Here is a 72,089-nt window from a genome sequence, read left to right on the forward strand (position 1 = left end):
TGACCTAGAGGGAGGAGAGGGAGGATAATCAGCAGCCTGATGACCTAGAGGGAGGAGAAGGAGTATAATCAGCAGCCTGATGACGGAGAGGGAGTATAATCAGCAGCCTGATGACCTAGAGGGAGTATAATCAGCAGCCTGATGACCTAGAGGGAGGATAATCAGCAGCCTGATGACCTAGAGGCAGGAGAGTGAGTATAATCAGCAGCCTGATGACCTAGAGGGAGTATAATCAGCAGCCTGATGACCTAGAGGCAGGAGAGGGAGTATAATCAGCAGCCTGATGACCTAGAGGGAGGAGAGGGAGGATAATCAGCAGCCTGATGACCTAGAGGGAGGAGAGGGAGTATAATCAGCAGCCCGATGACCTAGAGGGAGTGTAATCAGCAGCCTGATGACCTAGAGGGAGGAGAGGGAGTATAATCAGCAGCCTGATGACCTAGAGGGAGTATAATCAGCAGCCTGATGACCTAGAGGCAGGAGAGGGAGTATAATCAGCAGCCTGATGACCTAGAGGGAGTATAATCAGCAGCCTGATGACCTAGAGGCAGGAGAGGGAGTATAATCAGCAGCCTGATGACCTAGAGGGAGTATAATCAGCAGCCTGATGACCTAGAGGGAGTATAATCAGCAGCCTGATGACCTAGAGGGAGGAGAGGGAGTATAATCAGCAGCCTGATGACCTAGAGGGAGTATAATCAGCAGCCTGATGACCTAGAGGGAGTATAATCAGCAGTCTGATGACCCAGAGGGAGTATAATCAGCAGTCTGATGACCTAGAGGGAGTATAATCAGCAGCCTGATGACCTAGAGGCAGGAGGGGGAGTATAATCAGCAGCCTGATGACCTAGAGGGAGTATAATCAGCATTCTGATGACCTAGAGAAACTAGCTCCCTGGTATACAGAAAATACACGAGCTCTGAAGCAAGCTTCCAGAAAATTGGAATGGAAATGGCGACACACCAAACTGGAAGTCTTCTGACTAGCTTGGAAAGACAGTACCGTGCAGTATTGAAGAGCCCTTACTGCTGCTCGATCATCCTATTTTTCCAACTTAATTGAGGAAAATAAGAACAATCGAAATTTCTTTTTGATACTGTCGCAAAGTTCACTAAAAAGCAGCATTCCCCAAGACAGGATGGCTCTCACTTCAGCAGTGATGAATTCATGAACTTCTTTGAGGAAAAATCATGATCATTAGAAAGCAAATTACGGACTCCTCTTTAATCTGCGTATTCCTCCAAAGCTCCGTTGTCCTGAGTCTGCACAACCCTGCCAGGACCTAGGATCAAGGGAGACACTAAAGTGTTTTAGTACTATATCTCTTGACACATTGATGAAAATAATCATGGCCTCTAAACCTTCAAGCTGCATACTGGACCCTATTCCAACTAAACTACTGAAAGAGCTGCTTTCTGTGCTTGGCCTTCCTATGTTGAACATAATAAACGCCTCTCTATCCACCGGATGTGTACCAAACTCACTAAAAGTGGCAGTAATAAAGCCTCTCTTGAAAAAGCCAAATCTTGACCCGAAATTATAAAAAACTATCGGCCTATATCGAATCTTCCATTCCTCTCAAAAAAAATTGAAAAAGCTGTTGCGCAGCAACTCACTGCCTTCCTGAAGACAAACAATGTACACGAAACGCTTCAGTCTGGTTTTAGACCCCATCATAGCACTGAGACTGCACTTGTGAAGGTGGTAAATGACCTTTTAATGACGTCAGACCGAGGTTCTGCGTCTGTCCTCGTGCTCCTAGATCTTAGTGCTGCTTTTGATACCATCGATCACCACATTCTTTTGGAGAGATTGGAAACCCAAATTGGTCTACATGGACAAGTTCTGGCCTGGTTTAGGTCTTATCTGTCGGAAAGATATCAGTTTGTCTCTGTGAATGGTTTGTCCACTGACAAATCAACTGTAAATGTCGGTGTTCCTCAAGGTTCCGTTTTAGGACCACTATTGTTTTCACTATATATTTTACCTCTTGGGGATGTCATTCGAAAACATAATGTTAAATTTCACTGCTATGCGGATGACACACAGCTGTACATTTCAATGAAACATGGTAAAGCCCCAAAATTGCCCTCGCTAGAAGTCTGTGTTTCAGAAATAAGGAAGTGGATGGCTGCAAACTTTCTACTCTTAAACTCGGACAAAACAGAGATGCTTGTTCTAGGTCCCAAAAAACAAAGAGATCTTCCGTTGAATCTGACAATTAATCTGGATGGTTGTACAGTCGTCTCAAATAAAACTGTGTAGGACCTCGGCGTTACTCTGGACCCTGATCTCTCTTTTGAAGAACATATCAAGACTGTTTCAAGGACAGCTTTTTTCCATCTACGTAACATTGCAAAAATCAGAAACTTTCTGTCCAAAAATGACGCAGAAAAATTCATCCATGCCTTTGTTACTTCTAGGTTGGACTACTGCTATGCTCTACTTTCCGGCTACCCGGATAAAGCACTAAATAAACTTCAGTTAGTGCTAAATACGGCTGCTAGAATCCTGACTAGAACCAAAAAAAAATATCATATTACTCCAGTGCTAGCCTCCCTACACTGGCTTCCTGTTAAGGCAAGGGCTGATTTCAAGGTTTTACTGCTAACCTACAAAGCATTACATGGGCTTGCTCCTACCTATCTTTCCGATTTGGCCCTGCCGTACATACCTACACGTACGCTACGGTCACAAGACGCGGGCCTCCTAATTGTTCCTAGAATTTCTAAGCAAACAGCTGGAGGCAGGGCTGTCTCCTATAGAGCTCCATTTTTATGGAATAGTCTGCCTACCCATGTGAGAGACGCAGACTCAGTCTCAACCTTTAAGTCTTTACTGAAGACACATCTCTTCAGTAGGTCCTACGATTAAGTGTAGTCTGGCCCAGGGGTGTGAAGGTGAACGGAAAGGCTGGAGCAACGAACCGCCCTTGCTGTCTCTGCCTGGCCGGTTTCCCCTCTTTCCACTGGGATTCTCTGCCTCTACCCCTATTACGGGGGCTGAGTCACTGGCTTACTGGTGTTCTTCCATGCCGTCCCTGGGAGGGGTGCGTCACTTGAGTGGGTTGAGTCACTGACGTGGTCTTCCTGTCTGGCTTGGTGCCCCCCCTTGGGCTGTGCCGTGGCGGAGATCTTTGTGGGCTATACTCGGCCTTGTCCCGGGATGGTATGTTGGTGGTTGGAGATATCCCTCCAGTGGTGTGGAGGCTGTGCTTTGGAAAAGTGGGTGGGGTTATATCCTACCTGTTTGGCCCTGTCCGGGGGTTTCATCGGATGGGGCCACAGTGTCTCCTGACCCCTCCTGTCTTAGCCTCCAGTATTTATGCTGCAGTAGTTTATGTGTCGGGGGGCTAGGGTCAGTCTGTCACATCTGGAGTATTTCTCTTGTCTTTTCCGGTGTCCTGTGTGAATTTAAATATGCTCTCTCTAATTCTCTCTTTCTCTTTCTTTCTTTCTCTCTCTCGGAGGACCTGAGCCCTAGGACCATGCCTCAGGACTACCTGGCTTGATGACTCCTTGCTGTCCCCAGTTCACCTGGCCGTGCTGCTGCTCCAGTTCCAACTGTTCTGCCTGCAGCTATGGAACCCTGACCTGTTCACCAGACGTGCTACCTGTCTCAGACCTGTTGTCCCAGACCTGCTGGAACCCTGACCTATTCACCGGACGTGCTACCTGTCCGTGACCTGCTGTTTTCAACTCTCTAGAGACAGCAGGAGCGGTAGAGATACTCTCAAAGATTGGCTATAAAAAAGCCAACTGACACTTACTCTTGTGTTACTGACTTGTTGCACCCTCGACAACTACTATGATTATTATTATTTGACAATGCTGGTCATTTATGAACATTTGAACATCTAGGCCATGTGCTGTTCTAATCTCCACCCGGCACAGCCAGAAGAGGACTGGCCACCCCTCATAGCCTGGTTCCTCTCTAGGTTTCTTCCTAGGTTTTGGCTGTCATGACGTTGGCATGTGGGTAAGGTTTATGACCCCCCCCCATAAATACCTTTCTCCCTTCCCCTCTCTGAGTCTACTGAAGGACTTGAATAGCCTGTGTTAAATATAGAGAGTCTGGGAACATCAAACAAATGGGGAAAAGGAACCATATTTTGTTAATAAAACCAGTTGGAAATATGCTTGATAACGTAATGAGTATGGATTTCATTTCAGTTGTCATCTGAGACATTATGATGACAGGACGACATAAACTGTATTTGAGAAAGTATACTCCCTCTAGTTATCAGAGTCACATGGAATTGTTATGCAATTGAAATGTTTGATATTGAAAATGTTTGTTAGGAGATGAAATGTAATTTTAGCTTCCGAATGAGAGATTTGGGTTTTCATAAGGAAAGTGCCCTGCTCGATCAGTGGCCCAACCCTGTGAAGAGACAGGGGTTATAAACGATGAAACACCTCCCTCCCCCTCTCCACTATATAAGCCTTTGACGAAAAGATAACCGGTGGTTCCAGTACGGGAGGTCTGCAGCCTCTACGTTAGAAGGATACACATGTCAAGGACAGAACTAAGCCAACCTCGGCGTGAGCTTTGGTGGCGAATGGTATGAACTTTGAGCTTATTCACTACAGAAGTGCTACTTCCTAGCCGTTGAGTTAGCAGCGACCGCTGTTGACGTGGGCTAGGAAAGGACAGACGACGGATCCAGTCTAACAGACGGACGAAGATACCACCACGTATCCAATTTACCACCATTGACATTCTTCCACTACAGGAAGATCTGTTGGCCAACCTGGCCAGCATCTACAACCAATCTACCGAAGCGCAGCTCAGAGTAAATATTTATTGCATTTTCCTTTTCCAAATGGGCGGTAATTTAGAATGCATAAGATAATGTATTTACGATAGCATAGCTGCTGTTTCTTTGTTCCTAAATCTTCCCGCTCTTTCATTCAAGCCCAACCCCCTTTCCTTTGTGTAACCAGCTTTCATACAGGTTCCGTTCACCAGGACGTTTTCTGTATGACATCATTGTATTCTGTGTATTTGTAATTCTGTGTGATTAGTTAGGTATTTAGTAAATAAATAATTAAACCCAATTTTGTATTGCTGATTCAACTTGTTAGCCAGGGTTCGTGAAGATAGCCAAGAATTTATAACTTTCATTATGAGACTGAAAATAAGATAAGGTTTAATATTGACTGCTATCGATGTAAAATATTACTAAGTATTTTAAGAGTTTATTCGGAAGATAACAGCTCTATAAACGTTCTTCCGTGGTGCCCCGACTTTCTAGTTAATTACATTTACATGATTAGCTTAATCAGGTAATATTAATTACAGAGAAATCATTTTACAAGTTAGCATGTCATATCACTTAATCCGGCATAGCCAAAGACACGACATGGCCTTTCTAGGGAGTTTTTCCTAGCCACCGCGCTTCTACACCTGCATTGCTTGCTGTTTGGGGTTTTAGGCTGGGTTTCTGTACAGCACTTTGAGATATCAGCTGATGTAAGAAGGGCTATATAAATACATTTGATTTGATTTGATATAATCAGCAGTCTGATGACCTACAGGGAGTATAATCAGCAGTCTGATGACCTAGAGGGAGGAGAGGGAGTATAATCAGCAGTCTGATGACCTAGAGGGAGGAAAGGGAGTATAATCAGCAGCCTGATGACCTAGAGGGAGTATAATCAGCAGCCTGATGACCTAGAGGGAGGAGAGGGAGTATAATCAGCAGTCTGATGACCTAGAGACCGGAGAGGGAGGATAATCAGCAGCCTGATGACCTAGAGGGAGTATAATCAGCAGCCTGATGACCTAGAGGGAGTATAATCAGCAGCCTGATGACCTAGAGGCAGGAGAGGGAGGATAATCAGCAGCCTGATGACCTAGAGGGAGTATAATCAGCAGCCTGATGACCTAGAGGGAGGAGAGGGAGGATAATCAGCAGCAGCCATGTCTCAATCCTCACCTCAAACCACACCTTAATCCACATCTCAATCCACGTTTCAATCCATGTCTCAATCCACGCCTCAATCCATATCTCAATCCATGTTTCAATCCATGTCTCAATCCATGTTTCAATCCATGTCTCAATCCATGTTTTAATTCATGCCTCAATCCACACCTTCATCCATGTCTCAATCCATGTCTCAATCCATGTCTCAAGCCATGTCTCAATCCATGTCTCAATCCAAGCCTTAATCCATGCCTCAATCCATGTCTCAATCCATGTTTTAATCCATGTCTCAATCCATGTCTCAATCCATGTCTCAATCCATGCCTCAATCCATGACCTAACCCCTGTCTCAATCCACGCCTTAATCCATGCCTTAATCCATGTCTCAATACATGTCTCAATCCATGTTTTAATCCATGTCTCAATCCACGCTTTAATCCACGTCTCAATCAACGTCTCAATCCACGCCTTAAGCCATGTCTCAATCCACGCCTTAATCCATGCCTCAATCCACGCCTTAATCCACGCCTTAATCCATGCCTTAATCCATGTCTCAAACCATGTCTCAATCCATGTCTCAATCCATGTCTCAATCCATGTTTTAATCCATGTTTCATTCCACATCTCAATCTATGTTTTAATCCATATCTCAATCCATGTCTCAATCCATGCCTTAATCCACGTCTCAATCCACACCTTAATCCACGCCTTAATCCACGTCTCAATCCATGTCTCAATCCATGTTTTAATCCATGTCTCAATCCACGCCTTAATCCATGTCTCAATCCACGCCTTAATCCATGTCTCAATCCATGTCTCAATCCACGCCTTAATCCATGTCTCAAACCATGTCTCAATCCACATCACAATCCACGTCTCAATCCATGTCTCAATCCATGTCTCAATCCACGCCTTAATCCATGTCTCAATCCATATCTCAATCCTCCCTTCAATCCACGTCTCAATCCACGCCTCAATCCACACCTTAATCCACGTCTCAATCCACACCTTAATCCATGTCTCAATCCACGTCTCAATCCACGCCTTAAACCATGTCTCAATCCACGTCTCAATCCATGTCTCAATCCTCACCTCAAACCACACCTTAATCCACATCTCAATCCACGTTTCAATCCATGTCTCAATCCACGCCTCCATCCATATCTCAATCCATGTTTCAATCCATGTAGCAATCCATGTTTCAATCCATGTCTCAATCCATGTTTTAATTCATGCCTCAATCCACACCTTCATCCATGTCTCAATCCATGTCTCAATCCATGACTCAAGCCATGTCTCAATCCATGTCTCAATCCAAGCCTTAATCCATGCCTCAATCCATGTCTCAATCCATGTCTCAAGCCATGTTTTAATCCATGTCTCAATCCATGTCTCAATCCATGCCTCAATCCATGACTTAACCCCTGTCTCAATCCACGCCTTAATCCATGCCTTAATCCATGTCTCAATACATGTCTCAATCCATGTTTTAATCCATGTCTCAATCCACGCTTTAATCCACGTCTCAATCAACGTCTCAATCCACGCCTTAATCCATGTCTCAATCCACGCCTTAATCCACGCCTTATTCCACATCTCAATCCATGTCTCAATCTATGTCACAATCCACATCTCAATCCATGTCTCAATCCATGTTTTAATCCATGTCTCAATCCACGCCTTAATCCATGTCTCAATCCTCACCTCAATCCATGTCTCAATCCACGCCTCAATCCACACCTTAATCCACGTCTCAATCCAAACCTTAATCCATGTCTCAATCCACGTCTCAATCCATGCCTTAAACCATGTCTCAATCCACGTCTCAATCCACGTCTCAATCCATGCCTTAAACGATATCTCAATCCATGTTTCAAGCCATGTCTCAATCCATGTTTCAATCCATGTCTCAATCCACACCTCAATCCATATCGCAATCCATGTTTCAATCCATGTCTCAATCCACGCCTCAATCCATATACAATCCATGTTTCAATCCATATCTCAAGCCATGTTTCAATCCATGTCTCAATCCATGTTTCAATCCATATCTCAATCCATGTTTCAATCCATGTCTCAATCCATGCCTTAATCCATGTTTCAAACCATGTCTCAATCCATGCCTTAATCCACATCTCAATCCATATCTCAATCCATGTTTCAATCCATGTCTCAATCCATGTTTCAATCCATGTCTCAATCCACGCCTCAACTCATATCTCAATCCATGTTTCAATCCACGTCTCAATCCACACCTTAATCCATGTCTCAATCCACGTCTCAATCCATGTCTCCATCCTCACCTCAAACCACACCTTAATCCACGTTTCAATCCATGTCTCAATCCACGTTTCAATCCATGTCTCAATCCATGTTTCAATCCATGTCTCAATCCACACCTCAACCCATATCACTATCCATGTTTCAACCCATGTCTCAATCCACGCCTCAATCCATATCTCAATCCATGTTTCAATCCATAACTCAAGCCATGTTTCAATCCATGTCTCAATCCATGTTTCAATCCATATCTCAATCCATGTTTCAATCCATGTCTCAATCCATGCCTTAATCCATGTTTCAAGCCATGTCTCAATCCATGCCTTAATCCACATCTCAATCCATATCTCAATCCATGTTTCAATCCATGTCTCAATCCATGTTTCAATCCATGTCTCAATCCACGCCTCAACTCATATCTCAATCCATGTTTCAATCCATGTCTCAATCCATGTTTCAATCCATGTCTCAATCCATGTTTCAATCCATGTCTCAATCCATGTCTATGTCTCAATCCACGCCTTAATCCACGTTTCAATCCATATCTCAATCCATGTCTCAATCCATGTTTCAATCCATGTCTCAATCCATGTTTTAATCTATGCCTCAATCCACACCTTCATCCATGTCTCAATCCATGTCTCAATCCATGTCTCAAGCCATGTCTCAATCCATGTCTCAATCCAAGCCTTAATCCATGCCTCAATCCATGTCTCAATCCATGTCTCAATCCATGTTTTAATCCATGTCTCAATCCACGCCTTAATCCAAACCTTAATCCATGCCTTAATCCATGTCTCAATACATGTCTCAATCCATGTTTTAATCCATGTCTCAATCCACACTTTAATCCACGTCTCAATCCATGTCTCAACCCACACCTCAATCCATGTCTCAATCCACGCCTCAAGCCACACCTTAATCCATGTCTCAATCCACACCTTAATCCACGTCTCAATCTACGTCTCAATCCACGTCTCAATCCATTCCTCAATCCACGCCTTAATCAACGTCTCAATCCACGCCTTAAACCATATCTCAATCCACGCCTTAATCCATGTCTCAATCCACGCCTTAATCCATGCCTCAATCCACGCCTTAATCCACGCCTTAATCCATGCCTTAATCCATGTCTCAAACCATGTCTCAATCCATGTCTCAATCCATGTTTTAATCCATGTTCCAATCCACATCTCAATCCATGTTTTAATCCATATCTCAATCCATGTCTCAATCCATGCCTTAATCCACGTCTCAATCCACACCTTAATCCACGCCTTAATCCACGTCTCAATCCATGTCTCAATCTATGTCACAATCCACATCTCAATCCATGTCTCAATCCATGTTTTAATCCATGTCTCAATCCACGCCTTAATCCATGTCTCAATCCACGCCTTAATCCATGTCTCAATCCATGTCTCAATCCACATCACATTCCACGTCTCATTCCATGTCTCAATCCATGTCTCAATCCACGCCTTAATCCATGTCTCAATCCATATCTCAATCCTCACCTCAATCCATGTCTCAAACCACGCCTCAAACCACACCTTAATCCACGTCTCAATCCACACCTTAATCCATGTCTCAATCCACGTCTCAATCCACGCCTTAAACCATGTCTCAATCCACGTCTCAATCCATGTCTCAATCCTCACCTCAAACCACACCTTAATCCACATCTCAATCCACGTTTCAATCCATGTCTCAATCCACGCCTCAATCCATATCTCAATCCATGTTTCAATCCATGTCTCAATCCATGTTTCAATCCATGTCTCAATCCACACCTTCATCCATATCGCAATCCATGTTTCAATCCATGTCTCAATCCATATCTCAATCCATGTTTCAATCCATGTCTCAATCCACGCCTCAATCCTTATCTCAATCCATGTTTCAATCCATGTCTCAATCCATGTTTCAATCCATATCTCAATCCATGTTTCAATCCATGCCTTAATCCATGTTTCAATCCATGTCTCAATCCATGCCTTAATCCACATCTCAATCCATATCTCAATCCATGTTTCAATCCATGTCTCAATCCATGTTTCAATCCATGTCTCAATCCACACCTCAACTCATATCTCAATCCATGTTTCAATCCATGTCTCAATCCATGTTTTAATCCATGTCTCAATCCATGTTTCAATCCATGTCTCAATCCATGTTTCAATCCATGTCTCAATCCATGTCTATGTCTCAATCCACGCCTTAATCCACGTCTCAATCCATGTCTCAACCCACACCTCAATCCATGTCTCAATCCACGCCTCAAGCCACACCTTAATCCATGTCTCAATCCACACCTTAATCCACGTCTCAATCTACGTCTCAATCCACGTCTCAATCCACGTCTCAATCCATTCCTCAATCCACGCCTTAATCAACGTCTCAATCCACGCCTTAAACCATATCTCAATCCACGCCTTAATCCACGTCTCAATCCACGCCTCAATCCATATCTCAATCCACGCCTTAATCCATTCCTCAATCCACACCTTAATCCATGTCTCAATCCATGCCTCAATTCATATCTTAATCCATATCTCAATCCATGTTTCAATCCATGTCTCAATCCATGTTTTAATTGTCTAAAAAATGTCTAAATAATCCTTCTTATTTAACAAGTGACATACACACACACAATATCCCCACTATACACACACAACATCCCCACTATACACACACAACATCCACACAACATCCGCACTATACACACACAACATCCCCACTATACACACACAACATCCATACAACATCCACACTATACACACACAACATCCCCACTATACACACACAACATCCACACAACATCCCCACTATACACACACAACATCCACACTATACACACACAACATCTGTGAAACAGAGAATGTTACAATCTCTGATGTCTCTCTCAAAGGCAACTCGTGCCCTAATTTCATCCAGTTTGTTATATAGAGATTGGACATTGGCAAGTAATATGCCCGGAAGCGGTGGATGTTGTGCTTGCCTTCTGAGTCTGACCAGTAAGCCACTCCGTCTGCCTCTCCTGCGGCGACCGTGTTGTTTTGGGTCGGCCTCTGGGATTAGATCCCATGTCCAGGATGGAGGTCCGAACAAAGGGTCCGCTTCAGGAAAGTCGTATTCCTGGTTGTAAGGATGGTAAATTGACATCGCTTTTATATCCAGTATTTCTTCCCTGCTGTATGTAATAACACTTCAGATTTTCTGGGCTAACAATGTAAGAAATAATACATAAAAAACAAATAACTGCATAGTTTTCTAAGGGCCTGAAGCGAGGCGACCATCTCTGTCGGCACCATCTTGAGCACGAGTTGCCTTCCAGAGAGACATCCGAGATTGTAATATTCTCTGTTTCACGGAAACATGGCTCATTTGGGATATGTTGTCAGAGTCAGTACAACCTCAGGAGGCTGAAGAAATTTGGCACCGCCCACAATCGCAAGGTTCTCCAGAGGGTAATGCGGTCTGCACAACGCATCACCGGGGACAAACTACCTGCCCTCCAGGATACCTACAGCACCTGATGTCACAGGAAGGCCAAAAAGATCATCAAGGATAACAACCACCCGAGCCACTGCCTGTTCACCCCGCTATCATCCAGAGGGCGAGGTCAGTACAGGTGTATCACAGCTGGGAGACTGAAAAACAGCTTCTATCTCAAGGCCATCAGACTGTTAAACAGCCATCACTAACATTGAGTGGCTGCTGCCAACATACTGGCTCAAATCTCATGCCACTTTAATAATTGGATGTTTATTTTACTAGGCAAGAAAGTTAAAAAGAAATTCTTATTTTCAATGACAACCTAGGAACAGTGGGTTAACTGCCTTGTTCAGGAGCAGAACAACAGATTTGTATCTCTGGGATTCAAACTTGCAACCTTTCGGTTATTAGTCCAATGCTCTAACCACTAGGCTACGCTGCCGCCCCGATGTAATAAATGTATCACTAGTCACTTTAAACAATGCCACTTTATATAATGTTTACATACCCTACATTACTCATCTCATTTGTAAATACTGTACTCTATACCGTCTACTGCATCTTGCCTATGCCGCACGGCCATCGCTCATCCATATATTTATATGTACATATTCTTATTCATTCCTTTACACTTGTGTGTATAAGGTAGTTGTTGTTAAATTGTTAGATTACTTGTTAGATATTACTGCATGGTCGGAACTAGAAGCACAAGCATTTCGCTACACTTGCATTAACATCTGCTAACCATGTGTATGTGACCAATATCATCCTGGCAACTTTGAGGAAAAACAATTTATAGCGGAGTTGTCTCGAGATGGCTATGCATATTCATGTCATGAGGCTAGTAGTGTAACCGATGTGAAATGGCTAGCTAGTTAGCGGGGTGCGAGCTAATAGCGTTTTAATCGGTGACGTCACTTGCTCTGAGACCTTGAAGTAGTTGTTCCCCTTGCCCTGCAAAGGCTGTGGCTTTTGTGGAACGATGGGTAATGATGCTTCGAGAGTGGCTGTTGTCGATGTGTGCAGAGGGTCCCTGGTTCGGGGCGAGGAGAGGGACGGAAGCTATACTGTTACAGTAGCATAGTATTTCTCTCCATTGAATACCGGAAGTTGATATCAACAACCCTCATCGAATATTCAAAAATAGATTACAATAATGAGACGTATCCACCAATCCAAAGAAAGGATAGGTGGGAGCTAGAAATGCCGCTTTGTGGACAATTACTCCCATTGTTAGGGCGGAGAGACGTGTATCTTATCAGTTTATCCATAATCTTTGGTCGTACTCTATGGATGTTGTAGACTGTAGAGCATGAACCTGCAGGAGCAAGTCACTGCTTTGGAGTTGCAGAAAATGTCATGGTGTTGTCCAGGGTCAGCCAAGGTTCTTTGCACTCTGGGAGGGGGACAACGTGGAGTTGTCAACCATGATGGAGGTCTTTGAGCGGGCAGGCCTTACCCGGGAGGAAGAGCATCTTGTCAAGGTTGAGCTTGAGGTGGTGGACCAACATCCAAGCAGAGATATTTGCCAGGCATCCAGAGATGCGTGTCGCCATCTGGGTGTCAGACGCGGGAAGGAGAAAAATGTTTGTCATCCGCATAACAATGATAGGAGAGACCATGTATCTAATAGTACCAGATTTGAAACGATCCCATGTTTTAGTGGATGTGTAGTAGTAAAGTAATGGGTTTGTGCTACATAGATTGACCCATATTATTAGGCTAATTGACCAGGAATTCTTGTTTGCGAGAGAGAAAGATTCTCAGCATATGCACATTATTAAAGGCCATGGGCACAAACTGGGCTATTGTTGTTATATTATTTCATAACTTAATCCTTACTCTAAATGGCTATGCCGTTAAGAAACTACGCTTTGCTTTCTCCGTGCAACTAATCTCTGGCCTAGAGAAACACACAAATTTTCGCTATCATTTCAACAAATAGCCCATTGTTGTCTTGCTGGTGTTGTGCTGCTCCGCCGTGAGCGCCCAACGTTACTGACGCAGGCCAATCATATGATGAGAAGCCCCGGGTGGGCGGGTCTTTGTGGGTCGGCTCTATCGACAGTATGGCGGACGATGGCGACAACTCGAGTGGAGCAGTTGACACCAGTGGCGGGCAGAGAACTTCAGAGGAGTCTGACGGGTTCAGTCTTGGCGGGATGTTGTTAAATTTAAGTATTTTAGTTTTAGTGGTTGCGATCTGCTATGTTATTTATCGGCGATGGGGTAAACGGATTGGTGCTGACGCGGCCCAGGCAAGCGAGGCCTCATCTCTTCCAAAGATGAGAAGACGTGATTTCACTTTGGAGCAACTTGGGGAATACGATGGACTGCAAAACCCCCGGATCATGATGGCAGTTAATATGAAAGTATTCGATGTTACCACCGGCAAAAAGTTTTATGGTCGAGGTAGGAATCTGTGAATGGAAAAGAGCACACTAGTTAGCTAGCTACTGTGTCTGGTACCAGTCTAGACCAACAGAAATGATGGCATCGGTTATTAGGGCTAGCTTCTGCTAGCTAACTAACTCAGTTACAGCAATTTATTTTAGTGATTTCATTTTGCACGTTAGTTAATCTGGCACTTTGCATTTACATGGCTTGTTAGCCAGCTAGCTAGTTTGTCTGTGCAAGCAGTAGTTTGTAGCAGTACGTTAACCACGCTTGTTTACAAGGTGGTTAGCTAACTAGCTATCTACGCTACCTGTTATGTAGTTACATCTAAACTAGATTGTTAGCTAGACAGACTGATCAGCGTTAGCTGAAGCGGGGACCATGAAAACTAACGTTAGCTAACTAACTAGTTATCCCCAAAGTGGTGCGGAAAAACCAAGCCCCTGTGCTAGCTAGCGCTAAACCATGTCCGTTTTTAAAGCTAGGCATAGTTACTAGGTAGCGAACAACTTTGCCATTTGGCTAAATTATCTTACTGCTATATATCATAACAGTTTTGAGATCATATCAAGTTCCACAGCTAGTTAACTAACGTTATAGGTTGTCCTATACGAGCCATATTCTGAGGAGTAATACTGTGGGCTAGGCCTAGCTGATCAGCTGAAGAAGATTGCTAGCAAACATTAGCTAGGCTCGTAGCTAGGTAGGCTTGCGGACCCACCCATCAACCTCACTTATGTAATCATGATCATAAATACACTTACATCATTCATCTAGCTAGCTAGTCTCGTAGGAGTGGAAAGTTAACCAAAAATGTATCTAACAACATTATCTGGTTATTTTGAGTTGGCTATCTAGCCTTGCCATGTGCGAGACAACCAAGATAGTTCTCACTAGATTGGAAGAACATTGTCAGCTGGCATGTAGTGTCTCTTCTAAGCAGAAGCCTGATTTTAATTGATTTCTGGTTGTTTAAACTTTAAGACATATCACTTCATGGGATCCCGTGTGGCTCAGTTGGGAGATCATGGTGCTTGTAATGCCAGGGTTGTGGGTTCGTATTCCCACGGGACCAGTACTGGGAGAAAGTACAAAAATGTATCTACCCACTACTGTATATCTGCTAAATGACTCAAATGTAAAAATACAACTTTTGAAGTAATGTTTCTCTTCAATTTAACAACAACCCAAATATGGAACCTTCATGCCAGTAGCTCTGGGTCCTCACACAGTGATCAGAAATTCAAATCAAAATATAATTTTATTTGTCATATGCGCTGAATACAACAGCTGTATACCTTACAGTGAAATGCTTACTTTCAAGCCCTTAACCAACAATGCGGTTTTAAGAAAAATAAGTGATAAGTTAAAAATAGAAAAGTAAAAAATAACAAATAATTAAAGAGCAGCAGAAAAATAACAGTAGTGAGGCTATATACAGGGGGTACCGGTACAGAGTCAATGTGCGGGGGCACAGGTTAGTCGAGGTAATTGAGGTTATTTGTACATGTAGGTAGAGGTAAAGTGACTATTCATAGATAATAAACAGAGTAGCATCAGAGTAAAATAGGGAGTGGGGTGTACAGTGCAAATAGTCTGGGTAGCCATCTGATTAGCTGTTCAGGAGTCTTATTGCTTGGGGGTACATTTTACATTTACATTTTAGTCATTTAGCAGACGCTCTTATCCAGAGCGACTTACAGTAGTGAATGCATACTTTTTTTGTTTTTTTTGTACTGGCCCCCCGTGGGAATCAAACCCACAACCCTGGCGTTGCACACACCATGCTGGCGTTGCAAACACCATGCTCTACCAACTGAGCCACAGGGAAGACTGTTAAGAAGCCTTTTGGACCTAGACTTGACTAGTGTGACTGGAGTCTTTGACAATTTTTAGAGCCTTCCTCTGACACTGCCTGGTATAGAGGTCCTGGATGGCAGGAAGCTTGGCCCCAGTGATGTACTGGGCCGCTCGCACTACCCTCTGTAGTGCCTTGTGGTCAGAGGCCGAGCAGTTATGATTCTTTCTGAGGATCTGACAAGTGTTTGGTGCTCTATCTGTACTGTGCTAGTCTTGCTAACAACAGCTTCTCTACGTCCATGTCTGCACGAAGCTATGATAATGTGCCCTCAGACTTCAAGACCATACGGTGGTTGGATATCCCCGTTTTGAATTGAATGAATCATGTTCTATTGTTTGCAGCTAACATCACGAATAGGGCGCATAAATCATCACCCACATTTTCTACACTAAAACGGGGGACATATTAGACAACTGCAACCTGTTAAACATTACGACCGTGTGGCTAGCAAGTAGCAACTAACGTTAGCTAGCATTGATCAGCCTATAGAAAGCCAGCCAGCTAATTAACTTTAGCTTGTGTGCTATCAACTTGAAATCGGCAAGCTAGCCAAATGTAGGTTTTAGTTATAAATGAACTAGTTTGCTAATTAGGGGCTGAACATTTCCTTACTCCACTGAAGTTAACCATGTTCCTTCTTGGATGTCCTCCGTATACATAGTAACTCAATGATGTGAATCACCCATGCATTCTAGCTAGCTACTACTGTACTACCCATGTTCACTTTTGGCATGTTTCCTCCCTGCCCCCTAATTTTGCAGTGCATGAACATGAAGTACCCTAAACCTGAATAGATCTGTCTGACCCAAAAAGACCTATTGATGTTGTTAGTCAGTCTCACTCAGATATCATATTGAAAACTGCAAACATCTTAGAATTGCACAAATCAAAAATATATCTCCAGTATGAAGAGGGGGGGCCACTAAAATGTTTTACTCCCAGTGGGGGATTTACGGATGTGGTTACACAGACCCGGCCCTCCATGATGTGCTGTAGAGTGTAGCTGTCTTTCATCCCTCTAGCCTGGTGCAGTGGGACAGTTCTTGTTAAGCCTCATAGTAGCATGATTCTGGATAGCTCCTGTAAATAGTGAAAATACATTTTTAGATGTCTATGGGACAGTTTTCCAACCATAACATTGTAAAACACTCACAGTGGGCTATGAGTTTTTCCAACTTGAGACCCTAGCAGGGTTTCCTTTAGGAAAATGTGGTGCCGGACAATGTGACCGGGAAGATTTTAATTTACCGGCCATTTGAGACATTTACCTGGACCCCTATGCATTGGTTGTGTAACCCATTAGGGTGTCCACCCATGGTGCTCAGAATGACAGAAATCACAGAGTATGGTATGAAATCAGAAATCACAGAGTATGGTATGAAATCAGAAATCACAGAGTATGGTAATTTATCTTAACAGAACATGCAACTCCTGTAATGAAGCGATTCGTAATGAATGCGATTTGAGGCAAAACTCCATTCTTAATCTAACCACGTTGTCCGATTTCAAAAAGGTTTTACGGCGAAAGCATAAAGTTAGATTATGTTAGGAGAGTACATTGACAATAGCTGTGTGTAATGTTTTGTCAATTCAAAGACAGGGTCACCAAAACCATAAAACCAGCTAAAATGATGCACTAACCTTTTACAATCTCCATCAGATGACACTCCTAGGACATTATGTTAGACAATGCATGCATTTTTAGTTCTATCAAGTTCATATTTATATCCAAAAACAGCGTTTTACTATGGCATTGATGTTGAGGAAATCGGGTACATTTTTTTTATCCAGCCGTGCAAATACTGCCCCCTAGCCCTAACAGGTTAACAGCGCACCTGATGACAGTGTTCTGTATGTGACAGAGATGAAAATCTCTGTTAGAAATGTAGATTCCCCCTCTTGCTAAAGATGCAACACTAGGATGGGTTGCTAATAGAGGTCGACCGATTATGATTTTTCAACACCGATACCGATTATTGGAGGACCAAAAAAGCCGCTGCCGTTTAATCGGCCGATTTATTATTCTTTTTTTTTATAAGGACAATTACAACAATACTGAATGAACACTTATTTTAACTTAATATAATACATCAATAAAATCAATTTAGCCTCAAATAAATAAGGTATGGTGTCTCTCTCCAGAATGGGGGGGAGATATGGTGTGTCTCTCCAGAATGGGGGGGGGGTGAAGATATGGTGTGTCTCTCCAGAATGGGGGGGGGGGGTGAAGATATGGTGTCTCTCTCTCTCCAGAATGGGGGGGGAGATATGGTGTGTCTCTCCAGAATGGGGTGAAGATATGGTGTGTCTCTCCAGAATGGGGGGGCGTGAAGATATGGTGTGTCTCTCCAGAATGGGGGGAGATATGGTGTCTCTCTCCAGAATGGGGGGGGGAGGGGGTGGGTGAAGATATGGTGTCTCTCTCCAGAATGGGGGGGAGATATGGTGTGTCTCTCCAGAATGGGGGGGGGTGAAGATATGGTGTGTCTCTCCAGAATGGGGGCGGGTGAAGATATGGTGTGTCTCTCCAGAATGGGGGGGAGATATGGTGTGTCTCTCCAGAATGGGGTGAAGATATGGTGTGTCTCTCCAGAATGGGCGGGTGAAGATATGGTGTGTCTCTCCAGAATGGGGGGGGGAGGGGTGGGTGAAGATATGGTGTCTCTCTCCAGAATGGGGGGGGAGATATGGTGTGTCTCTCCAGAATGGGGGGGGTGAAGATATGGTGTGTCTCTCCAGAATGGGGGGGGTGAAGATATGGTGTGTCTCTCCAGAATGGGGGCGGGTGAAGATATGGTGTGTCTCTCCAGAATGGGGGAGATATGGTGTGTCTCTCCAGAATGGGGTGAAGATATGTTGTGTCTCTCCAGAATGGGCGGGTGAAGATATGGTGTGTCTCTCCAGAATGGGGGGGGAGGGGGTGGGTGAAGATATGGTGTCTCTCTCCAGAATGGGGGGGGAGATATGGTGTGTCTCTCCAGAATGGGGGGGGTGAAGATATGGTGTGTCTCTCCAGAATGGGGGGGAGATATGGTGTGTCTCTCCAGAATGGGGTGAAGATATGGTGTGTCTCTCCAGAATGGGCGGGTGAAGATATGGTGTGTCTCTCCAGAATGGGGGGGTGAAGATATGGTGTGTCTCTCTCCAGAATGGGGGGGGGGGGTGAAGATATGGTGTCTCTCTCCAGAATGGGAGGTGAAGATATGGTGTCTCTCTCCAGAATGGGGGGAAGTGAAGATATGGTGTCTCTCTCCAGAATGGGGGGGAGGTGAAGATATGGTGTGTCTCTCCAGAATGGGGGGGTGAAGATATGATGTCTCTCTCCAGAATGGGGGGGTGAAGGTATGGTGTCTCTCTCCAGAATGGGGGGGGGAGATATGGCGTCTCTCTCCAGAATGGGGGGGTGTGGTGAAGAGATGGCGTCTCTCCAGAATGATGGCTCAGCTGTATTTATGTGCTCATTTCTTTAGCCTCCAGTGAATCACAGTGTATCAATGTGTCTATATGGCAGAGGCTGATCTCGCAGTAGTTGAATTTTAACTTTTGGATTTTAATTTAATTCAGATTTTTATGATTAACCACGTGACAGTGATTTTGCGAAACGATAACATTATCATTGAAATGAAACTTCCACGAAAATGCTCATTTGAAAATCGTAACTACACATCGATAGAAATGGTAGGATAAATTGTAAGCTTCCCCAAACTTTCAGTGTTTATAATAGAATTACCTCCACGTTTACATGGTGGGATTTGCCTATAGGCTACTTTGAAGCAAGGCAAGACATGCCTCGTAATATGAAGTAAAACATTCAGGTTTCAAACAATTAAGTAGGCCTGTGTTTTCAAAATGCATACTGCCTCCAGCTCACATTGTAAAGTGGTGGGGACGGGCTTCAATTAGGCTACCAGTTGAGAAATACAAATAGCAAGAGTAACTCTTTTTAATCGTGCACCAAAACTGTTTAACACAAAATTACATTTAGCATTGTTGTGCAATGACTGGGCTTATACAAGGACATTTAGCTGCAGGAGAAATCCCGCTCAAAATAGGCTGTGTGATGTGTTATTAAGATAGTGATTATGTAGACTAATCAAAATACACACGCCAAGTTAATTCCACTATATTATGCAAATTAACATAGACCGATAAGCATGACGGTCACATGTCATGGACTAGTCTTTCCATCAATTAATCCTTGAGTCTATTGACATACCCATGTGTCAAACTAAGTAACATTAAAAAAAAAATCCCCATCAAAATCCATCAGTTTAAGCTAGAGATATCTTCATGGGCTGCGTGTCACTACACCCCATCCGCCGATGTCAGCCTTCCACGTCTGTGGTGAAAGGTGGCAGAGCTAAAGCGGTGTTTGTCAGATCGAAAGACATCCCGGAAATCGGTCTTCTCACAAAAACGTCTGTTGAATCCGAGTTGTTTGACCTACAAACTATTGTGTCCACTCTATGGAAAGGGGAGACTGATGGACATGGTGTTCTCTGTTTTGCTCTACAAGTGTCACGGGACCTGTATGAAGGTAACCCATACAAACTAATGGAAGTAATTTTGTGCCAACAAAAATAAGGGGTTAATTGTGTCCAAAAACACATATTTCCTGAGCTTTCTTATCTCCTATATATAGGACAGACACTTAACCTTATTTTTTGACTCTTTTTTGCATTTCTGAATGTGTTTTTTCAATGCGTTTCTATGGGCTATTGTAGTAAAGGCCAAATTCAATATGTTATATGTCGTCACTATTTTAGGTTAATTTCAGTCAATAATTTGGAATGAAAAGGTCTAGGTAGTCTAGCCAGCCAAATCATTTGTGGCACACCTGTTATGTCAGTGGCGGCTGGCTTGGGTCTCGGAGATTTTCCGTTGTCATCCACAACATCCTCTTGCAGGTACTACCTTCATCTTCTCTGTGTCCTACAGCAGGACAAGTGGAGAGAAGAGCGAGAGAGGGGTGTTTCAATGTACAGGCCGTGCTGGGGGTCATGATGCCTGTGCTGAAGGGCAAGTGGGCAGACATCGCCACAGACACCTACAGGAGCTTCTGATGTTAAGTCAAACCACCTCTGGCACTACTTCTTGCAGTACTTGAGGAACACCTTCTATAGACATTCCCTTCCTGAACCAGACTATATATTCTTATCACTCTCTCTGGCCCTGTCCGAATACCCATACTTACTTCCTAAATAGTAGGCCGTTCCAGTATGCAAAATAATTTTGTTTAAATAGGAAATTTTACAAATCAAGTATACTTTAAATGCCTGATGTCAAAGCCTAAATGTGTATGACAACAGCTGATGATCAGATATGGGGAGGAGCAACCAAAATCAACCAATAGCGGGGAAACAACGCAGTTGCGCATGACGCATTCTCATTATGCCAAAATAAATGCTTTATAGTATGCAACATTTCATCTAGTATGGTTTAAATGCCAGGATGTTGTACTCACCTCCGCTCTTCATCTAGTAGGATTAGATGCGCACTTTCCCACAATGCATTGGAAGAGGTGGGCTGCGAGTGATGGGCTCTAGTTTTCTTCAAGTAGCCAACAACAAAACTAGGCTACTTAATTGGGAAGATACCCAAAGCTTCTGTGGTGGTGTTGAAATGTAGACTAAGTCGTTTTTGTTCTCCTTAAAATGATCATGAGTATTGCATCTTTGAAAACCATATTTTGATTTCTGAATGTGTCGCCACCGGGGATGTGGCTGTGTTATTGATGTCATATTAATCAGGTCTTTTGATTTGAACTGATTTAGTTTCATAGGCTATGCTACCTTTTTGAATTATTACACTTATGGATCAAGCCTTAGCAGTCATTCTGATCTCGTTCCCAATGATCAATGCTTTAGTTTATTATGTTGCTGTCCAGTGGTTCTGAATTTTGGTTAGGCTCCACGTTTTTCTGTGCATTTTAACATTTGTGATTTTAACATTTGTAATGTTTTGCTTTGTTTACTAGGCTATTTGATTTAATTTATATACAGAACCAGTCAAAAGTTTGGACACCTACTCATTCAAGGGTTTTATGATGTACTTCTATCACTGTATTTAGCCTACTTAACTGCCCATCACTGTATTTAGCCTACTTAACCTGTTAGGGCTAGGGGGCAGCATTTGCACGTCTGGATAAAAAAACGTACCCGATTTAATCTGGTTACTAATCCTACCCAGTAACTAGAATATGCATATACTTATTATATATGGATAGAAAACACTCTAAAGTTTCTAAAACTGTTTGAATGGTGTCTGTGGGTATAACAGAACTCATTTGGCAGGCAAAACCCTGAGACATTTTCTGACAGGAAGTGGATACCTGATGTGTTGTATTGACTTTAAACCTATCCCATTGAAAAACACAGGGGCTGAGGAATATTTTGGCACTTCCTATTGCTTCCACTAGATGTCACCAGCCTTTACAAAGTGTTTTGAGTCTTCTGGAGGGAGATCTGACCGAACAAGAGCCATGGAACGATGATGTCCCATTAGACACCTGGCGCGAGTTCATGTTGGGTACCCTCGTTCCAATACGTTATAAAAGAGTATGCATTCGTCCACCTTGAATATTATTCATGTTCTGGTTAAAAAAGGCCCTAATGATTTATGCTATACAACGTTTGACATGTTTGAACGAACGGAAATATATTTTTTCCCCTCGTTCGTGACGAGAAGTCCGGCTGGCTTAGATCATGTGCTAACAAGACGGAGATTTTTGGACATAAATGATGAGCTTTTTTGAACAAAACTACATTCGTTATGGACCTGTGATACCTGGAAGTGACATCTGATGAAGAGAATCAAAGGTAATGGATTATTTACATAGTATTTTCGATTTTAGATCTCCCCAACATGACGTCTAGTCTATCGCAACGCGTATTTTTCTGGGCGCAGTGCTCAGATTATTGCAAAGTGTGATTTCCCAGTAAGGTTATTTTTTTAAATCTGGCAAGTTGATTGCGTTCAAGAGATGTAAATCTATAATTCTTTAAATGACAATATAATATTTTACCAATGTTTTCTAATTTTAATTATTTAATTTGTGACGCTGACTTGACTGCCGGTTATTGGAGGGAAACGATTTCCTCAACATCAATGCCATAGTAAAACGCTGTTTTTGGATATAAATATGAACTTGATAGAACTAAAAATGCATGCATTGTCTAACATAATGTCCTAGGAGTGTCATCTGATGGAGATTGTAAAAGGTTAGTGCATCATTTTAGCTGGTTTTATGGTTTTGGTGACCCTGTCTTTGACTTGACAAAACATTACACACAACTCTTGTAAATGTACTGTCCTAACATACTCTAAATTTATGCTTTCACCGTAAAACCTTTTTGAAATCGTAAAACGTGGTTAGATTAAGGAGATGTTTATCTTTCAAATGGTGTAAAATAGTTGTATTTTTGAAAAATTTGAATTTTGACATTTATTTGGATTCAAATTTGCCGCTCTTGAAATGCACCTGCTGTTGATGGAGTGCACCACGGGTACTTAACGGCCCATCACTGTATTTAGCCTACTTAACGGCCCATCACTGTATTTAGTCTATACTTAATGTCTTATAGGCCTATCATGCACACAAACACTTGTTACTCATTTACATTTGTACAATACAAAACTTCCAATCATTCACTGGTGTGTCATCACTATAATTTCCATTCCGACATTCCATGTATCCATCACTGTGCCATTCTATATTGTTGAAGTACAGTTCTAGGTCATTGTTCATACCATATGTAGGTCATATGAACTTCATCCACAACGATTCAGATTGTGGAGCTGTATAGGACTGAGGCCAACACATCTCTCCTGGTCTTCCCCAACCAGCTCTCCGGACTTCCGAAGACAAGGTCTCATGCACCCTCCCATATAGCGTTCTTGTCTTTCTCCATAACCACCGTTCTCAGACCCAGGGCTGTTGCATCACGGATTTGGTCGTCGGTCGACCATAGACTTTAACAGGAACACGCAGGCCAGAATTTGAGGCTTTTTACCTAGCCTCTTGAAGATTAAAACTAGCTAGCGAACTGGTAAAGGAGGCTTTTGGCAAGTCCGCCAATACATCCTCCCCTCGCACAAAGGCTTGAACTGCTTCAAGTTGCGACTATTTGAATTCAATCCCTAAATTGGTTGTTGCTATGTGGCAGAGTGATCGTCTTTCCAGAAGGCTCCATCACTGAGTTTTCCCCAGCAGTTTTAGTTAGGCTAGCTAGTCTAGCTAACTTGAGCTCTCTAGTGGGGGCGTAGAATATTGACAAGGAGGCATGTGGGACGTTGCGCATGCCAATAGCGTGCATATGAGAACTAATGAAGTAGCATTTTTTTTAGCTAACCTCTTTAACAAGCCAGCGTTTCTAGCCACGTGGGTCGCCGCGTCCGTTTAGTCACGTGGGTCGCCGCGTCCGTGTGTGTTGAGTCACGTGGGTCACCGCGTGTCATTTCTTTAGTAGCACCATATTCTATTCTGTTTACTGCACTGCGTCTCCCTACAGATGGTCATTCTAGAACTGAACCATACAGTTAGATGCAGTAGGAATAGATTCTGTTTACTGAACTGTCTCTCTCCCTACAGACGGTCCATATGGTATCTTTGCGGGCCGGGATGCATCGAGGGGTCTGGCCACGTTCTGTTTGGAGAAAGATGCCCTGAGGGAGGAGTACGATGACCTGTCAGACCTCAACGCTGTTCAGATGGAGTCAGTCAGAGAGTGGGAGATGCAGTTCATGGGTATGTTATAAAGGATATGAAATGTACAGTACCAGTCAAACGTTTGGACACCTACTCATTCAAGGGTTTTTCTTTATTTTTACTATTTTCTACATTGTAGAATAATAGTGAAGACATCAGAACTATGAAATAACTCATGGAATCATGTAGTAACCAGAAAAGTGTTAAACAATTCAAAATATATTTTATATTTGAGATTCTTCAAAGTAGCTACCCTTTGCCTTGATGACAGCTTTGCACACTCTTGGCATTCTCTCAACCAGCTTCATGAGGTAGTCACTTGGAATGCATTTCAATTAATTAACAGGTGTGCCTTGTTAAAAGTTGATTTGTGGAATTTCTTTCCTTAATGCATTTGAGCCATTCAGTTGTGTTGTGACAAGGTAGGGGTGGTATACAGAAGATAGACCTATTTGGTAAAATACCAAGTCCATATTATGGCAAGAACAGCTCAAATAAGCAAAGAGAAATGACAGTCCATCATTACTTTAAGACACGAAGGTCAGTCAATCCAGAAAATGTCAAGAACTTTGAAAGTTTCTTCAAGTCCGGTTGCAAAAACCATGAAGCGCTATGATGATACTGGCGCTAGTAAGGACCGCCACAGGAAAGGAAGACCCAGAGTTACCTCTGCTGCAGAGGATACATTCTTTAGAGTTACTAGCCTCCGATTGCAACCCAAATAAATGCTTCACAGAGTTCAAGTAACAGACATCTCAACATCAACTGTTCAGAGGAGACTGTGTGAATCAGGCCTTCATGGTCGAATTGCTGCAAAGAAACCACTACTAAAGAACACCAATAATAAGAAGAGACTTGCTTGGGCCAAGAAACACAAGCAATGGACATTAGACCAGTGGAAATGTCCTATGGTCTGATGAGTCCAGATTTGAGACGTTTGGTTCCAACCGCCGTGTCTTTGTGAGACGCAGAGTAGGTGAACAGATGATCTCCACATGTGTGGTTCCCACCGTGAAGCATGGAGGTGGTGGTATGGGGGTGCTTTGCTGGTGACACTGTCTGTGATTTATTTAGATTTCAAGGTACACTTAACCAGTATGGCTACCACAGCATTCTGCAGCGATACGCCATCCCATCTGGTTTGTGCTTAGTGGGACTATCATTTGTTTTTCAGCAGGACAACAAACCAACACACCTCCAGGCTGTGTAAGGGCTAATAGAACAAGAAGGAGAGTGATGGAGTGCTGCATCAGATGACCTGGCCTCCACAATCAGCCAACCTCAACCCAATTGAGGTGGTTTGGGATGAGTTGGACCGCAGAGTGAAGGAAAAGCAGCCAACAAGTGCTCAGCATATATGGGAACTCCTTCAAGACTGTTGGAAAAGCAATCCAGGTGAAGCTGGTTTAGAGAATGCCAAGAATGCCATGTTTGTGGTTACTACATGATTCCATGTGTTATTTCATAGTTTGATGTCTTCACTATTATTCTACAATGTTGAAAATAGTAAAAATAAAGAAACCCTTGAATGAGTAGGTGCATCCAAACTTTTGACTAGTACTGTATGTAGGATATGTATGGATATAAAGATATATATTTATGGCTATATTGAAGCCCATTGAAGATGAGGATTCAGAGTGCAGTTTAATTTGACCCCTGTGATCTCGCATTACAGAAAAATATGATTATGTTGGTCGGCTATTAAAGCCCGGGGATGAGCCTTCAGAATACACAGATGAGGAGGACATCAAGGACCACCTGAAACATGACTGAACTGTTGCTCTGTTCTGTTCACACCACCAACCAAAGCCAGGACCCAAACAGCTGCCAGCGCCCGCCTGCCCCTCCCCCGCCCTCCTCTGTCCCCCGCCCCCCCCGCCCTCCTCTGTGCCCCGCCCTCCTCTGTGCCCCGCCCTCCTCTGTCCCCTGCCCTCCTCTCACCCTCCTCTGTCCCCCGCCCTCCTCTGTCCCCCGCCCTCCTTCCTCCTCTGATTGGATGGCCCAGTGGGCGGGCTCTGGACTGACTCCTCCCCTCCACCATACAGATCACCACCAACAGAAACCAATGTTGACAAACTGTTTCTGGGGGATTTGAAGGACATTAACTTGTCTGGGTTTTGTGCTGTTAGAATATCTGAAAAAGGAAAAGAAACAAAACATTGCTAGAATGCTAGAATTTTCCTTGTGATGTCACGGTTCTCTTCATGTTAACAGAAGCAGAGTGGTTGTCAAGCTGAGTGGTTGTGATGGTCAGAGAAGACGGTGGAAAGGGAGATCTTTTAGTTTTGTTCTTATCCCTCCCCTCAACTGCTTTAGCATTCGATTTGAACCTTATCAATCAATTAATCGATTGCCTGTGGGACTTTTGTTGAAGAAAAAAACATTTGTTTAACGTTCCCCAATTGAAAAGGCAGTGCTGTGGCCTAACCAAAGGCAATGGGAGGGGAGTTGTATGTTCCTGTGTTGGTAGTGTGTACACTACTAGGTTCTCTCTGTCAACATGTCGTTCTGTTTGTGGGGTTCCATGTGATTCTATTTGTGTGTGTGTCTTTAGTTAGGTAGATGTCCTTGCCACAACATATTTAGAATCACTCAGATTGATTGATTGATTGGGAATACAAAGGGAAGGTCAGCTGACAGACAGTTCTAATCAATCAACCATTTCCAAGCCACACAACTAGATGTCTGTACAATCCCCTGGACAAGAAATGGTCAAAGTATTAATTGTGCCTTATTTTGTTTTATACTACTAAAATCCTGACCAGTCTAAAAAAAAAAGAAAAATAAGTAGGAGATTTGTAAAACTATTGTACCCTTCCTGTTTATTAGTTCTTTATCTTGAAGGTGTTCTAAGAGCAGTCTGCTTTAGAGGAATCAGATGAAGGCATGCTCTGGTCTGAGAGAGACTCCCCACATCACAACCTTGTATGTGTATATATATATAGACCTCTGTGTTACTGCCATATTTATGTAGTTAATGATGAACTCCATATATTTCTGTGTTGTATTGGCCAAAAGCCCCATGTTTTTTTTTTTTTTTTTTTTAATGTGGGTGAATTTCAAAAGGAACGTTGAAAGTGCTGTGGGGTGGGATCGGGGAATGTTCAAATTTGGGAAAGAAGTCGCTTGTAAATATATCTATCATTTTATTGAAGCATGTGCAACAATGGTGAACTATGCTGAATTCCTGCCAAGTCATGTATTTAATGTTGGGTATGTGTCTGCAGAGAGAGACCGAGGCAAGGGATTCCTTCATGCATAATAAACTGATTTGGTTAATAATTAATGTCTGAGTTATGTTAAATCATTGTCTGTCAAAGACAGAAATGTAGAATGTTACCATACCTAGTCAAATACCCATCTCTACTTTACAGAAGAAAAACTGAAGGTGAAATTCTCTGATACTACACTGAACAAAAATATCAACGAGTTTAAGGAAAACTGTCAATTGAAATAAGTTCATTAGGCCATAATCTTTGTATTTCGCATAACTGGGAATATAGATATGCATCTGTTGGTCACAGATACCTTAAAAAAATATATAATAGAGCTTGGATCAGAAAACCAGTCAGTATCTGGTGTGACCATTTACCTCATGCAGCATGACACCTCCTTCGCATAGAGTTGATCAGTCCATAAGACTCATATCGGCCCTTGAGTCGATGAGTATCTGGAGAGACTTGGACTGGTCCCCCCACAGCATGGTGGCATGGGGGCGAGTAGGGGGAGAAGCAAAATTGTCCTTAAGATCCACCAGAGTACTCATTCCTACAAATGAGCTAGGTCTCTTGAAGGGGCAGGTAGACACATAATGACCGGCAGTACTGCAATACAGACAACTCTGGGTGTTAAGTCTGCGTATGCGTTCGGCTGGAGACAGCCTAGCCCTGCCGAGCTGCATAGGCTCGGGAAGAGTTAAATCGTCAGTCTTCGGAGGCTCTTAGAGGAACTTGGGTAAGCTCGGATCCTCTCTGGGAGTTCCGGAGTTCATCAGATGCAAGGCTGAGATCCTTGAGTGAGCGATTTGGACTGCAATCAAACTTCTCCCACTAAGTTCCCGTAGCCGTCTATTGATCTGGATGGATAAGGCGATGAGTGAGTCGAGATCTGTTGGTAGTTCCCGGGCTGCAAGCTCGCCCTTTACTTCTTCCGATAATCCGTGCAGGAATGTGTAGAACAGTGCTTCCGGGTTCCAGGCACCCTCCTCTGCTAGCGTGCAGAAATCCACCGCATTGTCTGCCACACTGAGGGAGTCCTGCTGGAGTAACTTCCGGGCAGCCTCTCTCATGGACACCGAAGCCGCAAAAACTTTTTTCACCTACGCCGCGGAACCCTCCAGACTGAAGCATACGGCTGACTGTTGTTCCCAAATGTCCTTAGCCCAGACGAAGGCCCTCCTGGACATCAGCGTGATGAGGTACGCTATCTTAGAGAGGTCCGAGGGGAAGGAGGAAGGCTGCAGCTCCATGACGAGGGAACACTGAGCGAGAAACGCCCGACAGGTGCCCAACTCTCCATCGAAGTGCTCCGGGGGAGGTAAGGGGGGGTTCACGGGAAACCGGGTTGACTGCGCTGCTACCAGCCAGGTTACTGAGGGGCTGGGAGGTTACCGTCGTGGCTGCCTAGTAGACAGCCCACTCCTGCAATGTGTCCAATGCTAGGTCGTGACGTTCGGCCACGGCCTGGAACCCTTCCATCAGACCGCTAAGAGAACTCCTCGTGCCTACCAATGGTGGCTCCTTGGGAGGAGATGGTGTTGAGGAGCTGGTCCAAGTCTGCTGGGTCAGTCATAGCCAGTTCGTACTATCATGTTTTAAGGTATGACCCAGGTGCAGACAGTGTTGAAGAAACTAAAGTTTATTCTTTATAAAGGGGCAGGCAAATGACAGGTCAAGGCAGGCAGGGGTCAATAATCCAGAGAGGGTGTAAGGCACTGGAACAGCAGGCGGGCTCAGGGTCACGCAGAGGTCAGTAACCCAGAGTAGAGGCCAAGGTACAGGATGGCAGGCAGGCTCAGGGTCAGGGCAGGCAGGAAAGGTCAAAACCGGGAAACTAGAAAACAGGGACTATAGCAAAGACAGGTCAAGGAAAAGCGCTGGTAGGTTTGAACGAACAAAACTAACTGGCACAGACAGACAGAAAACACAGATATAAGTGCCCAGGGGATAATGGGGAAGATGGGTGACACCTGGAGGGGGGTGGAGACAAGCACAAGGATATGTGAAACAGATCAGGGTGTGACACACTCAGGCTATCCGGAAGGCCAAAGTTAGTTACTTTAAGGAACAGTTCTCTCTGGGTCTAACCCCAAGAAGTTCTGGAAAACAGTTAACTTCTTGGGGCTATGTGGGACGCTAGCGTGCCACCCGTGGTGCACCCTATCAACAGCAGGTGCATTTCAAGAGCGGCAAATTTGAAACCAAATAAATGTCAAAATTCAAATTTTTCAAACATACAACTATCTTACACCCTTTGAAAGATAAACATCTCCTTAATCTAACCACGTTGTCCGATTTCAAAAAGGTTTTACGGCGAAAGCATAAAGTTAGATTATGTTAGGAGAGTACATTGACAATAGCTGTGTGTAATGTTTTGTCAATTCAAAGACAGGGTCACCAAAACCATAAAACCAGCTAAAATGATGCACTAACCTTTTACAATCTCCATCAGATGACACTCCTAGGACATTATGTTAGACAATGCATGCATTTTTAGTTCTATCAAGTTCATATTTATATCCAAAAACAGCGTTTTACTATGGCATTGATGTTGAGGAAATCGTTTCCCTCCAATAACCGGCAGTCAAGTCAGCACCACAAATTAAATAATTAAAATTAGAAAACATTGGTAAAATATTATATTGTCATTTAAAGAATTATAGATTTACATCTCTTGAACGCAATCAACTTGCCAGATTTAAAAATAACCTTACTGGGAAATCACACTTTGCAATAATCTGAGCACTGCGCCCAGAAAAATATGCTTTGCTATACAGACAAACGGCCATGTTGGAGAGATCTAAAATCGAAAATACTATGTAAATAATCCATTACCTTTGATTCTCTTCATCAGATGTCACTTCCCGGAATCCCAGGTCCATAACGAATGTAGTTTTGTTCAAAAAAGCTCATCATTTATATCCAAAAAGATCCGTGTTGTTAGCACATGATCTAAGCCAGCCGGACTTCTCGTCATGAACGAGGGGGAAAAAATATATTTACGTTCGTTCAAACATGTCAAACGTTGTATAGCATAAATCATTAGGGCCTTTTTTAACCAGAACATGAATAATATTCAAGGTGGACGAATGCATTCTCTTTTAAAACGTTTTGGAACGAGGGTACCCAACATGACCTTGCGCGCCAGAGTCTAATCGGCCATCACCGTTCCAAGGCTCTTGTTCGGTCAGATCTCATAGTAGAAGATTCAAAACACTTTGTAAAGGCTGGTGACATCTAGTGGAAGCAATAGGAAATGCCAAAACATTAATCAGCCCCTGTGTGTTTCAATGGCATAGGCTTAAAGGTAATTCAACACATCAGGTATCCACTTCCTGTCAGAAAATGTCTCAGGGTTTTGCCTGCCAAATGAGTTCTGTTATACTCACAGACACCATTCAAACAGTTTTAGAAACTTTAGGGTGTTTTCTATCCATATATAATAAGTATATGCATATTCTAGTTACTGGGTAGGATTAGTAACCAGATTAAATCGGGTACGTTTTTTTATCCAGCCGTGAAAATACTGCCCCCTAGCCCCAACAGGTTAAAGACCTGGAGAATAAACCCTCCTCACAGCTACCCATGTCCCTTAATGTTGCTGATGTGGTTGTTACTAACAAGAAGCACATAGCTGAGCTCTTTAATCACCACTTCATTAAGTCAGGATTCCTATTTGACTCAGCCATGCCTCCTTGCCCGTCCAACATTTCCTCATGTCCCACCCCTTCTAATGCGACTATCCCCGATGCTTCTCCCTCTTTTTCCCCTGCCCCGCTAAAAAGTTTCTCCCTGCAGGCAGTCACTGAGTCCGAGGTGCTAAAGGTGCTCCTGAAACTTGACCCCAAAAAAACATCTGGGTCAGATCCTTGAGGGCCGTCGTGGTATCGGCTTGAGGGGGGAAATATACACGGCTGTGACAATAACCAATGAGAATTATCTTGGTAGATAATATGGTCGGCATTTGATTGTGAGGAATTATAGGTCAGATGAACAAAAGGACTTGAGTTCCTGTATGTTGTTACGATTACACCATGAGTCGTTAATCATGAGACATACACCCCCCACCCTTCTTCTTCCCAGAGAGATCAAATCTCCAGGGTGGTGGTGCAACCAAAGTATCCGCTTCGGTAAAGTTGTATTCCTGGTTGTAATGTTGGTAAGTTGATGTCGCTCTGATATCCAATAGGGTTAGGGTTAGGGGTTAGGGTTAGGGTTAGGGCTAGGGTTAGGGTTAGGTTTTGAATATAATTGTGTTTCACGTCAGCTAGCTTGTTTTACGGTGCACAGGCCTATCTCCTGTTCATCCCTCTCCTTCTGATGATGTTATATTTAGATGTAGTACTTACAATTGCCTGTAGGTGTCCTCCTAAGATCATAAAATAGACTAAAATGAGTTCTAAAATGCCTTTTTCTGGGTGACAGTACAGGAGCCGATGTGGTGAGAGATTCATTCAACCAGTGTTGTTAAATATGAACATAAAAGCAATATTGTGCATTTAGTTGGTTTTACTGTTTTATTCTGTTAAAAGAATGGAAAAACCTAAAAAAAAGGAAGATACCAAACTAAAACAGAACAAAACATAAATATATAGAGTATAAATAAAACCATGTTCTTCTGCATCCATTTTCCTGTCTGTTAAAACGCATTTTCTAAAACCTCTCGTTCAGGCCATTTGGCGTTATTGTCTGTAGGTGCTGGATCCACTCCCGTTCTACCCTCTTTCGCTGCCCACAGGTCCAGCCTATATATGACTGTAACCCTGATATGGTGAGGTGAGTGATGGGGTGCTCCTGGAAGTGGGTTATTAGTGTCGTTTGTAAGTGTGCCCTTTTGATGTTATACAGGTGTTGTTTGTGTCTGGTTTCTATGGTATGTTTGGTTTCTCCAATGTATTGTTTATTGCAGAGTGTGCATGTAACGATATAAATGGCGTTATGTGTGTTCAGTGAATAAGATTCTTGTACTGGTGCTGATGTATGGCTGTGTATGTTTGTAATGAACTTTATCTGTCGAAAATGTGAATTGTGAGATTTGGGGTCTTGTGGTGGCTTACTACTGAATCTTGCTTTGGTGAGGAGGTCCTTTAAATTTTTGTTCTTTCTGAATGCTGAAATTATTCTGTATGGTTTAAGTGGTATGTAAGTGTGCTGAACTGTAGAGAAGTTGTGTTTGATTGATTGATGTAGGGATCTGATTCTATGTGAAAATGTGGTTACTAGGGGGATGATAATTGTCTGTTGATTGAGTATTGATGACAAAGGAGAAGAGACAGAGGAAGTGTTGCGGTTTAGTGATTGGTGCAGATCACTCCCCAGAGGGGAGTCAGGATTAGGGTGAGGGAGGGAGATAGGGGTTAAGTTAGGATGAGAACCCTGGTTAGGGTAATGGTGAACATTAAGGTTAGGCGTGGGGTTTGGGGAGAGGTTAAGTTTAGGCGTGGGGTTTGGGGAGAGGTTAAGGTTAGGCGTGGGGTTTGGGGAGAGGTTAAGGTTAGGCGTGGGGTTTGGGGAGAGGTTAAGGTTAGGCGTGGGGTTTGGGGAGAGGTTAAGGTTAGGCGTGGGGTTTGGGGAGAGGTTTAGGTTAGGCGTGGGGTTTGGGGAGAGATTAAGTTTAGGCGTGGGGTTTGGGGAGAGATTAAGTTTAGGGGTGGGGTTTGGGGAGAGGTTAAGGTTAGGCGTGGGGTTTGGGGAGAGGTTAAGGTTAGGCGTGGGGTTTGGGGAGAGGTTAAGGTTAGGCGTGGGGTTTGGGGAGAGGTTAAGGTTAGGCGTGGGGTTTGGGTTAGGTGTGGGGTTTGGGGAGAGGTTAAGGTTAGGCGTGGGGTTTGGGGAGAGGTTAAGGTAAGGCGTGGGGTTTGGGGAGAGGTTAAGGTTAGGCGTGGGGTTTAGGGAGATGTTAAGATGAGGGGTGAGGTTAGGCTTAGAACCCTGGTTAGGGTAATGGTAAAGGTTAAGGTTAGGAGTGGGGTTTGGGGAAAGGTTAAGGTTAGGAGTAGGATTGAGGTTGAGATTAAAAGAGGTGGATGGTTTGATGTGGTCTGTGAGTGTTGGATGAATGGGAGGGAGGGCTGCCAATGTGTTGTTTTTAATGGTTCTTAAAAATTGTTTTGAATATCCTCTTCTTCTGAGTGCATTGAATAGTGTATTTATTGCATAATCCAGGTCTTGCTTGCAAGATGATATCCTGTAGAACCGTATGATTTGTGATTTTATTATTCCCTTAAATGCATGTTTAGGATGGTAACTATGTTTATGAAGTAAAGCATGTGTGTCTGTTGGTTTGAAGTAGACTCTAGTGTGTAGTGTTTTCTGTGATTGATTGTTATTACTGAAAAACACTGTTGTGTCTAAGAAGTTGACTTCTTGCGGATGAATTGTGTATTTAACCTTAATTGATGAATGCTGGCTGTTGAGAATGTTTATAAAGTCTGTGAATAATTGGATGTCGTGGGGCCAGGCTCCTATTATGTCGTCTAAAAACCGGTAATAAAAAGTGGGTTGATATGGACACTTGGCCAGTGCCTCTCTCTCCCATTCAGCCATGTATATGTTGGCGTAAGCAGGTGCGAATTTTTTGCCCATAGCTGTTCCCTCCACCTGCAGGTAATAGTGATCGTTGAATAAAAAGTAATTGCTAGTCAGGCTGATTTCTAATAGTTCTTTGTCCGGTCTAGTGTTGTCTGGGTATCTCTTAAAGATATTTCTAATTGCTTGTATTCCTGTTGCTGTATTTATATTAGTATACAGGCTATCAATATCTATGGTGAATATGTGTGTGTGGGAGGGAACAACTATGGGTCCAATCCTCTCCATGAAGTGATAAGTGTCCCTGAGAAAGCTGGGGTGCCTGGTGGAGAGAGGGTTAATATAATGATCTATATATTGTGAAATGTTATAGGATTCACTATTGCAGTCTGAGGAACTTCAAAGGGAATTGTCCGTGTCCCCGGTTCCTTGTGTACTTTTAACAGTAAGTAGAATAGTCTAGGTCGTGGGGTATCTGTGCCGTAGAGAAAGTCCCGTTGTTTTGCTGTGATGTAGTGTTGGTCGTAGAGTCTTTTTATTATTGTGGTGCTCTAAGGGTGGGTATGTAGGTCCCTATACCCTTTATAAGTATTTAAAACCGTTTTAAAAATTTCATCCCTGGTAACCCAAAAATAAAACATAGTGCAATTTCTGAGAAGTAAAACATAGACGATTTTCTGACCAGTTTGAACATAGTCGTTTTTCTGAGACTTTTTTGAAAGCTCCATAAATTGATCTATGGCGCCCTCAAGTGACTTTTTCCCTGTACTAGTGTCATTCTATACTGGGCGTGGACGTCTGTATACCCGCTATATGTATTTAAAACCGTTAAAAAAAATTAATCCTGGTAACCCAAAATAATACCAGGCCCACCGTTGGACTTTGTCTCTGGAGAGAAATGAAAAGTGGGCACTCTTGTCACTTTTTCGACCAATTTCTGAAAATTTCAAATAATGATTAAAAATACTTCCCGGGGGGCTAGAGGTCCCAAATTTTAGAGTGCATAGGAACCTATTTTTTTGGTAAACTGAACTTTTTTTCGCAAACCTAAAACTCGATGTTCTATTATAAATTGTTATGGAAAAACGGTTTAAATTAGATGGAAATGTTCGTCTATGTGTGCCCTTTCGTGCAAAAAATACCCGCATCCTGATTGGAGTTGTACTTTTCGATTTATTCAAGTTTAAAGTGTCCTACCGTGACATCGGAAAAACCTTGAAACGGTGTGAGTGACAGTAATCTTTACACACTCATGCCCGTGTGAGGCAGACAGGTACCGGCGCGATTTCAGAAACCTGGTTTTTGACAACTGGAGAACCACTTTTGTGGGTTTTTCTTCTGAACTGGGGCCATGATTAAGAGGGACGGCCGGGGGCATTCGTATTGTGCCGCTAGAGGTGAAATTCTTGGACCGGCGCAAGACGGATGAAAGCGAAAGCATTTGCCAAGAATGTTTTCATTAATCAAGAACGAAAGTCGGAGGTTTGAAGACGATCAGATACCGTCGTAGTTCCGACCATAAACGATGCCAACTAGCGATCCGGCGGCGTTATTCCCATGACCCGCCGGGCAGTGTCCGGGAAACCAAAGTCTTTGGGTTCTGGGGGGAGTATGGTTGCAAAGCTGAAACTTAAAGGAATTGACGGAAGGGCACCACCAGGAGTTGAGCCTGCGGCTTAATTTGACTCAACACGGGAAACCTCACCCGGCCCGGACACGGAAAGGATTGACAGATTGATAGCTCTTTCTCGATTCTGTGGGTGGTGGTGCATGGCCGTTCTTAGTTGGTGGAGCGATTTGTCTGGTTAACCTCTTAGGGCTAGGGGGCAGTATTTACACGGCCGGATAGAAAACGTACCCGATTTAATCTGGTTACTACTCCTACCCAGTAACTAGAATATGCATATAGTTATTAGATATGGATAGAAAACACCCTAAAGTTTCTAAAACTGTTTGAATGGTGTCTGTGAGTATAACAGAACCCATATGGCAGGCAAAAACCTGAGAGATTCCTTTACAGGAAGTGGACTGTCTGACCATTTATTGGCTTTCTTTGACATCTCTTTCCAAAATAAAGGATCTCTGCGGTAACGTGACACTTCCCACGGCTCCCATACGCTCTCAGAGCCCGGGAAAAAGCTGAATGTCGTCATTCCAGCCCCAGGCTGAAACACATTATCGCCTTTGTCAAGTGGCCGATCAGGGGACAGTGGGCTTAGGCGCATGCACTGGTCGCCCCCGTCTTTCTTTTTTCCCCTCTATTTACCAAAACGCAGATTCCCGGTCGGAATATTATCGCTTTTTTACGAGATAAATTGCATAAAAATTGATTTTAAACAGCGGTTGACATGCTTCGAAGTACGGTAATGGAATATTTAGAATTTTTTTGTCACGAAATGCGCCATGCTCGTAACCCTGATTTACCATTTCGGATAGTTTCTTGAACGCACGAACAAAACGCCGCTGTTTGGATATAACGATGGATTATTTGGGACCAAACCAACATTTGTTATTGAAGTAGAAGTCCTGGGAGTGCATTCTGACGAAGAACATCAAAGGTAATCAAACTTTTGTAATAGTAAATCTGATTTTGGTGAAGGCTAAACTTGCTGGGTGTCTAAATAGCTAGCCCGTGATGGCTGGGCTATGTACTTAGAATATTGCAAAATGTGCTTTCACCAAAAAGCTATTTTAAAATCGGACATATCGAGTGCATAGAGGAGTTCTGTATCTATAATTCCTAAAATAATTGTTATGCTTTTTGTGAACGTTTATCGTGAGTAATTTAGTAAATTGTTAGTAAATTCCCCGGAAGTTTGCGGGGGGTATGCTAGTTCTGAACGTCACATGCTAATGTAAAAAGCTGGTTTTTGATATAAATATGAACTTCATTGAACAAAACATGCATGTATTGTATAACATAATGTCCTAGGGTTGTCATCTGATGAAGATCATCAAAGGTTAGTGCTACATTTAGCTGTGGTTTGGGTTTATGTGACATTATATGCTAGCTTGAAAAATGGGTGTCTGATTATTTCTGGCTGGGTACTCTGCTGACATAATCTAATGTTTTGCTTTCATTGTAAAGCCTTTTTGAAATCGGACAGTGTGGTTAGATTAACGAGAGTCTTGTCTTTAACCTCTATGGGCTAGGTGGGACGAATTCGTCCCACCTACGTAACAGCCACTGCCAGCCTGTGGCGCGATTTTCAAAACCTTAAAAATCCTATTACTTCAATTTCTCAAACATATGACTATTTTACAGCCATTTAAAGACAAGACTCTCGTTAATCTAACCACACTGTCCGATTTCAAAAAGGCTTTACAACGAAAGCAAAACATTAGATTATGTCAGCAGAGTACCAAGCCAGAAATAATCAGACACCCATTTTTCAAGCCAGCATATAATGTCACCAAAACCCAGAAGACAGCTAAATGCAGCACTCACCTTTGATGATCTTCATCAGATGACAACCCTAGGACATTATGTTATACAATACATGCATGTTTTGTTCAATCAAGTTCATATTTATATCAAAAACCAGCTTTTTAAATTAGCATGTGACGTTCAGAACTAGCATACCCCCGCAAACTTCCGGGGAATTCGCTAACATTTTACTAAATTACTCACGATAAACGTTCACAAAAAGCATAACAATTATTTTAAGAATTATAGATACAGACCTCCTCTATGCACTCGATATGTCCGATTTTAAAATAGCTTTTTGGTGAAAGCACATTTTGCAATATTCTAAGTACATAGCCCAGGCATCACGGGCTCGCTATTTAGACACCCGGCAAGTTTAGCACTCACCATAATCATATTTACTATTATAAAAGTTTGATTACCTTTTGTTGTCTTCGTCAGAATGCACACCCAGGACTGCTACTTCAATAACAAATGTTGGTTTGGTCCAAAATAATCCATCGTTATATCCGAATAGCGGCGTTTTGTTCGTATGCGTTCCAGACACTATCCGAAATAGTAAAGAAGTGTCGCGCGCATGGCGCAATTCGTGACAATAAAATTCTAAATATTCCATTACCGTACTTCGAAGCATGTCAACCGCTGTTTAAAATCAATTTTTACGAAATTTTTCTCGTAGAAAAGCGATAATATTCCGACAGGGAATCTCCTTTTCGGCAAACAGAGGAAAAAATCCCAAAGGCGGGGCGGTCGGGGTCACGCGCATAAGCCCAGTGTCCCTTGATCGGCCACTTGAGAAAGGCGATAATGTGTTTCAGCCTGGGGCTGGAATGACGACATTCTGTTTTTTCCCGGGCTCTGAGCGCCTATGGACGACGTGGGAAGTGTCACGTTAGAGCAGAGATCCTTAGTAAATGATAGAGATGGAAAAGAAGTTCAAGAAATGGTCAGACAGGCCACTTCCTGTAAAGGAATCTCTCAGGTTTTGACCTGCCATTTGAGTTCTGTTATACTCACAGACACCATTCAAACAGTTTTAGAAAATTTAGGGTGTTTTCTATCCATATGTAATAAGTATATGCATATTCTAGTTACTGGGTAGGAGTGGTAACCAGATTAAATCGGGTATGTTTTTTATCCAGCCGTGTCAATACTGCCCCCTAGCCCTAACAGGTTAAATAGCTGTAAAATAGTCATATGTTTGAGAAATTGAAGTAATAGGATTTCTAAGGTATTTGAATAACGCGCCACAGGATTCAACTGGCTGTTACGTAGGTGGGACGATTTGGTGCCACCTAGCCCATAGAGGTTAATTCCGATAACGAACGAGACTCCGGCATGCTAACTAGTTATGCGGCCCCGAGCGGTCGGCGTCCAACTTCTTAGAGGGACAAGTGGCGTTCAGCCACACGAGATTGAGCAATAACAGGTCTGGGATGCCCTTAGATGTCCGGGGCTGCACGCGCGCCACACTGAGCGGATCAGCGTGTGTCTACCCTTCGCCGAGAGGCGTGAGTAACCCGCTGAACCCCACTCGTGATAGGGATTGGGGATTGCAATTATTTCCCATGAACGAGGAATTCCCAGTAAGCGCGGGTCATAAGCTCGCGTTGATTAAGTCCCTGCCCTTAGTACACACCGCCCGTCACTACTACCGATTGGATGGTTTAGTGAGGTCCTCGGATCGGCCCTGCCGAGGTCGGTCACGGCCCTGGTGGAGCGCCGAGAAGACGATCAAACTTGACTATCTAGAGGAAGTAAAAGTCGTAACAAGGTTTCCGTAGGTGAACCTGTGGAAGGATCATTAACAGGTTTGCCAGCCGCCGGCATGGGGCTGCGCTCCACAAACCAAACTCTGCTGTGGGTAGGGTAGGGGGCTCACGCCTCCCGCCTCTCCCTTCCCTTGGCGTGGGTGAACTGGTCCTAGCCCGGTTCCCCGCAGTTCCTTTTTGCCTGGGATGCGCCCGACTGGCTCCATCCCCTTTCCCCGTTAGGCACGGCTAGATGACGCACCGATGGGTGGGTGTGTAGGCCGCTACCGAGGGGGACTGGGGGTGTCCGGTGAACCGGGACTTCCCGAAATGGTCTCACATTTTTAAGCGGATTGAGTATCACCCAGTTTCCTCGCACGGCACTTGGAACCCAGTGAACCGCTCTGCGCCCCGGCGCAGGCGGGGGTTTAATGTCTCCCCGGCCCCACCGGCGCTTCGGCGACGGCGGCAGAGGAGCACCCGGAGGCCCCCATAAAGTTAAACCTACCTGTCTTTGAACAATGACCTCTCGCTCTGGCGAAGGGCGGGGGGAGGAAAGGAGGGCAACCTCCCCATCTCTGCCTTAGCCTCTAGCCTCTGCGTACAACTGGACAAGAAGAGTACAACTCCTAGCGGTGGGTTACTCGGCTCGTGCGTCGATGAAGAACGCAGCTAGCTGCGAGAACTAACGTGAATTGCAGGACACATTGATCATCGACACTTCGAACGCACTTTGCGGCCCCAGGTTCCTCCTGGGGCTACGTCTGTCTGAGTGTCGCTTTATCATCAATCGGAAACCTCAGGGTTTCCACGGCTGGGGTAGTCACAGGCCGCCACCGTGCGGCCTTCGTCCCCCTAAGTGCAGACCAGGACGGCTTGGTGGGAGGGTCGAGGAGGAGCTCGGGCTCTCTCACCCCACCCCTGTGCGCCCTTCCTTTCCCTTCCTCCCTCGGTGGGAGGCGCCCACGTTCCCCGCATGGTCGGGCGCGGTGCCGGTGGACTCTGTCTTTCCGTGCTGCCCGCGTTACGCATGCGGTTCTCGGGGTAGCGCTCGGAGTTAGGTTCGAGCGCTGCGGAGCTCCGAACTCCGTCTTGAACCAGATCGAGAAGGTGAGCCCGGGCGCCCGGCCACACTCCATTCACTTTGACTACGACCTCAGATCAGACGAGACAACCCGCTGAATTTAACCTCTCTGGGCTAGGCGGGACGAATTCGTCCCACCTACGTAACAGCCACTTTAAGCCTGTGGCGCGATTTTCAAAACCTTAAAAATCTTATTACTTCAATTTCTCAAACATATGACTATTTTACAGCTATTTAAAGACAAGACTCTCGTTAATCTAACCACACTGTCCGATTTCAAAAAGGCTTTACAACGAAAACAAAACATTAGATTATGTCAGCAGAGTACCAAGCCAGAAATAATCAGACACCCATTTTTCAAGCCAGCATATAATGTCACAAAAACCCAGAAGACAGCTAAATGCAGCACTCACCTTTGATGATCTTCATCAGATGACAACCCTAGGACATTATGTTATACAATACATGCATGTTTTGTTCAATCAAGTTCATATTTATATCAAAAAACAGCTTTTTACATTAGCATGTGACGTTCAGAACTAGCATACCCCCCGCAAACTTCCGGGGAATTTACTAACAATTTACTAAATTACTCACGATAAATGTTCACAAAAAGCATAACAATTATTTTAAGAATTATAGATACAGAACTCCTCTATGCACTCGATATGTCTGATTTTAAAATAGCTTTTTGGTGAAAGCACATTTTGCAATATTCTAAGTACATAGCCCAGCCATCACGGGCTAGCTATTTAGACACCCGGCAAGTTTAGCCTTCACCAAAATCAGATTTACTATAACAAAAATGTTATTACCTTTGTTGTCTTCGTATGAATGCACTCCCAGGACTGCTACTTCAATAACAAATGTTGGTTTGGTCCCAAATAATCCATCGTTATATCCGAATAGCAGCGTTTTGTTCGTGCGTTCCAGAAACTATCCGAAATGGTAAATCAGGGTCGTGCGCATGGCGCAATTCGTGACAAAAAAATTCTAAATATTCCATTACCGTACTTCGAAGCATGTCAACCGCTGTTTAAAATCAATTTTTATGCAATTTATCTCGTAAAAAAGCGATAATATTCCGACCGGGAATCTCCTTTTCGACAAACAGAGGAAAAATCACAAAGACGGGGGCGGCCAGGGCACGTGCCTAAGCCCACAGTCCCTTGATCGGCCACTTGACAAAGGCGATAATGTGTTTCAGCCTGGGGCTGGGATGACGACATTCAGGTTTTTCCCGGGCTCTGAGCGCCCATGGAAGACGTAGGAAGTGTCACGTTAGAGCAGAGATCCTTTGTAAAAGATAGAGATGGCAAAGAAGTTCAAGAAATGGTCAGACATGCCACTTCCTGTAAAGGAATCTCTCAGGTTTTGACCTGCCATTTGAGTTCTGTTATACTCACAGACACTATTCAAACAGTTTTAGAAACTTTGGAGTGTTTTTTATCCAAAGCCAATAATTATATGCATATTCTAGTTACTGGGCAGGAGTAGTAACCAGATTAAATCGGGTACGTTTTTTATCCAGCCGTGAAAATACTGCCCCCTAGCCATAACAGGTTAATCCATTTTAGGCTGTAGCATAACAAAATGTGAGAAGTGAATGGGTCTGAACACTTTACGAATGCACTGTAAATAGCCAAGAAACCAGAAGCTAGCCAGCTAACTAGCTACTAACTAGTAGTCCACAATCATCTCCTTAGTCTTGGTTACGTTGAGGGATAGGTTGTTATTCTGGCACCACCTGGCCAGGTCTCTGACCTCCTCCCTATAGGCTGTCTCGTCGTTGTCGGTGATCAGGTCTAACACTGTTGTGTCGTCTGCAAATGTAATGATGGTGTTGGAGTTGTGCCTCACCATGCAGTCATGGGTGAACAGGGAGTACAGGAGGGGACTGAGCACGCACCCCTGGGGAGCTCCAGTGTTGAGGATCAGCGTGGCAGATTTGTTGATACCTACCCTCACCACCTGGGGGTGTCCCGTCAGGAAGTCCAGGATCCAGTTGCAGAGGGAGGTGTTTAGTCCCAGGATCCTTAGCTTAGTGATGAGCTTTGAGGGTACTATGGTGTTGAACGCTGAGCTGTAGTTAATGAATAGCATTGTCACATGAGTGTTCCTTTTGTCCAGGTGGGAAAGGGCAGTGTCGAGTGCAATAGAGATTCCATCATCTGTGGATCTGTTTGGGTGGTATGCAAATTGGAGTGGGTCTAGGGTTTCTGGGATAATGGTGTTGATGTGAGCCATTACGAACCTTTCAAAGCACTTTATGGCTACGGTCGTGATTGCCACGGGTCTGTAGTCATTTAGGCAGGTTGCCTTTGTGTTCTTGGGAACAGGGACTATGGTGGTTTGCTTGAAGCATGTTAGTATTACAGACTCAATCAGGGACATGTTGAAAATGTCAGTGAAGACACCTGCCAGTTGTCAGCACATGCCCGGAGCACACGTCCTGGTAATCCGTCTGGCCCCGCAGCCTTGTGTATGTTGACCTGTTTAAAGGTCTTACTCACGTCGGCTACGGAGAGCATGATCACACAGTCGTCTGGAACTGCTGATGCTCTCATGCATGCCTCTGTGTTGCTTGCCTCAAAGCGAGCATAGAAGTGATTTAGCTCGTCTGGTAGGCTCGTGTCAATGGGCAGCTTGCGGCTGTGCTTCTCTTTGTAGTCTGTAATAGTTTGCAAGCCCTGCCACATAAGACGAGCGTCTGAGCCGGTGTAGTATGATTCAATCTTAGCCCTGTATTGACGCTTTGCCTGTTTGATGGTTCGTCGGAGGGCATAGCAGGATTTCTTGTAAGCTTCCAGGTTAGAGTCCCGCACCTTGAAAGCAGCAGCTCTACCCTTTAGCTCAGTGCGAATGTTGCCTGTAATCCATGGCTTCTGGTTGGGGTATGTACATACAGTCACTGTGGGGACGACGTCTTTGATGCACTTATTGATAAAGCCAGTGACTGATGTGGTGTACTCCTCAATGCCATCGGAAGAATCCCGGAACATGTTCCAGTCTGTGATAGCAAAACAGTTCTGTAGTTTAGCATCGTCCTCATCTGACCACTTTTTTATAGACCGAGTCACTGGTGCTTCCTGCTTTAATTTTTGCTTGTAAGCAGGAATCAGGAGGATAGAGTTTTGGTCGGATTTACCAAATGGAGGACGAGGGAGTACAGGTGATCTAGAATTGTTTTCCCTCTGGTTGCACATTTAACATGTTGATAGAAATTTTGTAGAACTGATTTAAGTTTCCCTGCTTATTTCCTTATACAGCTGACTGATTGCGGTCTTAGTGCCAGCATCTGTCTGTGGTGGTAAATGAACAGCCACGTAAGTATAGCTGAAAACTCTATAGGTATGTAGTGTGGCCTGCAATTTATCACAATATACTCTACAATAAGTTCCTTATATTTCGTGCACCAGCTGTTGTTTACAAATATGCACAGACCGCCCCCCCTCGTCTTACCGGAGTGTGCTGTTCTATCTTGCCGGTGCAGCGTATATCCCGCTAGCTGAATATCCATGTCGTCATTCAGCTACTATTCCGTGAAAGATAGGATATTACAGTTTTTGATGTCCCGTTGGTAGGATATTCATGATCGTACCTCATCTAATTTATTGTCCAATGATTACATGTTGGCGAGTAGTATTGACGGTAACGGCAGCTTTCCCACTCACCTTCTCTGGGTCCTGACCAGGCATCCGGCTTTGTCCTCTGTACCTGTGTCGCTTCCTCTTGCAAATAACAGGTATGTCGGCCCTGTGGGGTGTTTGGAGAATGTCTTGTGCATCCTCCTTGTTGTAGAAAATATCTTTGTCTAATCCAAGGTGAGTGATCGCTGTCCTGATATCCAGAAGCTCTTTTTTGCTGTAAGATACGGTTGCAGAAACATTATGTACAAAATAAGTTACAAATAACGTGAAAAAAACCACAATTGGTTGGGCGCCCGTACATCTGCTGCCATTTCTTCCGGCGCCATTTTTTTTTGTAAAAAAAAAGAATGTATGGATTATTGTGACTGTAACAAATACTCAGATGAAGCATATTGTGCTATTATCACAGACTACTTTCTGTCAAAGTTTAACAAGGACTCGCTCCTCCGCACCAGTGTCATGATCAAAGATATGATCAAGAGCCTCACATACAGTATATCGTTTGGTCATTGTGCTGCCACAGAATGAATTGTGAACAAGGACTCAAAAAAGCTTTATATACCAGAGCTGCGAGTCTATATATTATTGAAACAATGTTGCGATTGTTTGTGAGAATGCCAACAGGTGTGGTTCCCGTGGGGGAAAGATTCTATTGGGGAAAGGTTTCCGTGAGGGTGGCCATGGAAGCCAAGAAGGGGAGTGAGGTGTGTGTTTGTGTGTGTGCTCAAACACACATGCATGTCGGGGTCTGGGAGAGGATATCCATCTGATGAACGGGCACGTGCCTGAACTAAATTTTATACACTAATTGTAGTCTTCTAATGACCGGTCATTTTTGAAAGGGAACAACACAGGTTTGCAAAAGTTAAATAATCATCAAATCAAATCAAATTAATTTATATAGCCCTTCTTACATCAGCTGATATCACAAAGTGCTGTACAGAAACCCAGCCTAAAACCCCAAACAGCAAGCAATGCAGGTGTAGAAGCACGAGGGCTAGGAAAAACTCCCTAGAAAGGCCAAAACCTAGGAAGAAACCTAGAGAGGAACCAGGCTATGAGGGGTGGCCAGTCCTCTTCTGGCTTTGCCGGGTGGAGATTATAACAGCACATGGCCTAGATGTTCAAATGTTCATAAATGACCAGCATTGTCAAATAATAATAATCATAGTTGTCGTCGAGGGTGCAACAAGTCAGTAACACAAGAGTAAGTGTCAGTTGGCTTTTTCATAGCCGATCTTTGAGAGTATCTCTACCGCTCCTGCTGTCTCTAGAGAGTTGAAAACAGCAGGTCTGGGACAGGTAGCACGTCCGGTGAATAGGTCAGGGTTCCAGCAGGTCTGGGACAACAGGTCTGGGACAGGTAGCACGTCCGGTGAACAGGTCAGGGTTCCATAGCTGCAGGCAGAACAGTTGGAACTGGAGCAGCAGCACGGCCAGGTGAACTGGGGACAGCAAGGAGTCATCAAGCCAGGTAGTCCTGAGGCATGGTCCTAGGGCTCAGGTCCTCCGAGAGAGAGAAAGAAAGAAAGAGAAAAAGAGAATTAGAGAGAGCATATTTAAATTCACACAGGACACCGGAAAAGACAAGAGAAATACTCCAGATAAAACACCCAAGATGTAATGAAAATCATCAAAATGTAATTTTCTGTGTTCAGATGCCCTGTGTGGACAAAGTCATGGAACCTTATGACAATCAGAGTAAATGAACTACATTTTTCAGAGAGAAAACTTGTAAATTGGTCCAATTTGACCATAACACAGCGGGAGGGTTAAAAGGTTAAACATTCTACATTGGCCATGCTATCAATCCAGCATGACTTCTGCTGCGCTCAAAACAACTGGAAACTCAGAACTGGGCAATCTCAAACTTCTGTGAGTTCAAGACAACTGGGAACTTGGGAAAAAACTAGCTCTGACTGGGAAAATACGCTTTGAACAGTCATCCAACTCGGAATTGCAAGTCGGAAATTCGGGCCTCTTTCTAGAGCTCCGACCTGAAGATGACTGACTTCATCATGATTCAACTTGTTTTTTTCCAGAGTTCCCAGTTGTCTTGAAAGCACCATAAATCCAGAGAATGCCAGACTTTGATGACAAAGTTTGATGACAAAATTTGCCCATGAAGGACCGCCCCGCCACCTTCCTGTTAAAGAGAGCACAGCACAACAACGTGAGTCTGAAAGTGTCTTGTATGCTGCTGCATAAATTATGTAATATGCCAGGGAGATAAGTATACTGTAGCTAAAAAAGTAATACTAAATGTATGTTGTGTTGTAAGCTGTTGTGCCTCAGCCTTTTACTTCGGTCAATTTTCCCCTCATAATTTAGCCTACTGTTCTGACTTTGTAGTGCACATGTAGCCTATTGCCTGTTTTAGAGAAATGTAATCATCGAATATTGTAAGAGCTTTCATTGTCTGCTTATGCCCTCTTGATTTATCCTGCAGTTCTGACTTGGTGTACAGGGAGAACACTGTAAGAACGGCCCATGTTCTGAATTCTTTCGCTGTACATTTCAAAAGTGCTGAATAAATAGTATATTGACTACGTCCATCCTAGCTCGCTCATTAATGTCTTAATCTTAATGCCTCTTATCCATTTGTCATCCCCTTATGCCATAGTTTGTAAATCTCAATTGTCATTAGAAACCAAATTTGTTTAAGCAAGTCAGCCATATCAGCTATGTTTTTTTAAAAGCCAGTAAATGAGGCTGAATAAACTGTTTTGCTGCCAGACAAGGCTCCGTTGATAGCCAGGTGTAGCAGTGGTAAGGTGTTGGGACTGCTGTTGGGTATCTGCTGCTGGGACAGCTTTATGTAGGCCCTAACAGTTTGTGAGCACCGTTTGTCACCGTTATATTGTAATTCATGTATTGTTTAGTGTTGTGTTGTGGCTTTGCTGTCATGCATCCCCCATTTATAAACATTTTTGCCCCACCAACATTTACATGCTAAAATCGCCACCGAAATGGTCTTTGATTCATTGTTCTTTATTTTTTGTTTCTGCACAGCTGTGGTGAGATACTTACACTCTCTCTCTCTTTCATGTTTTGTCTTTCCACCCAATGGACTTTTGGTGCATGGCCTTTCAGGTTATGATTTCTCTCTCTCTCTGACCATGTTTAGAACAATGCCAAACGTTCATAGATTACCAGCAGGGTCAAATAATAATAATCGCAGTGGTTGTAGAGGGTGCAACAGGTCAGCACCTCAGGAGTAAAGGTCAGTTGGCTTTTCATAGCCGAGCATTCAGAGTTAGAGACAGCAGGTGTGGTACAGAGAGAGAGTCGAAAAACAGCAAGTCCGGGACAAGGTAGCATGTCCGATGAACAGGTCAGGGTTCCATAGCCGCAAGAAGAACAATTGAAACTAGAGCAGCAGCACGACCACGTGGACTGCAGACAGCAAGGAGTCATTAGGCCAGGTAGTCCTGAGGTATTATCCCAGGGCTCAGGTCCTCCGGGAGGGGACAGAGAGGGAGAGAGAGAGACAATTTGAGTGAGCATACTTAAATTCACACAGGACACCTGATAGACAGGAGAAATACTCCAGAAATAACAGACTGACCCTAGCCCCCCAACACATTAACTGTTGCAGCATACCGACAATACCCCCGGACAGTGCCAACCAGTCAGGACATAACCAAACCCACTTTGCCAAAGCACAGCCACCACACCACTAGAGTGATATCTTGAAACCACCAACTTACTACCCTGAGACAAGGCTGAGTATAGCCCACGAAGATCTCACCCACGGCACGAACCCAAGGGGGACGCCAACCTGGACAGGAAGATCACATCAGTGACTCAACCCACTCAAGTGACTCACCCCTCCTAGGGACGGCATGGAAGAGCACCAGTACGCCAGTTACTCAGCCCCCGTAATAGGGTTAGAGACAGAGAATCCCAGTGGAGAGAGGGGAACTGGCCAGGCAGAGACAGCAAGGGCGGTTCTTCGCTCCAGTACCTTTCAGTTCACCTCCACACCCCTGGCCCAGACTGCACTCAATCGTAGGACCTACTGAAGAGATGAGTCTTCATTAAAGACTTAAAGGTCAAGACCGAGTCTGCGTCTCTCACGTGGCTAGGCAGACCGTTTCATAAACATTGAGCTCTATAGGAGAAAGCCCTGCCTCTAGCTGTTTGCTTAGAAATTCTAGGGACAATAAAGAGGCCTGCGTCTTGTGAATTTAGCGTACGTGTAGGTATGTACGGCAGGACCAAATCGGAGAGAGAGACCATGTAATGCTTTGTAGGTTTGCAGTAAAACCTTGAAACCAGCCCTAGCATTAACAGGAAGCCAGTGTAGAGAGGCTAGCACTGGAGTAACATGACAGATCCTTGCTGTTTGTTGTTTTCAATCTTCCGTGTGACCTGCCCTGTCTGAAACTGGGAGGAGTAACAGCATAGCCTATGTTGCTAGCTACCATGACAAGACCAATGCTGTCGTGAGTACAGCTGACGATAGGGGGTCTCTCTATCATATGTGAAGGATCTCTTAAGCAAACAAAAATAGGGTTCTACAAGCAGTTCTTACAACAACAAGAAAATGCTTCAAGTGTTCTGTCCAAATAATGATGGATTCAACTAAGAAAATAATGGACGACCTGACCAGAGAGGTCCAGGACCTGAAGAACTGTTTACAGTTCTCCCAGGGTCAGCTCGATAAGTTGAAACAGGAGAACGGCAATATGACAGCAATCTATAAGTCATTGAGAGGACATCAGTTCTGGGTGTGAATCCATGATACATTGACGGATAAATCAGATTCTCGAGGGACAATCAAGGCAGAACAACATGGTTGTGGGTGGAATTGCAGAAGACCTGAGACCTGGACGGAGTCTGAGGACAAAGTGAGGAAAATTATCTCTGAGAAATTGAAGATGGACCACAGAAAGATTGAGGTGGAGTGCGCCCACAGGACTGGAAAACCCACCAACGGCCCAGGTGACAAGCCCGATAGTAGTCAAGTTCCTGAGGTTCAAGTACAAGGTAGCTGTTCTGGAAAGAGACAAGAACGTATATCTTTCCACAACAAGGACTATCCTGAATCTTGTGCCAGAAGAGGAAAGAACTTATCCCAGCCATGAAAGCTGCCAGAGCACGTAGGGACATTGCTTACATCCGCTATGACAGGCTCATTGTCCACCCTACCTTAATGGACTACTGAATGAGAGAGCCTATGGGTTCGTAGCTTCAACCCTGCAGCACACACACCAATTGATTAAGGGATAGGCGTCCCGCGAGCAGGACACCAGCCGACAACATCCGGTAAAATTGGAGGGCGCCCAATTCAAATAAATAATCATAATATTAAACATTCATGAACATACAAATACTTTATATCATTTAAAATCGTAAATTCTTGTTAATCTAACTGCATTGTCCGATTTACCATAGGCTTTATGGAGAAAGCATACCATGCGATTGTCTGAGGACGGCGCCCCACGTCAACATATTTTTCAACCAGCACAGGCTTCATAAAATCACATATAGTGATTAAATAACTCACTTACTTTTGAAGATCTTCCTCTCTTTGCAATCCCAAGGGCCCCAGCTACAACATGAATGGTCAGTTTGTTAGATAAAATCCTAATTTATGTCCCAAAAAGTCAGTTGGCGCCATCGATTTCAGTGATCCACTCGTTCAACATGCAGACAAAGGAGTCCAAAAAGCTACTGCTAAACTTCATCCAATCAACTCAAACAACGTTTCTATTTTTACCTCACTCTAAAATGTAAATAAACTATAATATTTCATACGGAAAGTAGTATGTCCAATAGGAAAGCAAAATTAGTAAGCCCGTGCCCTCTCCCTCACGCGCCGAAATACTGATATTGTTCCGTTGCGCTACTCACCAAAACAAGCCTGAAACCTTGAATAAAGACTGTTGACATCTAGTGGAAGCCATAGGAATTGCAGTCTGGGAGACGGAATTACATAGGAACAATAGATTTCCATTATGAGCCTGGGACCTCAAAAAGAAAATACATTCTGGTTGGTTTTTCTCTGGATTTGTGCCTGCCATATCAATACTGGTATAGTCTCAGACATTATCTTAACATTATTAGAAACTTCAAAGTATTTTCTATCCAATGCTACCAATAACATGCATATCCTGGCTTCTGGACCTGAGTAACAGGCAGTTTACTTTGGGCACGTCAGTCTGGTGGAAATTCAGGAAACTAGACCCTATCCCTTAATGGAGTACTGTATAAATATTTTTTTAATCTTGTTTTGTTTGCGCTTTTCAGAATTATGTCTATCTCTGATAAGCTACCCAGGAAAGGGCTGAAAACCATATTAATATATTTAGCCTTAGAAATAAGGTTCATGAAATCAATAACTTGCTAACATCAGATAACATTCATATATAACCCTTTCTGAGACTCACTTAGATAATTCATTTGATGATACAGCAGTAGCAATACAAGGATATAACATAGAAGAGAAAGAGACAGAAATGCTTATGGGGAGGTGTTGCTGTATATATTCAGAGCCATATCCCTGTAATGCTTAGAGTAGATCTTATGTCAAGTGTTATTGAAGTGTTGCGGTTGCAGGTTTACTTGGCACATCTAAAGCCTTTTCTTGTGAGCTGTTGCTATAGGCCACCAAGTGCGAACAGCCAGTATCTAAATAATATGTGTGAAATGCTTGATAGTGTTTGTGATGTAAACAGAAAGGTCTACTTTCTTGGGGACCTGAATATGGATTGGTTTTCATCAAGCTGTCCACTCAAGAGGAAGCTTCTTACTGTAAACAATGCCTGTAATCTGGTTCAGGTTATTAATCAAACTACCAGGGTGTTTACAAACACTACAGGAACAAGATCATCCACATGTAACGATCAGATTTTTGCTAATACTGTAGAACTTTGTTCTTAAGCTGTATCCATACCCATTGGATGCGGTGATCACAATATAGTGGCTATATCCAGGAAAGTGTCACGCCTGCTCCCGCTTCCCCTCTGGCGCTCGAGGGCACCAGGCCATTATGAAACCAAGATCAATGATAGAAAGTACTTTAACTTCTTTGGGATAGGGGGCAGTATTTTCACGGCCAGATAAAAAACGTACCCGATTTAATCTGGTTACTACTCCTGCCCAGAAACTAGAATATGCATATAATTAGTAGATTTGGATAGAACACACTCTAAAGTTTCTAAAACTGTTTGAATGGTGTCTGTGAGTATAACAGAACTCATATGGCAGGCCAAAACCTGAGAAGATTCCATGCAGGAAGTGCCCTGTCTGACAATTTGTTATCCTTCTGTTACATCTCTATCGAAATTACAGCATCTGTGCTGTAACGTGACACTTTCTAAGGCTTCAATTGGCTCTCTAAAGCCGCCAGAAAGTGGAATGTGGTGTCTGCTGTCTCTGGGCAAAGTATAGGAGCAGAGTTTGTAAGTGGTCAGCCTGGAGACAGTGAGACTGGAGATGCGCGGTCACGAGAACTCACCATGTTTTTCTTTCTCTCTTTGAATGAATACAACATTGCCCAGTTGGAATATTATCGCTATTTTACGAGAAAAATTGCATAAAAATTGATTTTAAACAGCGTTTGACATGCTTCTAAGTACGGTAATGGAATATTTTGAATTTTTTTGTCACGAAATGCGCTCGTACGTCACCCTTCGGATAGTGACCTGAACGCACGAACAAAACGGAGGTATTTGGATATAACTATGGATTATTTGGAACCAAAACAACATTTGTTGTTGAAGTAGAAGTCCTGGGAGTGCATTCTGACGAAGAACAGCAAAGGTAATCCAATTTTTCTAATAGTAATTCTGAGTTTATGTGACCCCGAAGTTGGCGGATGTCAAAATAGCTAGCCGTGATATGTACTCAGAATATTGCAAAATGTGCTTTCACTGAAAAGCTATTTTAAAATCTGACACCGCGATTGCATAAAAGAGTTCTGTATCTATAATTCTTAAAATAATTGTTATGTATTTTGTGAACGTTTATCATGAGTAATTTAGTAAATTCACCTGGAAGTTTTCGGTGGGTATGCTAGTTCTGAACATCACATGCTAATGTAAAAAGCTGTTTTTTGATATAAATATGAACTTGATTGAACAAAACATTGTATTGTATAACATAATGTCCTAGGAGTGTCATCTGATGGAGATCATCAAAGGTTAGTGCGGCATTTAGCTGTGGTCTGGGTTTATGTGACATATATGCTTGCTTGGAAAATGGCTGTGTGATTATTTGTGTCTATGTACTCTCCTAACATAATCTAATGTTTTGCTTTCGCTGTAAAGACTTTTTGAAATCGGGCAATGTGGTTAGATTAACGAGAGTCTTATCTTTAAAATGGTGTAAAATAGTTGATTGTTTGAGAAAATTGAATTGTGGTATTTTAGTTGGTTTTGTATTTCGTGCCGTGCTATGCCATTGGCTGTTGGCTAGGGGTTCCGCAGGAGCAACGGGGTTCCGCTAGCGGAACGTCTGTCCTCAACAGGTTAAATGAAATTATGGACAGAAAGACAAATTCAACTCCATATTTCATCAAATCAGATGTCTTATTCATCACAGAACCATTTGATGTTGCCAATTATTTTAATGTTTACTTCATTGGCAAAGTGGGCAAACAACGAACAGTGAGTCATTTACATTTACATTTTAGTCATTTAGCAGACGCTCTTATCCAGAGCGACTTACAGTAGTGAATGCATACATTTCATTTCATAAATTTTTTTTCTGTGCTGGCCCCCTGTGGGAATCGAACCCACAACCCTGGCGTTGCAAACACCATGTGTTGCAAACACCATGCTCTACCAACTGAGCTAAATAAACAAATAATGAAACAAAAGCATTGCAAGTTTGATTTCTGTTAAGATAGTGTGGGAGAGGTGAAAAAATTATTGTTATCGATTAATAATGACAAACCTCCTGACATTGACAACTTAGATGGAAAGCTACTGAGGAGGGTAGATGACTCTATAGCCACTCCTATCTGTCATATCTTTAATCTGAGACTAGAGGAATCAGGCCTGGAGGGAAACCAAAGTTATTCCGCTACCCAAGAGTGATAAAGCAGCCTTTACAGGTTCTAACTGCAGACCTATAAGCTTGCTGCCAGCTCTTGGCAAACTGATGGAAAAAAATGTGTTTGACCAAATACAATGCTATTTTTCTGAAAAACAAATGAACAACAGACTTTCAGCATGTTTATAGAGAAGGGCACTCAACATGTACTGCACTGACACAATGACTGATGATTGGTTGAAAGAAATTGATAATAAGAAGATAGTGGGAGCTGTACTGTTAGATTCCAGTGCAGCGTTTGATATTATTGACCGTAACCTGTTGTTGAAAAAAACGTATGTCTTATGGCTTTTCAACCTATACCATATTGTGGATTCAGAGCTATCTATCTAATAGAATTCAAAGGGTTTTCTTTAATGGAAGCTTCTCTAATGTCAAACATGGAAAGTGTGGTATACCACAGGGCAGCTCTCTAGGCCCTCTGCTATTTTCTATTTTTACCAATGACCTACCACTGGCATTAAAACAAAGTATGTGTGTCCATGTATGATGATGATTTAACTATATATGCATCAGAAACCACAGCTAATAAAGTCACTGAAACCCTTAACAAAGAGTTGCAGTCTGTTTTGGAATGCGGTGATGGTCCTGAACGTCTCTAAAACTAAGAGCATTGTATTTGGTACAAATCATTCCCTAAGTTCTAGACCTCAGTTGAATCTGGTAATGAATGGTGTGGCTGTTGAATAAGTTGAGCAGACGAAATTAATTGGCGTTACCTTAGATTATAAACTGTCATGGTCAAAACATATAGATTCAATGTTTGTAAAGATGGGGAGAGGTCTGTCCGTTATAAAGAGATGCTCTGCTTTTTTGACACCACACTCCAGAAAGCTACTTCTTCAGGCTCTAGTTTTGTTTAATCTTGATTATTGTCCAGTCGTGTGGTCCAGTGTTGCAAGGAAAAACCTAGTTAAACTGTAGCTGGCCCAGAACAGAGTTGCTTGTCACTTACTTACTTACTGACTTTATTGTCCCCATGGGTAAATGTTGTTGCAGTGTCATTGTCACGTTCGCTATCTTCGAACTCCCTGTCATATATAAGCCAAGGCGCAGCGTGCCTGTAATTCCACATACTTTAATGAAGAAAAACCGAACAAAACAATAAACAGGTAAAACAGAAAGAAACGTGACGCTCTGGGGCTGCACAAAAACAAGATCCCACAACTCAAGGAGGGAAAAAGGGCTGCCTAAGTATGGTTCCCAATCAGAGACAACGATGGACAGCTGCCTCTGATTGGAAACCACACTCAGCCAAAACAAAGAAATAGACAAACTAGATTGCTCACCCCACATCACAGCCTGACCTAACCAAACTAGAGGAAAATAAACATCTCTAAGGTCAGGGCGTGACAGTCATATACATGTTTAACTTGTTATGGATAGGGGGCAGTATTTTCACGGCCGGATAAAAAACGTACCCGATTTAATCTGATTATTACTCCTGCCCAGAAACTAGAATATGCATTTAATTATTAGCTTTGGATAGAAAACACTCCACAGTTTCTAAAACTGTTTGAATGGTGTCTGTGAGTATAACAGAACTCATTTGGCAGGACAAAACCTAAGAAGATTCCAAACAGGAAGCGCCCTCGCTGACCATTTCTTGGCCTTCTTGATCATCTCTATCCAAAACAGGGGATCTCTGCTGTACGCTCCCATAGGCTCTCAGAAGGCGCCAGAACGTTGAATGATGACTTTGCAGGCCATGGCTGAAAAACAGTAGCGCATTTGGTAAGTGGTCGATCTGAGAACAATGAGACTGGCGCGCGCGTGCACGAGACGACTCCATGTTTTCATTTTCAGTCTTTGAACAAAAACAACGACTCCCGGTCAGAATATTATCGCTTTTTTACGACAAAAATTGCATAAAAATTGATTTTAAACAGCGTTTGACATGCTTCGAAGTACGGTAATGGAATATTTTGAAATTCTTTGTCACGAAACGCGCCGGGCGCGTCACCCTTCGTTACCCTTCGGATAGTGTCTTGAACGCACAACAAAACGCTGCTATTTGGATATGACTATGGATTATTTGGAACCAAACCAACATTTGTTATTGAAGTAGAAGTCCTGGGAGTGCATTCTGACGAAGAACAGCAAAGGTAATCCAATTTTTCTTATAGTAAATCTGAGTTTGGTGAGTACCAAACTTGGTTGGTGTCAAAATAGCTAGCCCGTGATGGCGAGCTATCTACTCAGAATATTGCAAAATGTGCTTTCACCGAAAAGCTATTTTAAAATCGAACACCGCGATTGCATAAAGGAGTTCTGTATCTATAATTCTTAAAATAATTGTTATGTTTTTTGTGAATGTTTATCGTGAGTAATTTAGTAAATTCACCGGAAGTGTTCGGTGGGAATGCTAGTTCTGAACGTCACATGCTAATGTAAAAAGCTGGTTTTTGATATAAATATGAACTTGATTGAACAAAACATGCATGTATTGTATAACATAATGTCCTAGGAGTGTCATCTGATGAAGATCATCAAAGGTTAGTGCTGCATTTAGCTGTGGTTTTGTTTTTGTGACATTATATGCTAGCTTGAAAAATGGGTCTTTGATTATTTCTGGCTGGGTACTCTGCTGACATAATCTAATGTTTTGCTTTCGCTGTAAAGCCTTTTTGAAATCGGACAGTGTGGTTAGATAAAGGAGAGTCTTGTCTTTAAAATGGTTTTAAATAGTCATATGTTTGAAAAATGGAAGTTTTCGGATTTTCGAGGAGTTTGTATTTTGCGCCACGCCTATCATTGGATATTGGAGCAGGTGTTCCGCTAGCGGAACGTCTAGATGTAAGAGGTTAAAGTGGTGTTTAAATACAAAACAAAATTGACAATACAACTTTCATAACAGTTACATACCAATAAAAAAGGAGGCTTCGGACCATAGATCATCACTGGAGGCTTCTTTCGTGGAGCTGGAACAGGTCTCACCGGGCTGGGGAGATGCACTGGAGACCGGTTGCAAAGACCTGGCACAGGGTATACTGGGCCGTGGAGGCGCACTGGAGGTCTGGAGCTTAGGGCTGGCACAACCAGTCCTGGCTGGATGTTTACATTAGCCTGGCAAGGGAGGAGCGCTGGCACAGGATGAATTGGGCTGTGCAGGTGCCCTATACCTGCGCCCAGAGGGGAGTAGTTCAAAGTCCGGGTACAGGGGGTGGCTTGGGGGTCTTCCTTTATTTTATTTATTTATTTAACCTTCATTTAACTAAGCAAGTCAGTTAAGAACAAATTCTTATTTACAATGACTGCATACCTCGGCCAAACCCGGACGATGCTGGGCCAATTGTGCGCCGCCCTATGAGATTGTAATCAGAGGGCTGATAAAAATACAATGCATGCCAGTCTCTCTTGGCTAAAAGTTGAGGAGACTGACTGTATCAATTCTTCTTTTTATAAGAAACCTTAATGTTTGGAAATCCCACATTTTTTGCATAGTCAACTAACACACAGCTTTGACACACACACTTAACCCACCAGACATGCCACCAGGTGTCTTTTCACAACAGGTGCTCAGCATATGTGGGAACTCTTTCAAGACTGTTGGTAAAGCGTTCCAGGTGAAGCTGGTTGAGAGAATGCCAAGAGTGTTCAAAGATGTCATCAAGGAAAAGCTACTTTGAAGAATATAAAATATATTTGATTTGTTTAACACTTTTTTGGTTAATACATGATTCCATATGTGTTATTTCATAATTTTAATTTCTTCACTATTATTCTTTAATATAGTTTCAATTGGACTTACCCAGTCTACCTGCTTGTAAATATCCTCTGCCATTTACTGTTGTTTTTCAATATTGGATTTTGTTTGTATGTTTTATGACTGCTGCAAAATGAATTGCCTCTCTGAGGACATGAAAGTTATTCTAAATCTGAAATATCCTTGAGGGTTCTAGCCCTACCCCAGAGTGTAATGTGGATTTTAGCAAACAGCTAACAAAAGCTAACACATTCACATCAAACTCTAAAATGACAGTTAACTAGCCAGCTCCCTATTCATTTATTTTAGCTGTTTTGCATTGACATATTAATGATGCTACTGCATGATTTCACCTGTTTAGAAAAATGGCTAACTGGCGTCTGACACAATTAACTCTCTTTGTCAGGGTTAAATCAAATTCGCATTTTGCAAGGTCAGGGTGGCAAATGGCAAGATTCATACAAACCTGTGCTTTTGCAAACTAATAGCTAGCTAGAAACAAAACAAGAGGAAATAACCAATAAGAGTGTAAGCCCTGTCTAAGCTGGGGGGGTGGGGGGTGGGGGGGGCTCATAACAAGAATCATTTAGCTATATGATTTTGAATTTTAAAACCCCTTGAAGTATCAAAAAATATATATACTTGCAGAAATGTTTTGGGGGGTGTTATTGAAATTAGCCCATACAAACGCATTGAATAACAGATTCATTACATGGAACAACAGATAGTCCCCCAAAAAATCTAAAGGAAGTTTGTTCTGAAGCTTCTGTGCTATATATCTGAGAGATATAAAAAAAGATCAGGAAACCATTTATGTATTTATGTATTCATGTACTTAACCCCTTATTTTTGGCCCTAAACAGTCTTCATGTATACTTCCATAAATGTTTGTCTGGTACCGGGTATCTTGTGAGGCCTGTGGGCCTCCTAGAGCAAAACATGTTTGTGAGAGTCACACTGTTACACAGAGGAGTCATATTAGTGTGCTGCCCAAACTGTTCGGATGCTACAGACAAAAGTTGGCAGATCGGAGTCCCTTGTGGGGTCAAACCGGTTGGACGCTACAAACTATTTTGTGAGAAGACAGATTTTCTGTCTCATGGTCTGACAAACACCGCTGTAGCTCTGTCACCTTTCACCACAGCTACAGAAGTGCGACATTAGCAGATGCGTTGGATTGTGATTTTTTTTTCATATCTGTAGCTTAAACTGATGGATTTTGATTTGGATTGTTTATTTTGTAAATTACATTTCAGCAGGGGATCGGACATCGACTCTAGGGGGTTTTAATAAAGCATACATGTAGATAGAAATGGGGTGCTATATATACACTGAAAAAATTATGTACAGACGCAACATGTAAAGTGTTGGTCCCAAGTTTCATAAGCTGAAATAAAAAATCCCAGAAATGTTCAATACAGACAAAGATTTGTTTACATCCCTGTTAGTTAGCATTTCTTCTTTGCCAAGATAATCCATCCACCTGACAGGTGTGGAATATCAAGAAGCTGATTAAACAGCATTATCATTACACAGGTGAACCTTGTGCTGGAGACAATAAAACACCACTCTAAAATGTGCAGTTTTGTCACAACACAGATATCTCAAGTTTTGAGGGTGTTGAATTGGCATAATGACTGAATGAATGTCCACCAGAACTTTCGCCAGAGAATTGAATGTTCATTAAATGCTGTTTTAGAGAATTTGGCAGTACGTCCAACCAGCATCCCAACCGCAGACCACGTGTAACCACGCCAGCCCAGGACCACAACCAAAGACTTTCTGCACAAACTGTCAGAAACCGTCTCAAGGAAGCTCATCTGCATGCTCATTGACCTCACTAGGGTGTTGACCTGACTGCAGTTCGGTGTTGTAACTAGCTTCAGTGTGCAAATGTTCAGCTTTGAAGGCCACTGGCACACTGGAGAAGTGTGCTCTTCATGGATGAATCCCAGTTTCAACTGTACTGGGCAGATGGCAGACAGTGTTTATGGCGTTGTGTGGGGAAGCAATTTGCTGATGTCATACTCACACAATATGTAACTCAGAGCATGTTTGGGATGCTCTGTAACTCAGTAAAATCTTTGAAATTGTTGCATGATGCATTTATAGTTGAAGTCGGAAGTTTACATACACTTTAGTGAAATACATTTGAACTCAGTTTTTCACAATTCCTGACATTTAATCCTAGTTAAAATTCTGTTTTAGGATCACCACTTAATTTTAAGAATGTGAAATGTCAGAATAATAGTAGAGAGAATGATTTATTTCAGCTTTTATTTCTTTCATCACATTCCCAATGGGTCAGAAGATTACATACACTCAATTAGTATTTGGTAGCATTGCCTTTAAATTGTTTAACCTCTTACATCTAGGCGTTCCGCTAGCGAACCCCAAGCCAACAGCCAATGGGATCGCATGGCGCGAAATACAAAAACAACTAAAATACCACAATTCAATTTTCTCAAACATATGACTATTTTACACCATTTGAAAGATAAACCTCTCCTGAATCCAACCACGTTGTCCGATTTCCAAAATGCTTTACAGCGAAAGCAAAACATTAGATTATGTTAGGAGAGTACATAGACCAAAATAACCACACAGCCATTTTCCAAGCAAGCATATATGTCAATAAAACACAGCTAAATGAAGCTAAATGAAGCACTAACCTTTGATGATCTTCATCAGATGACACTCCTAGGACATTGTTATAAAATACATGTATGTTTTGTTCAATCAAGTTCATATTTATATCCAAAAACAGCATTTTACATTGGCGCGTGATGTTCAGAAAATGTATTCCCACAAAAAACATCCGGTGAATAAAAAAAAATACTCATAAACGTTGACAAAATACATAACAATTATTTTAAGAATTATAGATACAGAACTCCTTTATGCAATCGCTGTGTCAGATTTTAAAATAGCTTTTCGGCGAAAGCATTTTCTGAGTACATAGCTTGCAATTACGGTGAGCTCTTCAGACACCCGCCAAGTTCGGGGCAACCTTAACTAAGAATTAGTATTAGAAATATTGTATTACCATTGCTGATCTTCGTCAGAATGCACTCCCAGGACTGCTACTTCCACAAGAAATGTTGTTTTTGTTCGAAATAATCCATAGTTATGTCCAAATACCTCCATTTTGTTCGTGTGTTCAGGTCACTATCTAAAGATTAAAGCGCGAGCGCAATTCGAGACACAAAAAGTCAAAATGTTCCATTACCGTACTTAGAAGCATGTCAAACGCTGTTTAAATTACATTTTTATGGTATTTTTAACGTAGAATTGCGATAATATTCCAACCGGACAATAGTGTATTCATTCAAGGAGGAAAAGAAAAAACAGCGTGGTCGTGTGATTGCGCATTTCCAATCTCCTTGTCCTCAGGCAGACCACTCAGTAATTGAGTTCCTATACTCTGCAGAGTATAGGAGAGACAGGAGAAGAGAGACAGGAGAAGGCTAAATCCACTTTCTGAAGGCTTTAGACAGCCAATGGAAGCCTTAGAAAGTGCAACGTAACAGCATACTATAGTTTCGAAAGGGACTAGAAAGAAGAACTACATTTCTCAGATCCTACACTTCCTGGTTGACTTTTTCTCAGGTCTCACAGACACCATTAAAACAGTTTTAGAAACTTCAGAGTGTTTTCTATCCAAAGCTACTAATAATATGCATATTCTCGTTTCTGGGCAAGAGTAGTAACCAGTTTAAATCGGGTTCGTTTTTTCATCCGGCCGTGAAAATACTGCCCCCTATCCATATCAGGTTAACTTGGGTCTAACATTTCGGGTAGCCTTCCACAAGCTTCCCACAGTAAGTTGGGTGAATTTTGGCCCATTCCTCCTGACAGAGCTGGTGTAACTGAGTTCGGTTTGTAGACCTTCCTCGCACACGCTTTTTCAGTTTTGCCCACAAATGTTCTATAGGATTGAGGTCAGGGCTTTGTGATGGCCACTCTAATACCTTGACTTTGTTGTCCTTAAGCCATTTTGCCACAACTTTGGAAATATGCTTTGGGTCATTGTCCATTTGCAAGACCGATTTGCGACCAAGCTTTAACTTCCTGACTGATGTCTTGAGATGTTGCTTCAATTTATCCACATAATTTTACTCCCTCTTGATGCCATCTATTTTGTGAAGTGCACCAGTCCCTCATGCATCAAGTTGGGATGGTGTTCTTCGGCTTGCAAGCCTCCCCCTTTTTCCTCCAAACATAACAATGGTCATTATGGCCAAACAGTTCTATTTTCGTTTCATCAGACCAGAGGACATTTCTCCAAAAAGTACGATCTTTGTCCTCATGTGCAGTTGCAATCCGTAGTCTGGCTTTTTTTATGGCGTCTTTGGAGCAGTGGCTTCTTCCTTGCTGAGCAGCCTTTCAGGTTATGTCGATATAGGTCTCGTTTTACTGTGGATAAAAATACTTTTGTACCTGTTTCCTCCATCATCTTCTCAAGGTCCTTGCTGTTGTTCTGGGATTGATTTGCCCTTTTTGCACCAAAGTACGTTCATCTCTAGGAGACAGAACGCGTCTCCTTCCTGAGCGGTATGACGGCCATGGTGATTATACTTGCGTACTGTTGTTTGTACATATGAATGTGGTGCCTTTAGGCGATTGGAAATTTCTCCCAAGGATGAACCAGACTTGTGGAGGTCTAGGAGGTTGATTTCTTTTGATTTTCCCATGATGTCAAGCAAAGAGGCACTGAGTTTGAAGGTAGGCCTTGAAATACATCCACAGGTACACCTCCAATTGACTCAAATGATGTCAATTAGCCTATCAAAAGCTTCTAAAGTCATGACATCATTTTCTGGAATTGTTCAAGCTGTTTAAAGGCACAGTCAACTTAGTGTATGTACATTGCTGACCACTGGAATTGTGAAATAATCTGTCTATAAACAATTGTTGGAAAAATTACTTGCGTCATGCACAATGTAGATGTCCTAACTGACTTGCAAAAACTATACTTTGTTGACAAGAAATTTGTGGAGTGGTTGAAAAACGAGTTTTAATGACTCCAACCTAAGTGTATGTAAACTTCCAACTTCACTGTATGTTTTGCTCAATCTGGCATTAACCCAACCATCAGAGACAGAGAGATCCTCTTTCGGCTTCTGCTGACAACAACTGCGTGTAAATTGATCTTCTACATCTCAATAATTATGACAGCATTGAATTTTGTGTTCATTTTGGCATATGAATTCATGCTTTTTTCTGAAGATTAACTTGTGTTTTAGCTCCTATTTTCATCTTCTCTGGAACCAGCCAAGTAAACAACCCACAGTGTACTGTGCCATGAAGAAGTCAGCCAGAGTTGGTAACTAGACTGAAGTAGGCCATCATTCAAACAAACAGATGCCTCCCTGGCCATCAGTGCATATTTTCAAACTATGTTTGCATATATTTAGGATTGGTTAACTCTTGAGATTCCTTAGGTCTCTACCGAACTAGGTTAATCTGCTTTTAGTTTTAACCACTGAAGGATCCACCGCTTTTTTTCAATTGTTGCCTAAAATGACACACCCAAATCTAACTGCTTGTAGCTCAGGCCCTGAAGCAAGGATATGCATATTCTTGGTAGCATTGGAAAGGATACTCTTTGCAGTTTGTAGAAATGTGAGAATAGAATACAATATATCTGGTTAAAGAGAAAGACCATAATGTATTTTTCCAGCACTGGTGCAATTTAGATTTTGGCCACTAGATGGCCGAAGAGCAGTTGGAGGCCACGGAAGGAGTGTTGTATGGCGTCAAAGCTCGTTTGGAGGTTTGTTAACATAGTGTCCAAAGAAGGGCCAGATGTATACAGAATTGTGTCCTCTGCATAGAGGTGGATCAAAGAATCACCTGCAGTAAGAGCGACATCATTGATATATACAGAGAAAAGAGTCGGCCCGAGAATTGAACCCTGTGGCACCCCCATAGAGACTGCCAGAGGCCCGGACAACAGGCCCTCCGATTTGACAGACTGAACTCTATCTGAGAAGTAGTTAGTGAACCAGGCAAGGCAGTCATTAGCCTGTTGGGGCTCGGGGGCAGTATTGAGACATTTTGAAAAAAATATGTGCCCATTTTTAACTGCCTCCTACACCAACTCAGAAGCTAGGATATGCATATTATTAACACATTCGGATAGAAAACACTCTGAATTTTCTAAAACAGTTTGAATGGTGTCTGTAAGTATAACAAAACTCATATTGCAGGCAAAAACCTGTGAAAATAGATTAAAAAAATGTGAATTTTGTGACTGTACTATTTAGTGTCATTGTTTTATAGATACCATAGTGAGAAAGGAGTAATTTCGCAACACCTACGGCTTCCACTAGATGTCAACGATCTTTATAAAGTTGTTTGAAGCGTCTATGATAAACAGAGAGCAAATTAGAATCCAAGGAAGTTGACATGTCATCACTTCATTTTTTTGCGCCTGCGCATAAATCTGACAAACGTGAGTTTGTCATAATTTTTTATCTAGACATAGGATAGGTTGTGTGAAAATATTACTGATGTTTAACGTTAAAAATGGACCAAAAGATTAATGCTAAACAACATTTGACATGTTTGAACGAACATAAATAGATTATTTACTAGTTTTTTTTAGCTTTTCGGCGTGATTTTACCAGCCCCACACCACTTTTTGTGGGAGCATAATGAACGCTAAGTACTTGGTGTTATTTGGACATAAATTATGAACTTTGTCAAAAGAAACCACATTTGTTCCGGACCTGGAATGCCTTCCGGACCTGGGATCCTGCCTTCTGATGGAGATAATCAAAGGTAAGGGGGTATTTACAATGTTATTATCGATTTTAGATGATGCTAACTGTATAGCATAGCCTGTTGTTCTTAGCATAGCACCCTGATTTCCCAGTAAAGTTATTTTGAGATCTGGCCATTCGGTAGCAATTACGAGATGATAATATATTATTCTTTGAATGACAATATTATAATTTACCAATGTTTTCGAATAGTAATTTTGTTATGTTCACCGGAAGCATTTCAGAGAAGAAAAAAATCTGAATTTCACGCTACTGTAAAATGCTGTTTTTGGATATAAATATGAACTTGATGGAACAAAAAATGCATGTATTGTATAACATAATGTCCTAGGAGTGTCATCTGATGGAGATTGACAAAAGTTAGTGCATAATTCAAGCTGGTTTCTGCTTTTGGTGACGCCTGACCTTGAATTGAAAATGGATGTTTGTACTTTTGTGGCTATGTACTGTCCTAACATAATCTAACTTTATGCTTTTGCCGTAAAGCCTCTTTGAAAATCGAACAATGTGGTTAGATTAAGGAGATGTTTATCATTTAAATTGTGTAAAATAGTTGATTGTTTGAGAAATTGAAATTATTAGATTTTTGATGTTTTGAATTTCCAGCCTTGTTAGCAATCCCGGCTCGGGGTTCATTGCTAACCTGTAGCCCCAACAGGTTAGAGAAACCAAGGTTGTTCAGTCTGCCGATAAGAATACGGTGATTGGCCTTGGCCAGGTCGATGAAGACGGCTGCACAGTACTGTATTTTATTGATGGCGGTTATGATATTGTTTAGGACCTTGAGCGTGGCTGAGGTGCACCCGTGACCAGCTTGGAAACCAGAATGCATAGCGGAGAAGGTACGGTGGGATTCGAAATGGTCGGTGATCTGTTTGTTCACTTGGCTTTCGAAGACTTTACAAAGGCAGGGCAGGATGGATATAGGTCTGTAACAGTTTGGGTCAAGAGTGTCTCCCCCCTTGAAGGGGGGGGGGGGATGACCGCGGCCGCTTTCCAATCTTTAGGAATCTCAGACGATACAAAGGAGAGGTTGAACAGACTAGTAATTTGTCATTATGGGGTATTGTGTGTAGATTGATGAGGAAATTGTTTTATTTAATCCATTTTAGAATAAGGCTGTATCGTAACAAAATGTGTAAAAAGTGAAGGGGTCTGAACGCTTTCCGAATGCACAGTATGTGACCATGGCGGACACCTGTTTTTACTCTTAATTACAGAGCTTTGTGTGGGTGGAGCTGATGCAGGGGGAATGTCATATTGCACTAGAGAGCACTGTGCTCTAAAAAAGCTGACATCAGAATTAGCCACTATGGACACAGCTAAAAAATCTGGAATTGATGGTTCACAACTGCAGTTTTGCAGTGATATTAAATATGTAGCCTACATTTGAGCATATTTTTTTGACCCAGAGTGTTTGACCCAGAGTGTGTGCGTCAGCTGTGGTTAACCCTGTCCAATTCCCAGTCATCTTTAATGCGGAATCCCACACCTTGCAGAAGGGGCAGAGACCAAGTCTAATGTGAAAACTATTTGAACCCAGAAAGTAATTTCCTCTCTCTCTTCATTCCAGTTGTGTTGCCAGCAGACAGGCCCTCTAACTTTAACAGGTTGCTGTGTAACCTTGGTGTCAGCAGTCTGAACTGGCCATTTGGAATTGCCGGCACATTGCCACAGATTAAGTTAATGACCTCAGGTATTGCAATCAGCCTTGATGATAGTGCTATGCAGTAGGAGGGAATTGGTATTCATTGTGTCGCCTCCAAACAGTTAATTATTTATGCTTTGCTTGATGCTACAACTCTGCTCTGTAGGACTATAGCAGGGTAAGTGGTGGGCAGAGAAATGGTTTATAGAGAAACAGAGCCTATTCTGATATTCATAACGCAGCAATGTTGATGAAATTGTGAAATAATTCAATCATCGTTAATGGTTACGGGTCATCTGACTCAACATTTACATTCTGTCTAAATTGAATTTCTTGGCAGACCTTTTTGGAGTTCAGTGGATAAACAGCATTGGAAACATTTATAAAACGTCTGTGCTTTACTGAGGCAGCAGGAGACTGGAGACCAATCTGAAATGATGTGAAGGTAGGCAGTTAGAACATTGTAGCTGAAAAGATTAAAGAACAATTTGAAGCATGTTTACCAGATTTACATTGATGAGACTTTCCATTTATTGCAACTATTAGCCATCATTGACTGGAGTGCTCAAGTGTGCTATTATTGTACTTTGAGAGATTCAAATCTTAATGATTACTTTGTTGAGAAACCAACCTACCATCCTCCTCCTATCACAGGATCATGGACGCCATTATTTTGCACAGTAGGACTACCTGTACTAAACTACATTAAAGCTGAAGTTTGAATAGAAATCATCACCTCCCCCTATTTAAATGGAGGACATTATTTTGCACAGTACAGGGTTAATATAGCCTATGGAACTACAAGGCTGATCATTTCAATGGGAGGTGAATGGCATTTCAATGAATGTTATAAGCTTAGCTCTCGTATTAGACTGAGTAGGCTTCAGAGCCTATTGAAAGAGGGTAATTAACCATTAAGATTAGAGTTGAGGATGACAATGAACATCTGACCAGACTCATCAGCATACTGGATCAGTTTCAACCTGCATGGAGAGATTACACACTGGGCTGGCTGAATCAGCATGCCTGCTGCTTTTCTCATTTAGCTCAGAAATTAGCTCTGGAAATGTCCAACTGTTATGAATGAAGGGTAGCATATTATTCAAGAAACAGTCTGCCCTTGACAATATTGGTCCTAAACTTTAAACTTTGTATTCACAGTTCTGCACTCTTTTTTTCTATGGGACCTTCGTAACCATTTCATTTACTGTTGTTATCACTTTTAAAAGAGTTGATTTTCAGCAGTTCGGTTCATGGCGTTTTTACTGTCAAAAGCTCCAGGGAGGCAGCAGAGAGAAGCATGAGGGAGAACACTGCCTATTTGCAGTAGTATTGGCCTCTTTGTGTCGACCTCTCCCCTTGCTCTTGGATCCATTAACTTCCACTGAGAATCTTCTGAATCAACTCTCCCTGAGTCGTTTTGACAGGGAGAGTTGAGCCGATCTGCCACTTCATATACAAGGCTGCTTTGAGGTCTTGACTTGAGACCAGAATAAGTATTTTATTCCTCCTAAATCTAATTACTGTAGGTGACACAGCCAGGCACTCTCCGGATCCTCACAGTATCTCCATATTGTTTCTGTTCCATACCCTGTAGTCAATCATGCTATTGTGAGAGGTTTATAATTAAGATGGAAATTTAACAACAGATTGATGTGATTTTGGAGGTAAAAAATTCCACAGTGTTGATTTAGCCCTGTCACCATTTTGCTTTTATTCTCCAGCTGGTATTGAATGTGATTTATTTTTGCTTATTTGTGGGTGAAATGCAATGTCCTCGAATTCTGCCAGGATCCTAACCTGCCAAATACTAGGCTGGGGCTTTGTGTGAGAGGGCTGGAAATGATTTCCCCTGTCTTTCTATTGGCCATGGAAGCAAGGTGAACATGTGTCTATGGCTGTTAAACAAGGCCCACTGGCTCCCAGCCAACTCGTAAATAACGGAACTGGAAAAGCTCTCATAAGCCCGCCTTCAGTGGGAGCTCCCCCCTCTAGGAGGCTGGATCCTGTGCACTGAGACTGTCTGTTGCAACACCTCTGTGGCTCAGAAATCCACAGCGGTGTTTACAAATTTACATGAAGCGTATCAACTGGGTCCGTTAATTTCTTGATCGCCCTCATTATGTTGCTCGAAGGCGCGGTTTCTTAAACCATGCATAGGCCCTAAGATGAGATTCCAGAACTGCTGCAGGTTTCTCTTTCCCTCTATGCTAAGTTTGTTGGTTATTGGGCTTACTCTGAGTGGATCGTCTGAATTTACTCTCCTTGGATGATGAATTGGATATTTTTGCAAGCAAATAGTTTTGTCAGTTTGGAACTACTCTTTAACCTGCTTTGAGTTTAATTAAAATAGACTGAGGTGCCCTTCAAACATAGAATTGTTTCAAAGGTTATCATATTTAACTTCTCTGGGCAAGGTGGGCCGTGACCGTCCCACACTATTCAACAGCCAGTGAAATAGCATGGCGCGAAATACAAAACAGCAAAAATATCACAATTTCAATATCTCAAACACACGACTATTTTACACCATTTTAAAGATACACTTCTCCTTAATGTAACCACATTGTCCGATTTCAAAAAGGCTTTACAGCGAAAGCAAAATATTAGATTATGTTAGGAGAGTACATAGACAAAAATAACCACTCAGCCATTTTCCAAGCAAGGATATATGTCACAAAAACCCAAAACACAGCTAAATGAAGCACTAACCTTTGACGATCTTCATCAGATGACACTCCAAGGACATCATGTTACACAATACATGTATGTTTTGTTCGATAAAGTTCATAGTTATATCCAAAAACAGCATTTTACATTGGCGCGGGATGTTCAGAAAGTGTATTCCTACCAAAACTTCCGGTGAATGACCACATCAATTTACAAAAATACTCATAATAAACGTTGACAAAATACATAACAATTATTTTAAGAATTATAGATACAGTACTCCTTTATGCAACCGCTGTGTCAGATTTTAAAATAGCTTTTCGGCGAAAGCACATTTTTCAATATTCTGAGTACAGAGCTTGCCATCAAAGCAAGCTATACAGACACCCGGCAAGTTCTGGGGTCATCTAAACTCAGAATTAGTATTATAAATATTCTCTTACCTTTGCTGATCTTTGTCAGAATGCACTCCCAGGACTGCTATTTCCACAAGAAATGTTGTTTTTGTTCGAAATAATCCATATTTATGTCCAAATACCTCCGTTTTGTTAGTGCATACAGAGCACTATCCAAAGGCATAACGCTCGAGCGCAGTACCACAGACGAAAAGTCAAAATGTTCCATTACCGTTCTTCGATGCATGTCAAACATTGTTTAAAATCAATCTTTATGGGTTTTTTTACGTAAAAATGCGATAATATTCCAACCGGACAATTGCGTATTCATTCAAGAAGAAAAAGAAGGAACGGCGCGCTCGCAGGATCGCGCATTACCAATCCCTTTGTCCTCAGGCAGTCCACTCATTGACTGAGCTACTATTCTCTGCCCGGTTACAGGAGACGGATGAAAAAACTTTCTAAAGGCTTTTGACAGCCAATGGAGGCCTTAGGAAGTGCAACGTGACACCGCAGACACTGTAGTTTCGATAGGGATTAGAAAAAAGAACTACAATTCTCAGATCTCCCATTTCCTGGTTGAATTTTTCTCAGGTTTTTGCCTGCCATATGAGTTTTGTTATACTCACAGACACCATTCAAACAGTTTTAGAAACTTCAGAGTGTTTTCTATCCAAATCTACTAATGATATGCATATTCTAGTTTCTGGGCCAGAGTAGTAACCAGTTTAATTTGGGTACGTTTTTCATCTGGCCGTGAAAATACTGCCCCCTATACTTTAAGAAGTTAATATTCCGAAATCTAATTTGATGAGAATAATTGGTTATGTCTGGGCGTCTGACTTGCAACATGGTGCCGTTGCCAGATCTCCAACACGTTGTCATTGGCGCTGAGTGCTATTGTTTGTCTGCGTGTGAAGATGCCTGACAGAGATTGTCAAGTCTTAAAACGTGCCAGAATGGACTCATTAACAAAACAAATCGGTGCCACATCCCCATTGTCCAATAATAGCCGAGGTCAAAGAAAAGGAATTATAAAACATTTACATGACAAAAGTAGATCTTGTATAAAGTAGATAACATTGCAAAATTGTGACTTGCTTAAGGTTATGGCACAACTGGTTTTGTCTATCTTTGGTTAGCGAATCATAATTATAGTTTTTGGTGTACAGCAGGGCGGAAATTCAATTTTTGTGTCAATCAAATCTCATCAACATCTTGGTACCCCATTTGGCTTGAGGCTAGGCCACAGTGCTAAAGAAGCCAATGGAGGACATTTGGCTTGGATTGGCAGGTTCTTGATCAATTCTTGGTGATTGTAAGGATTCCAAGGCACTCTTCAATAATGGAGGGGTTCTTGATAAATTCTTAGTGAATATAATGATTCCAAGGCACTCTTCAAAGTTATTGAAAGGTAAAATGTATTTTTAATTGGCATGACCACAATGATATGTAAAAACATTTCACAGGTGACCTTTGACCCCGTGTCCCCTTTTTGACATGGCTCGGTCATGCTGTGATTAATTCAGAGGATGTTCCTCGGGCCTGTGACTGCTTTCCCCTTGGGTTGTGCCGTGGCGGAGATCTTTGTGGGCTTTACTCGGCCTTGTCTCGGGATGGTAGGTTGGTGGTTGGAGATGTCCCTCCAGTGGTGTGGGGGCTGTGCTTTGGCAAAGTGGGTGGGGTTATTTCCTACCTGTTTGGCCCTGTCCGGGGGTTTCATCGGATGGGGCCACAGTTTCTCCTGACCCCTCCTGTCTCAGCCTCCAGTATTTATGCTGCAGTAGTTTGTGTCAGGGGGCTAGTGTCAGTCTGTCACATCTGGAGTATTTCTCTTGTCTTTTCCGGTGTCCTGTGTGAATTTAACCTGTTGGGGATAATGGGCAGTATTTGCACAGCCGGATAAAAAACGTACCCGATTTAATCTGGTTACTACTCCTGCCCAGTAACTAGAATATGCATATAATTGATTTTGATTTGGATTGAAAACATCCTAAAGTTTCTAAAACTGTTTGAATGGTGTCTGTGAGTATAACAGAACTCATATGGCAGGCCAAAACCTGAGAAGATTCCAAACAGGAAGCGCCCTCTCTGACCATTTCTTGGCCTTCTTTGTTTATCTATATCCAAAACAGAGGATCTCTGCTGTAACGTGACACTTTCTAAGGCTCCCATAGGCTCTCAGAAGGCGCCAGAACGTTGAATGATGACTCTGCAGTTACTGGCTGAAAAACAGTAGCGCATTTGGTAAGTGGTCGATCTGAGAACAATGAGACGGGTGTGCGCATGCACGTGAAGAGTCCATTTTACTTTTTCAGTCTTTGAACGAAAACAACTTCTCCCGGTCGGAATATTCTCGCTATTTTACAAGAAAAATGGCATAAAAATTGATTTTAAACAGCGTTTGACATGCTTCTAAATACGGTAATGGAATATTTTGAAATGTTTTGTCACGAAACGCGCCGGGCGCGTCACCCTTCGTTACCCTTCGGATAGTGTCTTGAACGCACGAACAAAACACCGCTATTTGGATATAACTATGGATTATTTGGAACCAAACCAACATTTGTTGTTTAAGTAGAAGTCCTGGGAGTGCATTCTGACGAAGAACAGCAAAGGTAATCCAATTTTTCTTATAGTAAATCTGAGTTTGGTGAGTACCAAACTTGGTGGGTGTCAAAATTGCTAGCCTGTGATGGCCGGGCTATCTACTCAGAATATTGCAAAATGTGCTTTCACCGAAAAGATATTTAAACCTCTCTGGGCTAGGTGGGACGAAATCGTCCCACCTACTCAACAGCCAGTGGAATCCCGTGGCGCGTTATTCAAATACCTTAGAAATGCTATTACTTCAATTTCTCAAACATATGACTATTTTACACCATTTTAAAGACAAGACTCTCGTTAACCTCTCTAGGGCAGGCGGGACGAATTCGTCCCACCTACGTAACAGCCAGTTGAATCCTGTGGCGCGATTTTCAAATACCTTAAAAATCCTATTACTTCAATTTCTCAAACATATGACTATTTTACAGCTATTTAACCTCTTACATCTAGACGTTCCACTAGCGGAACACCTGCTCCAATATCCAATGATAGGCGTGGCGCGAATTACAAATTCCTCAAAAATACAAAAACTTCCATTTTTCAAACATATGACTATTTCACAGCATTTTAAAGACAAGACTCTCCTTTATCTAACCACACTGTCCGATTTCAAAAAGGCTTTACAGCGAAAACAAAACATTAGATTATGTCAGCAGAGTACCAAGCCAGAAATAATCAGACACCCATTTTTCAAGCTAGCATATAATGTCACAAAAACCCAGAAGACAGCTAAATGCAGCACTAACCTTTGATGATCTTCATCAGATGACACACCTAGGACATTATGTTATACAATACATGCATGTTTTGTTCAATCAAGTTCATATTTATATCAAAAAACAGCTTTTTACATTAGCATGTGACGTTCAGAACTACCATACCCC

At 42.5% G+C, this 72,089-nt stretch overlaps 1 protein-coding gene, 1 long non-coding RNA gene and 1 other non-coding gene across 3 annotated transcripts; all 3 read left to right on the forward strand.

Annotated features, from left to right (window-relative positions):
* The first annotated feature begins 13,736 nt into the window (after positions 1-13,736).
* pgrmc2 (progesterone receptor membrane component 2) lies at positions 13,737-27,959 on the forward strand. Its single transcript, XM_014211764.2, has 3 exons — positions 13,737-14,120; positions 24,557-24,712; positions 26,349-27,959. Exons 1-3 carry the CDS (start codon positions 13,778-13,780, stop codon positions 26,444-26,446), a joined length of 597 nt encoding a protein of 198 aa, XP_014067239.1. The 5' UTR covers positions 13,737-13,777; the 3' UTR covers positions 26,447-27,959.
* Positions 27,960-35,685: 7,726 nt separating this feature from the next.
* LOC123744634 (uncharacterized) lies at positions 35,686-40,097 on the forward strand. The gene is made up of 2 exons (XR_006771029.1): positions 35,686-36,220; positions 39,152-40,097. It is a non-coding gene; the product is annotated as an uncharacterized lncRNA (long non-coding RNA).
* A 121-nt stretch (positions 40,098-40,218) lies between these two features.
* LOC123724192 (5.8S ribosomal RNA) lies at positions 40,219-40,372 on the forward strand. Its single transcript, XR_006756870.1, has one exon. It is a non-coding gene; the product is annotated as a 5.8S ribosomal RNA (ribosomal RNA).
* The last annotated feature ends 31,717 nt before the right edge of the window (positions 40,373-72,089 follow it).

This window comes from Salmo salar, chromosome ssa09 (assembly GCF_905237065.1).
Source record: "Salmo salar chromosome ssa09, Ssal_v3.1, whole genome shotgun sequence".
NCBI classification, from domain to species: domain Eukaryota; kingdom Metazoa; phylum Chordata; class Actinopteri; order Salmoniformes; family Salmonidae; genus Salmo; species Salmo salar.

Bases quoted from the DNA above. Each gene is read 5' to 3' on its own strand.
- pgrmc2 (XM_014211764.2), top strand. From the start codon at position 13,778: ATGGCGGACGATGGCGACAACTCGAGTGGAGCAGTTGACACCAGTGGC. The intron at 14,121-24,556 runs GTAGGAATCTGT...CTCTCCCTACAG, and splicing joins CAAAAAGTTTTATGGTCGAG to ACGGTCCATATGGTATCTTT. The intron at 24,713-26,348 runs GTATGTTATAAA...CTCGCATTACAG, and splicing joins GTGGGAGATGCAGTTCATGG to AAAAATATGATTATGTTGGT.